Source organism: Phascolarctos cinereus, unplaced genomic scaffold, assembly GCF_003287225.1.
Source record: "Phascolarctos cinereus isolate Bilbo 61053 unplaced genomic scaffold, phaCin_HiC Scaffold_2;HRSCAF=192, whole genome shotgun sequence".
Classification (NCBI taxonomy): Eukaryota; Metazoa; Chordata; class Mammalia; order Diprotodontia; family Phascolarctidae; genus Phascolarctos; species Phascolarctos cinereus.
Window position 1 is genome coordinate 311,545,095 of NW_027555625.1, and position 72,089 is coordinate 311,617,183.

Genomic DNA, 72,089 nt, shown 5'->3' on the forward strand with positions numbered 1-72,089 from the left:
GAGGCATTCAACAGTCATGTATCAACTCCACTTAAGTTATTAGGTGTTCTTAATCTGAGGTCCATGAATTTGGGTTGCTTTTTTTTGTTGTTTTACAAATATATTTCAATATAACTGGTTTCTTTTGTAATCCCATATAATTTGTTTTATGTATTTAAAAACATTATTCTGAAAAGGGGTCCATAAGCTTCACCAGACTGCTAAAGAGGGAGATCCAGACCACAAAAAAAGGCTAATAACCCCTGCATTATAGCTGAGGAAATCATGCTTCACCCACTAGACTATATGGGCTGTTTCTGTATTATCTGGTGAAAGTACATCAATTGTTAAAACTTGGGACCTAGATAGATGTTTTCCATGTAGGTAAAATAGGTGATTAGGTCATATGTGGCCTTCTTTCCAATCATGTTATTCCTTTGACATCTCAGTATGGCAAGCACCAAATGAAACCAATAGGCCTTGTTTAGTACAAAAAATGTGAAGGTACTGCTGCTTAATTTGGCTGATAGCAGACTCAATAACTCCAGATAAATTGTTCAGGTGATTTTTCAGTCAGCTAGTTTTATTGGTCAATAGTACTTGTTAAGACCTTATTCTAGAACACAATATATTAAACCTAATCCCCAAGATATTTTTTTTAGAATTCTTTCACAGAACTTCAGAATCAGAATGGATCTTAGATATCACTTATTCCAATCCCTTCATAAAGAAATAAGTCCCAGAGAAGGAAAGGGATTGATTCATAGTGAATTAGTGACTGAGCCAGACCTAGAACTCATGTCTTCTGACTCAGTCCAGTAACCTTGTACACAGGGTACCCCTTTCTATCCTTCCAAAAGCCTCAGAAGGATTTTGTCTATTCGTTTTATAGATTTGAAACTGAAAGGGCCCTTAGAGAATATTTAGCCAACCCCTCTCATTTTTCAGCTGAGGATACTGAGACTCAGAGAGGTTCAGTGATTTACCCAAGATCACACAGATACTAAAGTAACAGAGGTGGGATTAAAACCCAGGTCCTCTTACTCCATATACAAGACTGTTTCTCACTATTCCAATCTACCTTTTAAGAGAGAGATCCTACAAAGGGACAGACAACTATATACATAGAGATATATAGTTATAGCCACATACATCAAGATAGATAGCTATATACATACTTATAGCTATATACATAAATATAGATAGACATATAGATAGATAAAGGGGGGAGAGAGAGAGAGAGAGAGAGAGAGAGAGAGCCAATTTTTAACCATAGGCAATAATATTAGTAAAACTAATTCATTTCAGTTATAGGATAACAAAATATAGATAGATATAGATATAGATAGATATATAAAAGGAATCTCATTCTACCCCATCATTTTACAGATTAGGAAACTGGGACCCAGTGAGAGGAAATAACTTGCCCAAATCCAGCCTTCCTGACCCCCAAACAGATGTGGGCTTTCTGGGTAGGTAACTCTTTTAAGTGGAGAACACCGTGCAGAAATGACTCTCTGGAAGAAGAAAGCATTAGCTGAAGCACTAAGCTGCCACCACTGGTGACTATAAGTGAAACACAAGTCACTCCACACAGCTTCACACACAAAGAGAGCCGGGGGTGAGATTGCTTCCCACTCGCCTTCTGACATCAGACCCTTTCGATGTAGCTCACCGGACAACGAGCAAAATCCTTGGCAAGAAAATGAATCTCTTTCTCCCATCACCTGCTGTCTTTCACTTCACGCCCCCAGAGAGGTCTTTCTTCATTCGACAAACAGTGAAGATTTTTTTTCCAGTCACATGATCCAGGATGAAGGGGGAAAATCCTACTTGGAACAGACATGGCCTGTGAGTCTCAACAGATCAAGGGCGATAAGGTGTGAGGTGGAGGGGGGTGGTATATAAAGAATGTCTTCTGTACCACGGCAAACGTCCCTCCACCAACTGAATGCTTCTCTTGGGGCAGCCATGAATGTGTCTGAAGGCACAGTCACAAGCCACCTCAGGGCCACTAGCCGGACTTATTTTTATTTCACCACAGCTACCCTGGTTCTGTGCCTCATCTTTACTCTGGCGACTATAATGGTCTTAGTAGTTCAGAAGAAGGTAAGTCAATGGCATCCTCTCCCCCTTCCTGTCTTAACTTTTGTTTTGTTTTGTTTTGCTTTGTTCTTCCTGGAGGTATTCTTTGAAAAACCCAATAAATTATTTGAGATAAACAGTAACAACTCAGAGAGAAAAGAGGAACCAGACTCTGGCTAAATCATTTGTTTGGCATGGCCACACTTTTTCGGGTAGTTCCTCAAATGTTTCAGAGAGTTAGGGGAAAGAAGCCCACAGACAACAAGAAATGCATGGTGGAAGTCAGGTTGTCAGTAAGCTTTTAAAAAAAAAAGCTCCCAACATAGAACTCACATCATGGCAGGAAGCTATGAGCGCAGTCAACATGATATCATAATCATACACTTGTCTTCTGTTCCAAAGACATGGCCCTCAGTTTCAAAATAAGTCGCATTTAAATGTTCCAAATGGTAAATCCAAAAGTTGATTCCTCTCTAAGAATGTAAGCTCCAAGAATGCATGGTCGGGGCAAGAATACCAATTACTCCCATTTCTCTGTCATGTTAAGGTATTTTCTTCACAATAACTCTGTGACAGAGTCAGTACAGATACTAGAGTTTTTCCCTTATTTTATTGACAAGAACCTGTAAGACAGAGAAGTAAGATGCTCATGGTCACATTCATAGGGAAGACAGGCAAAGACACCCCTGGGAGCTGAGGTGGACAAAAGGCTTTACATGAATGTTTCGATGTTGGACCATCCTAGTGTGAGAAGGGCTATCTCGAATGCTCACTTTGAGGCCCATCCTTGAAAGCTCCTCCATTCTCCCTACCACACCCATCCCTCTCCCCCAAAAAAGTGCTTCTTAACAACAAAGTAGATGGAATGTTCCCTCAAGACTTCCTCAAAAAACATGACAATTATCAATGGCAGTAGTGGAAGTTGTACTATGTACTAGTAGCAGTACTATGCAATTTGGGGGCTCAAATGACCTTGACATAATGACCTGAGTTTCCCTCTACTTAGAACAGAGAATGTGTGAGCCAGAAAAATTATTAAAATATGGAATGTTCAAACCTTGAAACACTCAGGCTGGAAAAGACTTTAAAGATTACCCGGTTCAATCTCCTTATTTTACAAATTAGGAAACTGAGGGTCAGATACTAAAAGTAACTTGCCCAAGGGTCAAATCACTTATTCATGTGAAAGTCAGGATTATAACAAGGATCTCTTAACTCTAAGTACAGAGCTCTTCTGATTTCATTTCAATCAAAGGCACTGAGGCTCCTACATTTAGCAACTAGGTAAGCACAGACAAATAATTTAGTCTCTTGGAGCCTCAGTCTTCTCATCTATAAAATAGGAATCACAGACTCTCAAAATAAGAGAAGATCTTAGGGGTTATCAAGTCCCATGCATATTTAAAGAGAAATCCCCTTTAGGGAGAAGAAATATGTGCCTTACCTACCTCACAGGACTTTGAGGAAAGGGCTTTGTTAACCCTAGGATGCTACATAATTGTGGTCTACCACTCCCACCACAACTACTATTATTATGGAATTACAAACTCCACAGCATTTAATAAGCTCCTACTATGTGTCAGAACACATTGCTCTAGTAAGTGAAATAACAAAAGTAAAAGTTAAGCAGTCCTTGTTCTAGAGAAGTATACAGTCTAGCAGGGAAAGATAACATGTATAAATATTGCTATCTACAAAAATGATTTGGGGGGAGGGCACTAACCACTAAAGTAGGGGCCAAACATTATTAATAACAGAGGAAAAAGTTACGAACTATGAGTTCAAAGCATGATTCTTGTAAAAGAATCTTCCAAAGTACTTTTCATTAGTATTGATAAAACTAAAATCAAAGCAAACCACAGCATGGTCATCATTACGTGCTTCATAGGTCATTATTTTAGAATGCGTTAAGGTAATTCTGGTTTTATGAAATGTTCTTGTTTTACTGAGCAGAACATGATACACAAATGGCCAGATAGTCCATTACCATCCAGGACAAAGGACTGAAAGTTTCTTAAAAATCAACTGCCTGTGGCCAAACCTCATTGTCAGTCTTTGGGAGTCAGGAGCCCAAGCTAGATGTAAAAACTCATTTCAAAAACACAAGCAAACAAAAAGGGACAACTAGGTGGCTCAGTGGATAGAGCACTGGCCCTGGATTCAGGAGGACCTGAGTTCAAATCCAGCCTCAGACACATAACACTTACTAGCTGTGTGACCCTGGGCAAGTCACTTAACCCCATTGCCTAGCCAAAAACAACAACAAAAAAACCTCATTTCAAGTATTGATTTTAATGTATCTGGCTTGGTTAAAGGTGGTAGCAAATCCCAAATAAAGTTAGATTCCAATCTGTGAGGAAATGACACATTATTTTTTACTTTGAAAGCAGCTTTCTCTGTATTGAGGATTTCAAAATACTCTAAATAGGTTATTGATCAATTGTGAAATAATTAATATCTATTCTCACACATCAATGGCCATAGCAAAACAAAAAAAAAATGAAGCAGCCCTTAAGTAGCTTTTTTTTGCATAGATTATATGCAATATAATAGGTGGTAATATTTTACTAATGGGCCCAGATGTTATATCACAATAACAATGTAAATAAGTAGGCAGTTGTTGAGAGAGATATTTTAACTAGGGATATATATATCCAAATGGGACAATGCCCTCAAATGTCCTAATGTGGCTTCATTCTTAAGCCATTGCCACTATATGTGCTTTCTACTTGGAAGTATAAATGGATTAGAAAAGCTGATTACATGACTGGGCACATTTTTATTTCCTTCCCAGAGAAGTTTCACCTGCTTAGGCTGAAGGACTTTTAGATGGACAACACAATAAGGCCATGCCAGACTTGAAAGTCTTATTCAGGTGCTTACAGACTAACTGAAAAAATAGGTCATGCACACACCTCCTAACAATACAGATCATGTATATAGGTAACAATACCCTCAGTAATGTATGCAGGGAGTCAAATTTGCAATACCAATTTCTTGAGTGGTTCAGAGGAAGGAGAAATCTGCAAAATGAGCTAGAGAGGTCAGGAAAAGCTACAAAGAGGAATTAAAACTTGAAATGGTAGTATTTGAATAAGCTTTCAAAAATGTAGTCATGGATAATTAGGTAATTAAATAATGTATTAAATAATGTATTACAAGGGAAAGAACATCTATGAAAGAAATGTATAAAAATATTTTCTAAAATAAACTGGACCTATAGTGTTAAAATCTATTGTACTGTATTCTCCCCATTGAGGAAGAGGCTTAGATAGAGAGAAGACTATCCAGGTAGACATTTTATTTTGCCCTTAGGGACTGGTGGTCCAGCAACATAATCCTTTCAATACACCTACCTGTGAATCTACTTTAAGAGCAGAGCTAACCTCAGCTTGACTCCAACCCAATCCATCCTCAATCTAATTTTATGTCCTTATTAAACAATATAACAAGGATGAGGAATAGACTTCATGAATTAGGACCCAAAAGCTGCTTAGTGTGTCCTGAGCTGCTATCAACAACTAACCACCTATTTCCTGATCCATGGATGGGTTCGGGGAGGGGGACATATGACAGGAAAAGACTATTCATTTTCAATAAGTATGACTTATTTGCAAGAGAAAAGAGGGGGGAAGGAGGGGGAAGGAAGGTGAAGAGAGAGAGAAAGAGAGAGAAGAGAAGAGAAGAGAAGAGAAGAGAAGAGAAGAGAAGAGAAGAGAAGAGAAGAGAAGAGAAGAGAAGAGAAGAGAAGAGAAGAGAAGAGAAGAGAAGAGAAGAGAAGAGAAGAGAAGAGAAGAGAAGAGAAGAGAAGAGAAGAGGGGACCCAAGCAAATGGGAAGAGGATGAGAGAGAGATTGTCAGAGGCAGAGATATTGACCCAGAGAAAGAAATTGCTATAAACAGGAAGTTTGACCTGGAGGAAAAAAAGAAATATTGACAGAAGAGGAAAAAGCCAGAGCAATTAATATCAAAAGACTGAGAAAGAAACCAATTTCCTGATGAGGGAGACAGAGTAGGGATAAAATACAGCATTTGAAGGAAGGAAACAATCATAAATCTGGAGTCCTGAGTTGAAATTATAATAGTTCTCATTTGTACAGAACTTTAAAGTTTACAAAGCACTTTCCTCAGGACAACACCATGAGGCAGGCAGTGTACAGTATAAGTATTCTTATTCCTATTTTGTAGGTGAGGAAACTGAGTCTCAAGAAGTTTAAATGGTTTACTCAGGGTCACACAGTATTTTCAGACCCAGGCTTCCCAAAGCCCAACTCCACTCTTTTCTCCTAACGTAGTGAGTAAGCTGTCTCTTCCCTTCTCTGGGCCTCAGCTTCCTCCTCTGAAAAATAAAGGGATGGGCTAGAAGGTCTCTAAGGACACTGCCAAAGTTATCAATATACTTCTCTCAATCGTCCCGAACCTTACTTGAATGGAGTGAAGAATGGACAACAGTCAATTAGCTGCTGGCAGGGGGAACGCAGCCCTTACCTTGGATAGTACATACTAGGGCCATGGCTGGAGCAGGGGAAGCCCACTGCTACATGGTTCCTAGGGTACCCTTTGAGATGTCATAATACACTAAAGAACTGTATTGTCTCCTATAAATGCAACTGGGCTCTTCCTATACTTGCTCCATGGCCTGTCCTTTGGGTGAGAGGAAGGAAGTATGTATGCAAAAGTATTATTAGCAAAAAAGGAGAAGGGCAAGCAAGTAGAGGGATATTGATTTTCTTATTTGCATTTGTAATGGGTTTTCAATGCTGATTTTAAACAATTTTGTTTGTTTGTTTTTTGTATAATCCAGTTAGCACTTTCTCTAACAAAACTAATTCAAGTCATTCTGGTCACAGAGGGCTGAATCCATTTATCACAGAGATCCCAAACTGTCTAACAATAACAATAATTGTTGCCCTGCTTCCAGAGCTCTTTCCTTTGTATCACACTTTTGCAATATTTTTCAGTAACACTAACTATACCCCACAAAGAGTAAGCATCAACCTTTAGGACACGGGTTCCAAACACAAACTGTTCTTTTCAGAAGAACCTAGGCCCTAAAAAGTCATGTTTATATATCAAAGTACAGCCCTGAACTCAACAGCACTTTATCTGTAAAATGAAGATAATAATTGTATCTACCTCATATAGTCATGAGGATCAAATAAGATAATACATAGAAATTACTTTGTAAAGCTTAAAGGACTATATAAATGCTATTATTGTTGTCATTCTCATTATTATTAGCTAAGGATGGACAGGAATGAGGTTGGGCCAGTACCTGCTGTGACATCTCCTATAATCAGTGGTTATATTGATTGTCTAAATTCTCATTTAAAAAAAAAGGAAGCATTTGAATCTAATTGCATCTTTCTGCAATTGGAGATACTGAGCCAAGCTGTTGCAATATCTCTGCTATACCCTTAAAAAGAGATTTACCAGTAAAAAGGAACTTTCAAGGCTTTCAAGTGACTAGGGTCATAGAAATAGAGTTGGAACAGATCTTCATCTAGTTCAATTCTCTCACTTTTTCAATTAAGGAAACTGGGGCCAAAAGAGGTTAAGTGACTTAGGCAATAAGCAGTGGATTCAGAATTTGAACCCAGGTCCCTCTGACTCTAAAAATTATATCATAATGCAGAGTTATAACTAGCCAGAACTGTAGCTGGGGCAAATTTAGCATAGGGGCAGGAGGGAGAGGAGTAGGCAAGGGTTACAGCAGTCTTACAGAGAACACAGCCTCACCAGGTAGGGGTTGGGGTTTAAGGTTACTTCAGGAATAGGGCATGACAACTATTGGACCTGAGGAGTAATCACAGCACATGACGCTACAATACTCTCAGTCAAGGGTCAGGGGCTATGGTGGCATTGAAGGAAGAAGGGTTTCCCCTTGCTCTGCCACCAAACGTTGAGACCCTGGAAAAAGCTCCATTTGCCCTCTGATAGTCACAGCACTGTTGTGTTACATGACATTTCTGAATAAGACTTGAAGGGAAGCCACATAGGGAACCCTGATATAATAGGCTGTGAGCATTATCTTGTGTAGTCCAAAAGGGTGAATGGAAAATACATTACTAAGACAAAGATGACCTATGCTGGTGACAGCTCTGCCTCTACTATGCTCCGTAGCCCTGAATAAATTCTACAGGCATCTACCCACAATGAGAGGTTAAGTGACTTGCTCTGAGTCATAGAGTCATATGTCAGAGGATAGACGTTTATCTGGGGCTTTTTAAAGGAGGTTATACTAGACAATTGCAAAGGTTTTGTTTTATTTCATTTTTAGTGGGTCTAATATTCTACAAGTTAGGTTCTAAGGACATTTCCATCTCTAGTTATTCATGATCCTAGGATTCTATTAAACACCAAAATAAAATCTTAATTCATTCCTTCATTTATCCTAGAAGCAGCTAAGTAGCTCAGTGGATAGACTGCTGAGCCTGGAGTCAGGAAGCCTCAGATACTTAATAGCTGTGTGACTCTGAACAAGTCATTTAATCTCTGTCTGCTTCAATTTTCTCATTTGTAAAATGGGGATAACCCTATATCACAGGGTTAGTTGTGAGGATCAAATGAGGTAATGCTGATAAGCCACCTAACACAGTGCCTGGCACATAATAGGCACTTAACAAATGCTAACTCAAAGGCTTACAAAGTGATCATGGGAAATCATTTCATCTCCCCATCTCACTTGCTCATTTGTAAAACTTGGAGGAAAATAACTTGCATTACCAACCTCACAGGTCTGTTATAAGTAAAGCTCATTAACATTAAAGGATTATATTAGAATGAGTTTTTGCTATCTTCAGGAAGAGAATGATGACCATCGGCCCATTGATACTGAACAGAACAAGAGATTGGATGAGATGGCCTTAGACCTTTTCATTTTTATCCATTAGAAATTCCTTTAGCTAAGAGATTAGACCACATGCATTCTCCAGGTCCCTTCCACTCTCAAGGATGTCAGTACATGACACTGTACCCTAACTCACCCCTAAAAGTCTCCCAAAAGTGGGGGGATGGGAGGTACTTAAAGAAATTGGCTTAGTTACAAATTACATGTGTTGAACTATTGCAATTAATGAGTCAACAACCATGTTCTTATAAAATTAGCCACCAGTGTGAATTACCTGAAAAGTCTATTTGCTTTTGTTCTGAAGATGGTGGAAGGAAGCATAGTGATAACTCTGGCGGTGTCCTTAGAAACCTTCTAGCCCATCCTTTCATTTTTCAGAGGAGGAAACTGAGGCCCAGAGAAGGAAAGCAACAGCTCACTCACTAGTTTAGGAGAAAAGGAGAGTGGAGTTGGGTGTTGGGAGGCCTGGGTCTGAAAATACTGTGACCCTGAGCAAACCATTCTAACTTCTTTGAGCCTCAATTTCACCACCTATAAAATAAGAATGAGAATACTCACACTGCACACTGTTTACCCCATAGCACCTTTAAGTGCTATAAAAATGTGAACTATGTGGCACAGTGGATAGAGCACCAGGCGTGGAATCTGGAAGACCTGAGTTCAAATCTAGTCTAAGATAATTCACTAGCTGAGTGACCCTGAGCAAGTCACTTAATCCTGTTTGCCTCAGTTTCCTCATCTGTAGAATGAGCTGGAGAAGGAAATGGCAAACCACTCCAGTATCTTTGCTAAGAAGACTCCAAATGGAGTGTCAGACATGACCAAACAACCGAACAACAACAATTACAATTTGAACTCGGGTCTCTAGACTTGTGATTGTTCCTTTCCCTTCCTTCCTTCCTTAAAATACTAAATGAAAGAGAATTCTGTCATGTACAGAATCAGGTCATGTATCTGTACCAGTGAGTGCACATCAATGAGAGACTGGGGAGATCTCAAAAGGTCCTGGCTTTTACTTTATTTCAATGAAAATAAATTGAATCATAAAATGTTAGAGTTGGATCAAACCTTAGAATGTTAGAAAACAGAACATGGATTTAGTAGAGCTGGAATGGCCTTTGGAGATCATCTAGTCAAGATGCCTTATTTTATAGGTGTGGATGCAGAGATGCTAGCTAGAAGGTCACAGAACCTCATGATCTAGAGCTGGGAAGGATCCGAGGGGTCATCAACCTGCCTGAAGTCACACACGAAGTGAATCAGTGGCAGAGCCATGAGACCTGTGATCCCTTCTAAGAACTCTCTAAAAAACCACACTGCTACTGTTTATGTCTGTGCCTCCAACAGGCCCTTTCTCATTCAAAAGCAAACAGCCCTGAGAGGGATAACAGATTAAACTCCCCCTCCCCCCCCGTCCCTGTACTGAACACAGTGTTCTGTACATATTAAGTGTACAATGGGCTTTTCTGAATTGAACTGAATTCACTTTCCCCATCATTAGCACCTTCCAAATGAATAATTTACCAAAGAACAGACTACCATCTTTGAAATCAAACAGCAGGAGCCTGAGGGAATAATAGGACGTAGAGTAGCTAAAGAAGAAGTGTCCAGAAGTTAGCTAGAATTTCATTCATTGTCTACCCACTCCATTGTACTAGTAAAAAGGCAGTGTCAGCTGCTTATAATATCACCCACTTGTTGTTTCCAGTAACTTCCAAAAAGAAATCTATCAGTTGGTGAAGTTAGTTCATAGAATCATAAACTCTCTAAGGGACCTCAAAGGCCATCTACTCAACATTTTTTCTCTCCTGCCTATATTTCATGGATGAGGAGAGACTGAGGTGCAGAAAGGAGAAGGACTCATGAAATCATAGCCTCAGAGTTAGAAGAGGCTGTCCTGCAAAATCTACCTTTATACTCAGGTCATCCAATATCTGCTAGAAGACTTTCTTGTATTTTTTTAATTAACAAGCATTTTTTCTCTCCTTCCTAGGCCCCCTCATTTGAAAAAAAAAAAAGGAAAACAAAAACAAAACACTTATATCAAACATGCATATTCAAGCAAAGAAATCCTCTGCTGGCCATGTCCAAAAAACAGTGTGTCTTATTCAACATATTTAGGCCATCACCTTTCTGTCAGAAGATAGGTAGCATTCTTCATTATCAATCCTCAGGAATCATAGTTGGCCATTGCATTGACAAGAATTTTTAAGCCTTTCAAAGTTTTTCATTTTCACAGCATTAGGACAGGAAGCTTGCTGCTTTATGAGGCAGTCCATTGCATTGCAGGAAATCTGTGATTATTTTTTTTAGAAAGATCATCCTTTTATATGGTGGGCTTATAACTTGCTGCCCATTGGGACTGGTTCTACCTATTAGAACTACGAGGAACAAATCAGCCCCTTCTTCCACAGGACAGTCCTTCAAATATTTGAAGACAGTGGCTTACTTTAATCTTTTCTAGTCATTCCTGAACTGTATTTAGATACCATCATGGGCAGAGAGTGGCTACTTGGCACAGTCAGGGGCAGCAAGAGAGCTAAAGTCAAATTCTGTACAAATCCTCTTTTCCCAAATGACTCTCCTTCTCAGGACATACCACCTGGTATCTCTTTGCCTCTTTTCCTTTCAATAACTAGGAACGTTCGACAGCCTCAGATTCTAAATCCCAAAAACTTTCCCTTACCAAGCATTATCCCTTCTTGTTTGATGGCAAGCTGTGCTTAATTCAACCACAAGAATGGTTTTATATCTGTAATTAATGAATCTCATACAGGAAGCATGGATAGGATTTTCAATTTGATGTGTTTTAGGTTTTGACCCATGTGGCTACTTCCCTCCACCAATAAAGACCATGACTTAGTAAAGACAGTGACCAATTGGAGCATGGCCAGAGGAAAGTGACTAGGACAATAAGGAAACTCACTAAGGTCCCTTCCAGTTCTAGATCTATGATCCTATGAAACTGAAGGTCATACTATGTGGGGACTAGTTGAAGGACCTGGGGATATTTTGAGTGCATAGGGTCATAGATTTAGGTTTGGAAAGTGACCTTAGAGGCCATTGAGCCCAACATCTTCATTTTGCATATGAGGAAACTGAGACTGGGGATGCAAAGTGATTTGCCCGAAGTTATACAGGTTGTTAAATATCAAAGGAAAAGAAAATAATGCTTTGGTGGTAAGGGCAAGGATTGGTGAACAGTACAGTGATAATTGTCTTTCAGTATTTGAAGGACTATCAGGGCAAAGAGAGATTCTATTAATTCTGCTTGGTTCCATGTGGCAGAACTAAATACTGAACAAGGACTTGAGTTGTAGAGTGGCTGATTTAGGCTTGAAGAAAGGGAAAAAAAATCCTCTGGCCATCCTCCAGTTTGTCAATGTCCTTGCTAAATCACACTCTGCATTATTAGTAGGAGCACCCACATTTATCAAAAACTGGATCTTTCAAGGTATCAGAGTGAGAATCTGGGTGCTTGTTATCCAGAAGTAGAATGAACTATGGTGAGTTTCTCCAAATCAGAGGTCTTCTAAAAGATGCTAGTTGCCCCCCTTGGGGATTTTAAAGAGACTCCCATTCAGTTAAGGATTAAACTAGAAAGCCTCTGAGATTCCAACCAACTCTGAGTTTTTGGAATTCTGTGAATTCTTTAAGAGTTGACAAGGTTAAAAAAAATACATAATCTAATTGGGCTACCTTGCCAAGTGTACTTGAACCCAGCTGTACTGATCCTCAAAACAGATGCACATCTCATCCTTGGGTCTATATGCATAGGTGACTGGGGCTTGGTTTCACCCAAAATTTTGAAGAGTACGAAACTTAAAATAATAATTTTAAAAGATTGTGCCAGTTTTAAATGTTTTGCATTTTCATTCTGATAGCACTCATACTAATTCAACTACACAGGGGAAAAAACTGAGCTTATTATCTAGTTAGCAAGAATAAGCAAGTAAAATTGGAAGGTATCAGATGGTCCACTTACTCTCTAAAGTGTAGAGTCTACACACATATACCCTCCCAAGCAGCCACACCCCAGGTGAGCTCCTTCTCTGTTCAACTCAGCCCAATCTACCCCAGAGGTCCAAGGTTTATTGTCCCTAGGACTCCCATAAGAGGCTGATCCAGGAGGTTTCCTGTCATTATGAAGAACTGGACTTTCTCCCCATGGCTTAACATCCTAAGGTGTCTATTATGAGACCAGTGTTGGGGGGGGGGGGGGAGGTCACCTTTCTTGCTCAACTAAATTTGTCTTAATTATTTTTGTCATATCTTTACATTATGAATTATAAAATCATTTGAGGCCATTATAGGTGCAGGGGGTATTTTCTACTACCTTGCCTAGGTCCAATCAAAATTGCTCACAACAACTCTGCTTACATTCAGATCCTTGCCAACACATCAGAGTTTGTGTCCTATTAACTCAGCACCTTTGACCTCACAGTCAGTCACCTCCAAAACACAAGGCATAAGTGAAGGAGGTTAGCAGAGGCCAAGTGGGACAGCTTGACATAAAAGGACTTGATCAGTCTGAAACCTCCTGGTTGTCCAAAAGCATAAGGGTATTCCTATTAAAGGACACACATCAGAGGAAGAAAGCACATTTAAAGCAAGATACAGTACTTTAAAGGAAGCATGTAATATTAAGTTTGAATTGCATTTTTCATTCCTGTCTTCTTTTCTTCCTTCAGGAACCCATCCCACAGCCACCTGACAAGTTCCCCCTTATAGGAGGTAAGACTTTGAAATTAATCATGAATGCTTCAGTCGCTTGACTTGTTATAAAATTTTGTTGCTTGACTGTCAGAAGAGAAAAAGTGAAAGTCTTCAACAAACCCACATCCTGGTATAGGTTGGTCAGAGGGCTGGCCTTCTATGCTTAGGATGGGACTTGAGGGACCAAAGAGCAATGGCTCCCACTAATAGCTGTTTCTAGTGAAAAGACTGGACCTAGAACCAGAAAATAGATGTTTGAGTCCTCATTTTGCCACTTGCTAACCATGAAACCTTAGGAAAGTCACTTTAGCTCTCTGGGCCTCAGTTTTCTCTGCTGTAAAATGAGAGAAGTGTGTTAGATCATCTATAAGTCTCTTTCCACCTCTGATATTCTGGGTTTTAAGATAAGGTCTCCATATACCAACTGTTAAAACACAAATACTATTTGTCATTAGGTCCTTAGAATGAATCTTTATCTGATAGCAAGTTGTTAGCTTTTCAAAGCAAGACTAAGGCTCTAAGAAAGTGACAGATAGTTAGCCAGTTACTAAAGCATTTATTAAGCTCTTAGTATATACCAAGTGCAAAGGATATAAGGAAATGCAAAAACATGGTCCCTTCCTACAAGAAGCTTGAATTCTAAAAGATTAAAGAATACATAAATAACCATAAATATACAAGATAGAGACAGAGACCAACTAAAATTTGGTGGGGGGATGGGGGTAGGGGGAGGTAGAACACAGTGACTAGGAGAGCAGGTCTTTGTGGAACATTGCGATAGGGCACTCTGGAGAGAGGGGTCAGAACCAGGGGTGAGAGATATGGGAAAATGCCAACATCAAATCTAACCAGCTTCATTGTTCTGCCAAAGGTATTAAGATTACAGGGCCCACTAGCCAGAGAGTGATTTGAGTAATGTTGCCTTAGTCCAGACACTCTTTTGTATTAAAGAAGCTATTTCTCTACCAGTGTCCAGAAGCCCCTTGAAATAGTCAATGCAAATTTATCACGTCTAATATAGCAATTCTTCCAGAATGCAAATTAAATAACACAAGGACAAATCTGCCTCTCCTTTGCAAAAGAAGGATAAAAATAACAGGTTATACTAATTTAGAACGTTATATCTGACATTTCATTTTATCCTTACAACAACCATTTGAGATAGGTAAGGAAATACCGTTAACCTCATTTTACAAATTAAAAAAACAAAACTAAAAAGGTAAACATGACTTCATCAAGTACATTAGTAACAATGCTGGAGACTCACACCTAGCTCTCCTTATTCCTGGACCGGTTCTCTTCTCATTATGTCAACTCTGTGTTTCTGCTAGGTGATTGAAATTCCATCTGTTTTTTGCCACATAGCTTTCTGTGTTTTATAGCCAATTATTGGCCCAAGAAACCCCCTGACACATAGATGAGTAGGCATCCCACTTTAACATTAAGCCCCAAGGAGGCTTTCTGTGTGTGCTAATGGAGGAAAAAAGCCAAAGAACAATCCAAAGAAAAATAAAAGCACATCCTTCATCTACTATAGTTTTATCCAAGAAAAGCTTATGCAAGGAACTATCCTACTTGCAAAGCCTCAGAAAAGAGGGAATTTACCACTCAGTGGAGCCCACTATGGTGAGCTCATTAGTGGACCTTGCCAGGCTCTTTTCAAAGCATAAAATCATCATTGGGAATGCCAGAGGACAGACCTAAAACTCTCTAGGGAACCCTCAACCTTCACACTGATGTAAATTCTCTGCCCACACAATACTCAGAAACAGCAAATATTGAGCACACCAACTGAGGTAGGAGTTTTTGTTCATACAAAAAAGAAAAAAAAAAGATGATGAAATGTGATGAGCCATCATTACAGGAAAACCACAAAAAGCAGAAGCCAAATATGCAGTGAAAGGATTTGTGTCCCAACAGAATCCTGCACTTTCCCTGCCCCCGGCCTAGTAGAATCAAAAATATTAGGGGTCATAAATCATTAGTATTAAACTCAAAAAAGTGAGCCATACATAAAAATCCCTATATTAAGACTTAGAAAAACACATATTAACATTATCTATGTTCTATTATATTTTTGTTTATTTTGTAATTAAATTAATTAAAATAAAAAGAAGGAATTAAATTAATTAAAATAATTTCATTTTAATCTGGTTTGGGCTGCTCTTGGGAGTGTTGTGGGCAGCTTCACGTTTGACACCAATACCTTAAAGCATAGAATATTAGGCAATAGACTTTGAGAGCTGATAGGTATCTTAGAATATTTGTGCCCAAAGTAACCCCAGAGCATGATATCTAAGAGCTGAAAAGAACCTTAGAACATAGATTATAGAAAGCTATAGAAAAGGCCTTAAAGCATACAGTGTTAGAGCCCAGAGGGACCATAAGATCATTAATTTAGAATTAGAAGGAACCTTAGAGGTTATTTAATCCAACCCTCTAATCGAACAGATATGTAAATTAAGGATTGTAAAGGTTGACTGCCTTGACCAGCATAATGCAGCCAGTGTCTGAGGAAGGGTTTGAAGTCAGATCTCCAGGGCTCTACCCACTATGTCATGCTGCCTCTCTATATGCCATAGCATACAGAATCTTAGAACTAGAAAATGTCTTAAAATACAGAATGTCAGAGCTGGAAGGAACCTTAGAGCATCAGTAGTGAAGGAGGGATGTGATATAATAGAAAGCATGGGATATTTAAAAAGTAATGAAGGATCTGTTGCTAGCTGTGTGACCCTGGGCAAATTATTTAGCCCATATGAGCCTCAATTTACTCATCTGAACACAAGGACAATAATGCCTATGGCATCTACCTAATGGAATTGCTATAAGGAGCAAATGAGATAATTTGCATAAAGCACTTTGCCAATATATAAAGGTCTATAATTATTAATGTCACTGTAGCTCAAAGGAACACATAAAATTCAAATGTAGAAGAAACCTTAGAACACAGGAATGTTGACCCAGAACCATGCTTAGAACATTGACTATTAGAGCTAAAAGGAACCTAGAAAAAATAATATGTTAGGACTAGAAGGGACCCTTAGAAAACCACCTAGTCTGACCCCTTTGCATCATAGAGGGGGATCATTGATCTTGAGCTGGAAGGGACTTCAGATTCCAGCTCATCCAACTGATTCTTTTTCCAAAGGAGGCTGATCCCAATGACTTGTCCAAGGTTACAGAGTCAGAGGCACAATTTTGAGTCCCTCTAGCCCCAGATTCAATGCTCTTTTCATTGTCCCTAGACAGGGGGATAAGTTGTTGAAGAAATAGCCAATTACTAAAAAAATTGTAAAAAGGGAGGGAGTAGAAATTACATACAAAGTTTAGAGTTGGAAAGAATGTGAAAGATCTTCTAGGCCATAAAGTCTTTGTTATTGTTATTGTTGAGTTGTTTCAGTTGTGTCTTATCCTTTGTGACCCTATTTGAAGTTTTCTTGACAATGATACTAGAGTGGTTTGCCATTTCCTTCTACAGATCGTTTTACAGATGAAGGAAACTAGGGAAAACAGGATTAAGTGACTTGCCCAGCATCATACAGCTAGTAAATGTCCCAGGCTGGATTTGAACTCAGGAACATGGGTCTTTTTGATTCCAAGCCCAGTATTATATCCACTGTGCCACCTAGTGGTCCCAGAGGAAGCCTAAGGTTTCTTATTGATTATTGAATTAACTTGGACTGAAGTTCAAGAACTTGTTTTTTTAACTATTTCAACAGAATCAATTTCCCTTCTACTCCTATGTATTTTATTTTATACATTTAGAAACATTAATGCAAAAAAGGGTCCATAAATGTCACCAGATTGCAAAAGGAGTCCATGACACAGAAAGATTAAGAATCTCTGATCCAGAACAATTCCTCATTTTGCTGATGAGAAGAACAAAGCCCAGATAGGTTAGTCAACTTGTCCAAAGTCACACAAGTAGCAAGGAGAGTGTGGATTCCTCTGACTCCAAAATCAACACTCTACCACATAACACTTCTCTAAGCGAGTGCTAGAACATAAAGTCAAGCCCTAATACAGCATATAAATCCAAGGCCACATGATAGTTATAGGAAATATGTTTGGATCCCTTATTCTACCTTCCTTTTAAAGACCTGTCAAGCTCTCCAGGAAAGGATGGGTTATTCTAACACCTCTGAAGCTGTAGTACTGTGTGCCCTTTAAAGTCATTCCCTCAGTGAATTAAAGACACCACCTGGTGGTATCCAAGGCAATGGGGAAACTTTAAATAGCACAAGGATAAAGAGTTTTAATGGAAAACAGAATCTCCGTCTCTCTATTCATCACCTTTCAACTTAATAGGAACCAGAAACTGTCCTTTCCCACCACTCTCAGGAAAGGACTAACAGAATAACAATCTCATGCCAAGGGCAAACATGAGATTACTGGAAAGCAACACCTTAAGCCCTACCAGGCCCCGACACCTGGAAAGCATATTATCTATCTGCCAGGTCTAGGACTGATGTATCATTGCAGAAGCCTGATGATTCCTGATTTGTGCCTTGGCAGGATCTGGTGGGTGGGCCTGAAATCATCTGTTGGCAGACTAGAAAGAATGAGCTTTTGAAGGTTAATTAAAGGCTTATATCTCAGATTGCTTTAACTTTCTCTTCAGTATTCAGCCTAACAGCACAGTCAATGAGAGATAAGAGAGCACCATTTCTTTCATTAAATCTTTTTTTCTAATAAGAAAGCTTTTAAAAAATAATTCACTTGAATCTCCATGTCTTGGAGTATTAGATTTTCCATAAATAGAGTAGATGGCTAAAATGTTCCCAGTTTTTGACCTGAGACTGTCCACGTCAGCTCTACAGAAATGCAAGTAGTAAAGAACGATCCTTCTTTGTGGTATACAGTAAATGTTAACAACTGGCTCTCCCAGAAAAAAAGTACATCCATTTAATCAGCAAATTTTTAGCCATTCTTCCTTTCTGACATTTCTTTCAACCATCTCTGACATCCCATTCCCAGGGTCTCCCCTTAGTCCAGACCTAATTAAAATGTTAGAATTAAGTAATACAAGAAAAGAGCAAGGTTTGATGTTTGAGGGCAAGGAGGGGCACGAATGAGAAGACAATTAATTTAACTTTTTTTAGCTAAAAAATGCAGATTTTGAAGTCATCCAGGAATATTCAGGTGATAATGGTAGGAACAGAGCTTAGGAGAAAAATGTATATTTGGAAATTATCCTCAGAGATTATTTTTGTGAAATTCTGATGATGGCACTGTCTAGACCAGGGGTGGGGACCTAGAGGGCCACATGTGGCCTCGAGGCTGCAGATTCTCCACCCCTGGTCTAGCTCAAAAACCTTCAATGGCTATAACAGTTATCTATGGAATGAAGTCCAAATGCTTTAATACAGAGGGGAAAATGTATATACAACACACTTTAATGTTTAATCTACATTACTAATAGTATCTCCATAATTTTCTCAAGTCTAGACAATTAAAAATAATAATAAATCAAGCCTTTATCTGCAGCATTTCCTGAATTCTGAGGTGTAAATTCTCACATTGAAAATTTAACCAAGCTGGCTTGAGCTGCTCCAACTCTGATCCTTCCTCACTTCTCTCATTGCATTTGCTTTTGAAAAGACAGACTGAAGATAGAAGTGATGCTGAGCCTTAGTTACTTACTGCAAAGCATCTTCCAGACAATTCAGGTTTCCCCTCCTCCTCCCCAATGGATACTATTGGCTCCAATATGCCAGGCTCCTCTTTATGGTCCTCACACAGGTGCCATAGAAATCGATAAGTATTAATAATTGCCTATTATGTGGGCATTGCATGGCATGGTGGCTAAGAGTTGTCTCAAAGACAAGAAGACCTGAGCTCAAGGCCCACCTTAGACACATATTACTTCTATGACCATAGAGAAATCATTTAACCTCTTAGGGTTCCAGGCAACTCCCTATGACTGTAAGTTGCAAAGAGGGTGCCCATCTGCATCAATAGAGTGAGTTCCCTCACCCTCTCCCTCAGAGAGCTATCTATGCCAATGAAATAATAGGTTCAGTGCTTGTCCACTGAATGTTAAATGCTATACTGGAGTCTGGGATTATAAAGACATAAATGACAGAGTCCCTGTCCATTCATTCTTGGATGAAGAGAAGGGAAAGAACAATACATATACATAAAAGTATATGGAAAATAAGCATGTACAAAATACAGGCTCTGCCAAAAGTCTCAGTGTACTGAAGCCCTACTGAGACTTTTAGGATACTCTATATATGCAAAACTAATATAAGGTATTTTTGATAGAAAGGCACTAATACTCATTTACCCCTTATCATCTTTGTTCATGCTTTCCACCCCGACATGAAATGCTCTCACTCCCCTTCATGTCCATTTCAAGGCTCCACTCAAGATGTACCTCTTTGATTAAGCCTTCCTGAACCACTCCAGTCCACTTTGAGCTGTACCTTCTTTAAATTCCTCTATCATTCAAAGTCCAAACCATATAATTCACCTCTTTTATTGCTTTGTAATTATGAATTCTCAGAGTTGAATTAGACCTTTTTCAAAAAGAATAGCCCCATCTCCCATCCCTCTAATATATCTCAAATGGTATCAGTGAGAGGAGGGATGACTAAGGGAGGGCTCCTCCCCGGACACATTTTGTAATAGGAAGCTCATTGCCTCTTGAGGCAGTCTGGCCCATATCTAGACAGATCCAATTATTAGGAAACCTTTGAGTGAAAGCTTGTCTCTCTATAATTTTCATACACTGATACCGAGACCATGAGATATTTGAGGAGATCCAACCTTTTCCCCTCCCTTCCATGGTCTAATTAATGAGCGCATTGGTGGAGATGATCCCTAAGGTCCTTTCCAGCCTTCATTTTCTCCAATTCTAATTTTTTCCGTGTGTGTGTGTGTGTGTGTGTGTGTGTGTGTGTGTGTGTGTGCATGCAGAAGTCACATTTCCAACTTGCTTATCCATCCCTATAATCACATAGCTCTTAGGATAGAGCTAGGCACACATTATGTACTCAAAAAGTATCTGTTGACTGAACTCGATTGTTAGCATCTAGATAGATATAAATGCTGTCTGCCTGCCTTTTCCTCATAGGGGTATAGTTTCTTGAAAATAAGTGTTTCATCCAATAGGGTAGGTGGGACTAGAGCCACCCAAATAAGTCTCATTTCCCAACCATTTGACTGAGACCCCTATCAATGTCTATGCCCTTCAGTAGCAACAAGGTGAAATGGTGGGACTCAGAGATATTCATCCAATAGGCCAGATATTCAGGCTGGGCTATGAGGCAGGAGGAATGAAATAGCATTTGGCTTCTTGGAGCTATACCAGCTTGGGCACACCAACCAATTGCCCCAAAATCTCTCTGGCCTCTCAATACACATCAGGCCCAGATCTGGAGGTTGGGACTTAGCAGAGATGTGCATGGCCTCTCCATGGTCAAGTCTATAGTTCTGGCTTACTCTCTATATTCCACTCCATGGCTCTCAGTTTCTGTACATCCTCATTTCTAGGGAGGCCATGAGTTCCAGGCAACCAAGCTCACCTTTAACTCTATGAAGACAAGTATCTCCCCCAAGAAGCTTAAAACCAGAGTGGTTGGGGAGTTTGTTTGTTTTTTCCCCTCAAACTAAGGGAAAAACTATCAGAACAGAAATCTAAAAGAGGTTAAAAATAGATGCTGTCATTTCAGTTCAGGAAGTATGAATTTTTAAAGATCTTTTTCTCCCCATCCTTGAGTTTCTCAGACATCAGATGATCTCACCAAATCACACATTTTTTAAAGATAGAACAGAAAGAGAGAAAAGAGAGAAAAAAAGAAGGAAAGAAAAAGAAGGAAGGAAGGAAGGAAGGAAGGAAGGAAGGAAGGAAGGAAGGAAAGGAAAGGAAAGGAAAGGAAAGGAAAAAAAGGAAGGAAAGGAAAAAAGGAAAGGAAAGGAAAGGAAAGGAAAGGAAAGGAAAGGAAAGGAAAGGAAAGGAAAGGAAAGGAAAGGAAAAAAGGAAAGGAGGAAAGGAAAGGAAGGAAAGGAAAGGAAAGGAAAAGAAAGGAAGAAAGGAAGGAAGAAAGAAGGAAGGAAAAAAGAAAGGAAGGAAAGAAGAAAGAGAAAGAAAGAAAGAAAGAAAGAAAGAAAGGAAGGAAGGAAGGAAGGAAGGAAGGAAGGAAGGAAGGAAGGAAGGAAGGAAGGAAGGAAGGAAGGAAGAAAGAAAGAAAGAAAGAAAGAAAGAAAGAAAGAAAGAAAGAAAGAAAGAAAGAAAGAAAGAAAGAAAGAAAGAAAGAAAGAAAGAAAGAAAGAAAGAAAGAAAGAAAGAAAGAAAGAAAGAAAAGAGTCCAAACATGTCAGACTTCTGATATATATCTACAAACTCTCACCTGCTATAACTGGTACCACCGCAGCCAAAGTGGGGTGAGTATGCTTTCGTCAGATAAGGGAGTAGCTGAGTCTGGGTGTGATATGCTATCTTAGGCCAATATCACACATCTTATCTTCCCATCTAACTCAACCTGCAGGGTGTGCCTGGGAATGAGGTTATGAGGGTTGTCTCTGGTCTCTAAGATCCATCCATTCCAGGTCCTAAAGAGAATGTCCAAGTCACACAATCAGAATGTTAGAGATGAAAGGGATTGTGGAGCAGGCTCATTCCATCAACCCATTCATTCAATCAGGAAGCATTTACTGAGGATCTACTATGAGCAACTATGGGCAGGTCACTTCCCTTTGCTTTTTTATCTATAAAATCAGGGGTTTGGATGGCATGATCTTTAAAGTCTTTTCCAGCTCTACAACGATAAGTCCATAGCAATGTCCTAGATACTATGGAGGTTACAAAAGAAATGGAAGATATATTTTTTTGTGCCCCAGGATCTTCCCGTCTGTTCAAAAGACATCATGAGTAGAGTGTTGGACCTTGAGTCAGAAAGTACTATAAGGAAAATTCTGACATCTAATCCTGCCTCTGACACTCATTAGCAATGGGACCACAGACAAGTCACTTGACTTTTCTCTGCTTATCTGTTACATGGAGATAATACCAGTGGCAGCTACTTCACAGAGCAGCTATCAGGCCCAAACGTGATCATAGACGTTAAAGCATTTTACAATGAATATCAGCTTAAAGTGACAACAATAATGACTCACTTTTGCATCTGATTTCATGGTTTACAAGATGCTTTCCTAACAGAAAAGCTCCAAGTTTGGTGGTGAATGTATCATTGTCCCATTTTTACAGATGAGGAAACTAAGACTCAAAGAAATAAAATAACTTGTCCACAGTGACACAGTTAGTAAATGTTGGAACAGGGATTTGAATCCAGGCCTCCTGACTGCAGCTCCAAAACTCTTTTCATGAATTCATTTAAAATAATTATATTTTGTATTTTATTAATAGGGGCAACTGGGTGACACATCAGATAGAGCATTAGGCCTGGAGTCAAGAAGACCTGAGTTCAAATTAGGCCTCAGACACTTCCTAGCTGTGTGACTGTGGGCAAGTCACTTAAGTCTGTTTGCCTCAGTTTCCTCATCTGTCAAATAAGCTGGAGAAGGAAATGGCAAACCACTCCAGTATCTTTGCCAAGAAAACCCCAAATGAGGTCACAAAGAGTCAAACACAACTGACCAACAACAACAATTTCTTAAACTGCCAAATTAATAGGAAGGAAGGAACATAGGGTTTGCAGGTAGAAATGATGGTAGATAGCATCTAGGCCATCCCACTCCCCCTTCTTCCACCATTTTACAGATGAAGAAACTAAGGCCCAGAAAGGGGAGGTATTTCACCCAGTTTCAGGAAGGTAGTAAGTCACAGAGCCTAGAATGAACCAAGGTCTTCTAATTGGTCCCAAATCCAAAACTCTTTCCCCTTTATCACACAAGACCATCAAGTTGGAAGAAGCAGAAGAGAATTAGCCTGGAATAGGTATGGGATGTAGTAGCCCTGCCTAGCCTTCAACACAAAGGACAGCGCTTGCCTGTAGCCTTCCCAAAAGTAAGATTCGTGAGAGTGTCTTAGTACAGTGCCTGATGACTAGCACTTCATAAAAGTTTGTTGAATTAAACAAAATCAATCAAAAAGGAGAGGAGAATAACTCAAGTCCCTTTGGCTATTAATGCTCCAAGTATAGGCTGATTTTTTTCTGGAAGGATTCCTCTACCTCAGCAATGCCTCCCTGCAGACAGCAGAGAGAACTATTAACTTTTGGTGGATCAAGCAGTTCAGGTCTCTTCTAACTGCTCTGCTACTTACTAAGTCATGTGAGTAGCAACGAAAACACAGTCTGACTTCCTCAGTGCTAAGTGCAGTAACAGAACTTCTTGCTATGTTTGCAGAAATCCTGGGGGGGGGGGGGCGGGGAGGTGGGAGATGGGTCAGACATGCTTGAAGATTCTTTTCCTCTTTCATATATGTTAAGCTGATTTTCTTATGTCCATGCCAGAGTAATATTTTTTACAACTTCCACAAAAGCTCCCAAGACCGTCCACCAAATTCTGAAAAAAAATTTTAAACCTTTGATTCTGACTTTCAAGACCACCACCTTCTGACTCCAACCTAGCTTTATTCCTCCCCTTCATTTGCCTATGTTGCAGCCTAAGTGGAATACTAGCTATTCTCATTCACATACTGTCCTCATGGGATCAAAGATGAAGACATAGAAAGCAACTTAGAGGCTCATTGCCTCTAACCTCATCTATTCTAATAGCCTTCCAACTGGTCTCCCTGTTTTCAATGTCTTTTCAATCTATTCTCCATATATCTGTGGGAATTCTATTCCTAAGGTCTGTCTGCTTACGTCAGTCTTCTGCTCAAAAGCAGGTTCCTGACCCCCATAACTGAAATACACTTTCCCTTCTCTTCCCCAATCCCAACCTCTATCTGTTGAAGTCTTCTCCCTCCTGAAAGGCTTAATTCTAGTTCAACCTGTTCTCTGGCTCAACTCCACCTCAAGAGAAAGGAATCAATCAGCCATATTTATTACACATCTACTAATCGAAGAATTGTTCTAGGAACCTCTGTCTACTCTTAGCCGTTTTCCTGGACCTTTCCTTTGTCCTCATCTCACTTTCTCTAGGAGTACCATAATTATCTGTCTTCTTAGTTCCTCCTCCCTCCTCTAAACCTAGAACAGGACCTATGGCATATCTCTTTCTATCTTTCAGAGTAGTGTATTGAATGAATGAGTGGGGGAAAAAAAACTTGAACTTATAGCCCACAGAACATAGAATTTCAGAACTGGAAAGGACCTCAGAGACAACCCCTTCTTTTTACAGGTGAAGAAACTGAGACCCAGAGTGAAACAGTAACTTGCGCAAAATCACACAATAAATTAGTGGCAGAGGTGGTACCCAGGTCCACTGACTTCTAAACTAGAGTTCCACCAATACTACCATTGCACAGAATGTAGCTTCTGAGCTTAGTCAATTTCACAATGAGTCAGTGTTTATAAACACTAGGCACTTTGGCCGGGCTGCCAGAATAGGCCAGTCAGTCAGTGGTCATTATTTGACTGACTAACCATTTTTACCAAAATGGTTTAACTGATTTGAATTGAGTGCAGACATAACAGGAACCAGGCTTTTTAGACAGTCAAAACTAGAAAAACCCAAGTTCTCCTAACCAAGAAGTGTATAACTTCAAGGCCCAAGTCCTGGGTCTAAAGGTCCAGAGAAGCAGTCAGGGTCAGGGATAGGAGTTCCATATGTAACAGCATCCTCCAGTCTTTTCAGCCCACTTGAACTTCTAAGTAATCGCTTGAGCTGATCCATCAGTTTCAGGGCAAAATTATGGGGGTGGGGGGGGAAATAAAGGAACAAAAAACTGATGAGCTAAAGGTCACAGACCTTTTCAGAAAGTGTCACCAGATATAGACTAATGGCCATTAAAACACAGATGTCTGAATCAGCAAATATTAGAAATGAAAGGAATCTGAGGCCCAAGGAAGTAATTTCAAGTTTCATTAAATTAAATATAATAACATCATTATTTTAGTGCCAAGAGTATATCCCAGGTTCAAATGACTTCATGAACAGTAGCAAAGTCTATTAAGAAAAGGGTACACAAGCTCTTTTTGTGTTGTTGAAAACAAAAAGCACAATAACTACTCAATTCCACAAACATATATTAAGCATTTGGCATTTTCAAGGCAAGGTGTAAGGTACTGGAATACAAAGAAAGAAAATTCACTGCCCTCAAGGAGTTTGCACTCTACTGATAGAATGGTTGTACAGAAATGAATAGATACAACAAAATTTGATGAAGATCCAAAGGAGAATAGTGGAGAAGAGAGGACATGTGTGAGAAATGTTGTAAAGTGAGAATCAACAGGACTTAGAAACCAACTGGATATGGGAGGTATGGGAGATGTAAGAGTTTAAGATGACTGATAGGGGTACTCTCACCAGAAATATGGAAATTTGGAAGGGGGATAGGTTTAGAAACAAAGATGAAGGGTTTGGTTTTGGACTTGCAGAATTTGAGTTGAGGTGAGGTGATACTGGAGTCCAGTGGAAAGGTTTTATAGGAAGATGGATAGATAGATAGATAGATAGATAGATAGATAGATAGATAGATAGATAGATAGATAGACAGACAGACAGACAGACAGACAGAAAGACAGACACAGATATAGATATAAATAAGTTGAACTCATGGGAGAAGATGAGATCACCAAGGGAGAATGTGTAGAGAGACATGAAGAGGACCCATGACAGAATCTAGAAGCACACTCCTATGAAATGGGGTGAGGGCGGAGATGGATGATGATTCAGCAAAGAAGACTGAGAAATAGCAATCAGGTACACAAAAGGAGAACCAGGAAAGAGAGTGTTGTGGAAGTCAAGGAAGGATGGACCTTCTAAAAAGATAAAATAGTCAAATCTTTCAAAAGCTACAGACACCAAGGAGGATGAAAACTGAGAAAAAGTCAAAAATATAACAGCTAAAAAATTGTTGCTGATATGCTTGGCAAGATGGTATTTATTTTGGCATAGCTCCTCTACCTCCAATCATCTCAAATGAGAAGAAATTTGCCAGATTTATAGCAATTAAGGGGCAGCTAGATGGTGCTGTGGTTAGAATGCCTGGACTAGTCAGGAAGATTCATCTCCCTGAGTTCAAATCTGGCCCCAGATACTTGTGCAAGTCAACTTAACCATTTTTGCCTCAGTTTCCTCATCTGTCAAATGAGTTGGAGAAAGAAATGGCAAATGACTCTAGTATCTTTGTCAAAAAACAAAAGACAATTGTGTTCACAAAGAATTTGACATGACAAGTGACTGAACAACAATAGTAATTAAATTTCATTATCAGTAAGAGGAGACAAAATACTTCAATGCAATGTAGCATCTCCCAAATTAGCAGCAAAACCTGAACCACCTAAACTACTCCCTTCTTCCTCCAACCCTATTCCGCCCTTTCTATGAATGAACCCTCAGCCAAGAAGTGAAAATCCATGGTTTTGCCCAGTACTACAACAGAAAAAGATTGTGTAGGATCAAAAAAGAGGGAAGGAAGAATGGTATTGCAGAGCTGATTAGAGGGGAAGTAGCTTCTGTATCTGAGGGGAAAGGACCTAGAACCCTAGCTGCGTCCAGTCATCTCCTGTTGGAATTTATATATGGCAGAGACCAAGTCAGACCACCAAACCTACCCACTAAAAGAGACAGAGCCACCAAACTTGTTTTCTGCAGGAAAACAGTGGCAGTAGCCATAGCAGAGGAAGGTGGAGGAACCAAATATTGAGGAGGTAAATCTAATAAAAGCTACTAGGAATTCAATTCAATTCAACTGGCATTTATCATAATGTAAAGTCTGAAAAACTAAAACTGGGGAAAAAGATCCAGCCTCACCCCATCCCCAAACAGGTAAACCAACAGTAAGACTCATAAAAATGGAAAGAAAGATGAGTAAGAATCCCCCCCTTAAAAAAGGTCACAAAACAGTGAATAAATATCATGCTTTAAAAGGAAGTAAGTCCCTTTCCCCCTGAAAAGAAAGAAAGAAGAGAGACAGAGACAGAGAGAGAGACAGACAAAAAATTTGGAATATTTCATAGAGATCATGGAAAAATAGTAAGAAACTCTAGGAGAGTGTAAAAGAAAAAAAAGTTTAAAGAATATATTAGGATAGAAATTAGGTCAAAATTGGAGTTCTCAATTCATAAATCAACAAGCATTTATTAAATATGTACTATAAGTGTGGGAAGTAGGAAGAAAAAATTTTAAAAAAAAATAATTCCTGCTCTCAAGGACTTCACATTCTAATGGGAGCATGTACACATCTATAACTACATAGAATATACATGCCCTCTGAAAGAACTGGGAAAAAACTGCTATAGAAGGTGGGACAAGAGCTGAGTCTTGATGGAAACCATGGATTTTAAAAGGCAGGGGCAGGAGGAACATGAACAAAATACACAGCTTAAAACACACAAAGGAAAATCTCAGCAAAGTAATGGCTCTGAAAAATAGTATGATAGATCTGGAATTCAATAATAAGGGAAAGAAAAACTGGTAGAAGAAAAGTCAAAGACAATGATTCTGAAAGAACACATAAATGCCATAAAAGCCAAAGCAAGTGAATTTCAAGAACAAGAACATGAAAAAGAAGAACCATAACCTTTACTTGACCCTACCATTCCCAAAAGCCATTGTCTTATTAGTCACACAACTCACAGAAACTCACAATTGGAAGAGACACTGAAAGCGATCTCATCCAACCCTACCCAAATAAAAATCTCTATCTTATATCCAAGAGCTCATCTAGCCTCTTCTTTAAAACCTCCAATGAGGAAAAATATACTAATTTCTGAGGTATCCCATTCTTCTTCAGAAGAGCTCTAATTGTTAAGGTTTTCCTTGTATCGAGCCTAAATTTTCCCCTTGGCAACTTCATACCAATTCTGCCTTCTAGAGCCAAGAATAACAAATCTAATGTCTAATTTCACTTGAGATTTCAAATGTTTTAAGTTAGCTATTATATCCTGCCCCTACCTAAATCTTCTCTTCTCTAAGATATAGCGTTTCAACCAGTTTTCATATGGCATGAACTCAAGGCTCTTCACCAGACTTGAGTGCCTTCCCTCCAGATACTGTTGGGCTTATCAATGTTCTTGCTAAACTGTGGCTCCAAAAAGTAATAAGAATAATAAATTTAAAAGCCTGCATACCATATTCAGGAAATAATTCAAGAAAATTGCTCAGAAGTTTTGAAAACAGAGATCAAAGTACTAATTGATAGAACTGGTAGGTTGTTTTTTGTTTGTTTGTTTTGGGTTTTTCTAGGCAATTGGGGTTAAGTGACTTGCCCAGGGTCACACAGCTAGTAAGTGTCAAGTGTTTTGTCTGAGGCCAGATTTGAACTCAGGTCCTCCTGACTTCAGGGCCGGTGCTCTATCCACTGTGCCACTTAGCTGCCCCTAACTGGCAGGTTGTTAACAGAGGAAAACTCCAAGTTTAAAATTCCAAGGAATGTTGTTGCTAAGTTTTATATTTTCAGCACTAATGACAAATTTTGCAAGTGACCAGGGAAAAGGACTTTAATTCTTAAGGAAAGTCAGTAGTAATAGATCAGGATTATTTCAAATCAATAATAAAAGATAGAGAGTAAGTATATGAAAAAGTAAAATATCTCAGGATCCACCCCCAAAATAACATCTTTTAATGCTGAACCTATCAGTGAAAAGATCTGAGTATGAATCTTCAAAAGAAGAGGGCCATGGGAGTTATTTCTTTATTTCAAAAAATGAGGACTAAAGTATTTAATTTTCAAATACTACAAAGAAAAGAAACACTCTAAAGGCAGTAAGTATGATTACCAAAAAAAAGACTAAGCAAAGAAATCAATGATCTAATTTTCCAGGTCAAGACAAGGCTACTATTTTTTTAATCTAATTGAGGGGTGAAAGAAAAAGTAAAGAAAAATTATTATTAAAGAATAAAATAATAATATAAAGGGGTAATAATAATATAATAATAATATAAAGATTTAAAGGAACTGAAAGAGTCAGGAGAAAGGAAGGTAGAAGAATTGATTTGATTTAGTAGTTTGTGAACAATAAACCATGGTCTCCTACAAGTAAATCAATCATTTCAACGTGGGGTAGTGGGATAACATAATGATAAACTACTCAAATGCAAAAAAGAAAAGGCAAAAGATGGGGAGAGGGAGGAGTCCTAAGAATGAAATTCCATCTGTCAGATGTATGTGTGAAAAATGGATAATAATTCCTCAGACTCTCAAATTATATGAAAGATTTTTAGAGAGTCAGGTAAGAATAATGGAGAAGAAGGTATTGGAGGCAGGAAATGAAGACTGATCATATCCTAGAAGGGGAAAGGAAATGGTGTCATTGAAATATGTTTCCATGGTGGGAGGAGGTAGAAGAGACACAAGTGACTCATAATAGGTTGCATTGGGGTAAACGGGTACATTGGGAGTCCATACAGGACAACTCACTCTGAACAAAGATTGTACTTCCCAATATGGCAACTCACCTCAGGAGAGAAAATATACATATACTGTCCTCTAGGGATGACAGAGAGAACATGGTGGAAGAAGGTGAACAATGAAGAGGTGAGTGCTCATGATAAAGGTAGGGGATAGGGTCAGACCTCCTGACTCAGAGTCCAGACTGACTTCTCCAATACAATATTACCTCTTTCTTGACTTAATATTTCAAGGAGTGAAACACAAAAGAAGACTCCATAAAAAATAATAAATAGTGAAAGAAAAAAGTAAAGGGAAGAGAAAATAAAGGTAACATTTCAAAATGCAGGAATTCAGGAAAGGAGCAAATTCAACTTGTGTTTTTCAGAAGCTATACCTTTTATAAGGAACATGTCAAGAATAAAATGTAAATGTATGGCCATTAATGAAGAAAAAAATTCAGAATAACCAAATAAGGATAGAAATAAGGAAGAGGACTGAGTAAATGAATATTTCTCAGAAAAGAGTGCCACAAAAGAGTATTATTTAAGTTGAGAGGCTGATGGAGAAAAATGATGGAGGCAGATTTGGAATGACAGTCTTATCTGGATGAAGAGAAAGAGGTGAAATTAGAAGAAAGACACGGAGAGAGAGAGAGAGAGAGAGAGAGAGAGAGAGAGAGAGAGAGAGAGAGAGAGAGAGAGAGAGAGAGAGAGAGAGAGAAATTAGCAATTTAAGTAAATGCTGCTAATAGCTAGAAGTTGGAGATGCCCAGATATTGCAGCTTTTGGTCATCAGCACTTTAATTGCAAGATGGCATTTTTTGAGAAATACTGAATTAACTAACTCCAATGAGCTTAAGCACAATTCCAAGGGTGGCTGATCCTAATTAAACTTTATTTTGGTATGTGTTATAGAAATAATTGTCCTCCCTCCTCTGCTGACAGTATACCCTTATCTCTACCCCCACCAAGATGCTGCTAATACTATTCTATATTATCTGGGAACCTTAAATGACTTCGAAGGAACAGAATGATCTTAAATATTTACTCTTGCACCCAGTAAAACCGAGAATACAAAGCCCTACAGTCCTATTTTGCACTGATAGGAAAGATAAGCCTTCCTTTGCAAAATAGCAGGAAGACAATAATGCCAATTCTGTAACTGGAATTAACATACCGAGAAGCATAAAAGAAAAGTAGTTACTGATAGATACCACCAAAAATTTCAAATAATCAAAGTTGCACATCAATGAGTTTGACTAAAATATTCACAGGGTAGAGTTAATAACATATATACTTCAAATTATTTCTATCTTATATCTAAGATATTTTTATTTACACAATAATATAAGACAAAGAGCCATTCCCCAATAGATAAGAGGTCAAAGTAAGTAATAACACAATTTTCAAAGGAAGAACTGTGAATGATAAATGATATTAAAATGTTCTTAATTACTAATAATGATTACTCATTACTAATAGTAAGAGAAATATAAATTAAAATAATTCTATGAGTTCACACTTTCATGTGTTAAAGTGACAAAGATTTTAAAATATGGAAATGATGTTAGAATGTTGCTGGAAAATAGGCACACTGATATATTGTTAGTGGCGCTATAATTTGGGTCCTGTTCTAGAAGTCATTTCAGTTTTATTTGAGAAACATTACTATATTTTTCTGACTCTTTGATCCAGTAATCTGAGAACTGGGCACATAACACAAGGACCTCAAAGACAGATCTATCATTTACATATCAGAATATCCAGAGCATCACTCAGGAGTGGTGCTGTTACATATTTGAGAACTGACTTTCTGGAGGGGAAATATATACATTATACATTTTTTTGGAGAGGTAATTGGAGTCAAGGGACTTGCCCAGGGTCACACAGCTTGCAAGAGTGTCTGACGCCACATTTGAACTCAGATCCTCCTGACTCCATGGTTGGTGCTTTATCTATTGCACCATCTAGCTGCCTTATGATATGCTTTTAAGTTTGATCTACATTATTAACATCTTTTTCCATAACTTTATTAAGTCTAGACAATGAACAATAACTCAAGCCCTGATTTTTAGTCAATTGCTGAGGTAAAAATATTTACATTGAAAATTTAACAATCAGCTCTCACAAGTTGGTTTCAGCATACCCCAGGCTCTTTAGTGGTTGGAAAAATAGGAAACAAAATCGAAGCTCATCATTTGGGGAAGAATGAAACACAGTGTGGTATGTTAATATAATGGAATAATGTGATGCTATAAGAAATTGTGAATTTGAGAGAATCAGAGAAACATGTGAAGTGTTATATGAACTAGTACAAAGTCAATAAAACAGAAGCAGAGGAAAAAAAACACAATGAGTATGATGATGTAAATCAAAACATAAATCAAATATGGCTAAACTCCAATTGAGCAAAATGTCATAGAGAACAGCTGAGAAACATACTCTGTGTAGAGAGGTAAGAAATACAGGTGCCAAATGTTGTAACACTGTCTGACATGACTGCTGTGGGAGTTGTTTTTCCTTACCTATTTTTCTCTGTTACAAGAGTGGGTTCTATTTGGCAGTGCATATTCAGAGTGACTCTATAGTAAAAAGTGATTTTTAAAGACCATTTTGAGAAAGCAATTTCAGTAGGGTGACGAGGTCTGAATCCCTTGGGTGATGAGAAAATGGAGGCAAGCAAGTATGAAGAATAATTTCTAGGAGTTTAACAATAAAAGGGAAAATGGCATAAGATGATTGTTTAAAGTGATTGCAAGGTCAAAGGCAGTGGGGGTTTGTCTGTTTTCCAGGGATGAGGAAGACCTGAGCATGTCTGTAGGCAGGCAGGAAGAAGCCAATAGGTAGGGAGAGAATAAAACAAAGAGGGAGGGTGGGGAAGGGAGAGGGAGAAAGATGGGGAGAAGAGAGAGGGAGAGGAGAGGAAAGGATTAAAAGAGGGGGAGAGAGAGACAGAGACAGTAACACAGAGATAGAAAGGGAACTGCCAGAGGAAACATGAGAGAATGCTTTAAAAAGAGGTTAGCCTCCACAAAGAAATGGACCACCTACCTCTTCTTCAGAAGCTGGACTACAAGATGAAAGGACAATTAAAGATGTAAAAAGGTTTGAGGAAGGGAGGAGGAGATATGAGGGTGGATTAATTCCCTATCCTCATAAAATGTTAAATGTTTTATATTTCTTTGGTGATATTACTGTACTTGATCACGATAGCTGTCCTTGTCTTTTCCCTTTGAAGAGAAGCCTCCCTTCCCACTGCATTGTAAGCAACTTGTCAACATCTTTTCCTCATCTCTCATTTTATGTAGCCATAATTAGGTATTCATGACCATGGATATCACTGGAAAATAGTTAATGGTCAAAGAGGAAAAAGCCACTCCCCTGAGAGTGGAAAAGAAATTGTCATTATTCTAAATCAAGGATCATGGAGGGTTATCAAGAATATGTCTGCTCTTCGCAAAAGTAGAGATAAAATTTTCACGTTTCTGATTTTGCTTTTAGGAAATTGCTCATTGGACATCTTAAGTATCCTGAAGAAGCCTCCAGGGACTGAGTCATCAGCATATCTACAAGGTTAGTAATTGAGTTCCTTTTACCCAATCCTTCAAATCTTAAATCTAGTTGTTGCTGTTTCAGTGGTTTTAGTCACATCCAACTCTTCGTGAACCCATTTGAAGTTTTCTCGGTAAAGATACTAGAGTGATTTGCCATTCCTTCTCCAGCTCATTTTACAGATGAGGAAACTGAGACAAACGGGGTTAAGTGATTTGCCCAGGCTCACACAGCTAATAAGTGTCTGAGGTCAGATTTGAACCAGGTCTTCCTGACTCCAGGCCTGGCACTCTATCCGTTAAAACTTCTAGCTGTTTACCTAACTTCTAAAGGTCATTTTCCTGTTTAGTTACTGATGAAGGAAGGAAGGAAGGAAGGAAGGAAGGAAGGAAGGAAGGGAAGGAAGGAAGGAAGGAAGGAAGGAAGGAAGGAAGGAAGGAAGGAAGGAAGGAAGGAAGGAAGGAAGGAAGGAAGGAAGGAAGGAAGGAAGGTGCATTTATTAAGAACGTATTATATGTCAATTTCATCCTAAGCCTGGGGATACAAAAGCAATGCAGTTCCTGACATCAAGATACTTTCATTCTATTAAGGGGAAAAGGAATGGTAGCCAAGGCTTTATGTTTTGGTTTGCAAAGTCACAGGGATGATAAGTGGAGCCTAAGGCAGTAACAACCTTTCCAGCAGCAATGGTAATATTGATTTGATTATGGCTCCAGAGCTGGAAAGTGGGAGGGGGTGGGGGGTTGGGGGAGGCGAGGTGGAAGAAAGAAATTCTATAGTGGTTGTAGAGCAGCAGACAAGGAAATGGCCACGTATAAAGTAAAGTATGATTGGACCCAGCCAGATATGAGGGAGCAGGAAGACCAAGGTGGGAGTTCCAGACATGAGTCAAAGAATCATTGAATTTTACTAAGATTATATGACTTTTGACCATCTCCCTCATGGCTACTAAAGCCAAACACTCAATAGAATGACTGGCTCCAGGCCTTTATTTGCACCAAAGAGACATGTTAAATATACTGCAAACTGCTCTGCCTCTCTGATTGACATCTTAATGAATAGCCAAAAAACCTCTTTGCATATTGCTACATGCTTCAGTCAAGAGACAGGAGTTTGGAGGAAACACTAAAATGTGTTGCTATTCCAAAGCCTTAGTGGAAGAGAAATAGAATATTAGCCACGAGTCTCTGTAATTAGCCACAGGCATTTTATTTTCCTTTTTAAATTTGTTTTTGCCAGTGAATTAAATCTTACCTTTAGCAAGTGATTTGCTTTGGAGATCAGAGGGAAAATGTTTTTCACCTTCTATCACAAAACAGAAGCAGTAGAGCAGCAGCAATTAAAACTACTAACTTTAGCATCTTTGTTTTGAAAATTAATAATAATAATGATAATAACAGATAGCATTATTATAGTGCCTACTATGTACCAGGTACTGTGTTGAGTGGTTTGTTTTGGTTTTCTTTTTTTACAAATATTATCTCATTTGATCCTCACAACAACCCTGGCAAGTAGGTGTTATCATTATCCCATTTTACAGTTGAGGAAACTGAGACAAAACAGGTTAAGTGACTTGCTCAAAGTCACACAGCTAGGAAGTGTCTCAGGCCAGATTTGAACTCAAGCCTTCCTGCTTCCAGGCCCAGTACACTATCCACTGTACCATCTAAATGTCTCTTTATTGGTGAAGGCTAGTTTTGACAAGGTCAATCTCAGCAACCCAAAATTGTAGGATCTCAGAGTGGAAAGAGACTCCAAAGATCATCTGATGTAACCTGTACCTGAAATCTCTCCATGGCAATTAAGAATAATATTAAAATAGATAACTTTGAAGGTATGAAATTGAAAAGTTTCTGCATGAACATAATGTAACTAGGACAAAAACAGAAGTAGTCAACTGAGAAAAAATATTTCTATCAAATATTTGTGATAAGGATCAGATATCAAAGATATTGTTGTTCCCTCATTTCAGTCATGTCTGACTCTTTGTGACTCCATTTGGGGTTTTCTTAGCAAAGATACCTGAGTGGTTTGCCATTTCCTTCTCCAATTCATTTTACAGGTGAGGAAACTGAGGCAAACAGGGTTAAGTGACTTGTCCAAGGTCACACAGCTAATAAGTGTCTGAGGCTAGATTTGAACTCAGGTCTTCCTGACTCCAGGCCTGGTGCTCTATCCTGAGTCACTTAGTTATGAAATACAAGACCAAAAGTCATTCCCTAATAGATAAGTGGTCAAAGTATGTGAACAAACAGCTCTCAAAAGAACAGCAAACTATTAACAACCATATGAAGGAATGTTTCAAAACAAAACAACTCTTAGTTTCACTTTATATCCAAAAAATTGGTAACGATGACTAAAGATAAGAATAGTCAATGTTAGAGGGGTTATGGATAGACAGACACATTAATACATTCTTAGTCATGCTTTCAATGGGTCTAAAAGCATTCTGGAAAGTAATTTGCATAAATGACTAGACATACCCATGCCTTTTAAACCAGACATTCCACTTCTAGGAACACACCAATGATAAAAAGAAAGGTTATACACACACACACACACACACACACACACATATACATACATATATACATATATATATATGATATATATGTATATGTGTGCATATGTGTGTGTGTGTGTGTGTGTGTGTGTGTGTGTGTGTGTGTGTGTGTGTGTGTGTATGTATATATATATATGCACAGAGAGAAAGAGAGAGAGAGCTGCAAAGAACTTGAAACCAATACATACTCACTGATTGAAGAATGGCTAAACAAATCATGATAGATTAATGTAATGGAATATCATCACTGTTTTATAGGAAATAGTAAATACAAGAAATCATGGGAAGGCATGAAATGGTTCCCAGTTAAGTAAATAGAACCAAGAAAACAATATATACAATAATTAAAGCAATACAAATGGAAATAACAACAATAAAACATAGAAACTGGATATTTTAAAATTACAATAACTAAGTTAGCCCCAAAGAAGAACTAGGAGAAGGAACCTCTTCCACTTCTTTACAGAGGTGGAGGGTTATGGGTCATAGAAAACTGCATGGAATGTCAGACATTTTTGATGTTTTATTTTGCCAAACTATGTTGTTTTTTTAATTTTTCTCTCCTTTATTCTTTATTATAAGAAATAGATATCTGAGAGGAGAAAGTAGAGATACATTAGGAATGGTAGGTGATGTAAAAAAAAAAATTGCAATACAATTTTATTAAATAAAAACAGAAATTACTCATACAACATCCCTGAAAAGTAGCCATTCAACTTGAAGACTTCTAGTAAAGGGCAACTTATTATCTTCTGAAACCACACATTCTACCTTTGAATAGATTTAATTAATAAAAACGGTTTTGATCCTTTGTGTTTTCCCCTATGTCAAGCCTTTGAAGATCAAAGACTTGTTGAAATTCCAGCTCTGCTACTTACTACCTGTGAAACTTTGGGCAAGTTACTTCCTTAGGTTTCAGTTTCCTCATTTAAAAAATGAAGGCATTGGACTTGATGGCCCCTAAGCTACCTTCTGGCTCAAAATCTATGATCCAATTAAACTATCATCCACTCATTGCTACAAGTTCTTGCTCTGGGGGCATTACAGAATTAACTGTGCATATGACAGTCCTTAAGAGGACAAGTAGAATGGTGAAGGTTCTCAGCTTCATGACACACGAGGATCCGTCAAAGGAACTGGGGATGTTCTGCCTGGAGAAGAGAAGACTTGGGGAAATGGGGAAGAACATATGAGATCTGCTTGTAAGTATTTGAGGGACTATCATGTGCAGTTGATATTAGACTTGTTGTATTGGACCCCAGAGGGTGAAATAAGGAGCAACGAGTGCAAGATGCAGAGGCAAATGTAGGCTTGATATCACAGGGAGGATGCTAACAATTAGAGCTATCCAAATGCGGAATGGGTTGTTTGAGGAGGAAGTGGGTTCTCCCTCATAGGTAAGGAAGGTGAGGCTTCAAGGAAAAGCTGGATGACCATTTCATGGGAGTGTTGTAAGGCGGATATTTTTATGGTTGGATAAGACGGGATGACCACTGAGATATCTTCCAACTCTGAGATTTTGTGATTCAGTAAGTCTTTGAAACATCTTATTAATAACCATCATAGTAATAGTAATAGTAACAATGTTAACTTCTAGCATTTATATGGTGATATAAGGTTTACAAAGTGCTTTACATATACTATCTCATTTAATCCTCTCTACAACCCTGGGAGGTAGTTGCTATAATTATAGCCATTTTACAAATAAAGAAACTGAGGCAGACAGTTTAAATTACTTCTCAGGGTCACACAGCAAGTAAGCTTCTAAGATTGGATTTAAACTCAGGTGTTCTTCATTCTAACACCAATGTCCTATCCACTGTGCCAACTAGCTGTCCCTGACAGAGATCCTGCACCTATTTTGTTTTCAAAGACCCCCAGTGTCTTGACTATTTTAATTAAACACTCTTATCAGATCATCTAGACCATTTCCCAAATGCATACAACAATCCTGTTGGGTTTTTTTGTTTGTTTGTTCATTTGTTTCTCTTTCCAGTTTCTAAGCCAATACGCAGTTCCAAACTGACCTGGAACAAAGATGGCACCCTCAATGGCATTGGATATCATGATGGAAATCTTATCATCCAATCTCCAGGCTGGTACATCATCTATTGCCAGTTGCAATTTGTTGTGCCAAATTGCCCAGACAATCCTATTGACCTGAAGTTGGAACTTCTCATCAATAACAAAGCAAAGAAGCAAACTCTGGTTACTGCATGTGAATCAAAAACAGGAACAAAGAACATCTATAGGAACCTCTCCCAGTTCTTTCTGGAGAATCTGAATGTCAACAATACTGTGTCCATCAAGGTCAAAGAATTCCAATATGTGGATACAAATACCTTTCCTCTTGAAAGCGTGTTGGCAGCCTTCAAGTATAGCAATTCTAACTGAGCAACCTCATTTGGCCCTTGGAGAGAAACCCTACACCAATACCACACATCATATATAGCTTTTCATAGACTAATGTGGAAAAAAGAAGCCTTTTCACTGGAGACCTTTGTCATTAGATTAAAATCCCAAACAGTGAGAAACATATGCCTCTCCCACTTTCATTCATTACTCGTTCTTTGATAACAAGAGTGGCTTTTGGTGGAACTGTCATTCAGGAGACAAAAGGAATTTCAGTCACACAGCAGCACACTCCCCAAGAATCCACACCTAAAATTCCAAATAAGTGAAAGATTGATCAAGAAAGAAAGACTGGGCTACCTCTACCTACATTCTGACTTGGTAATAATGCCCAGAATATTACAGTAAATGGCTGGACTGGGCAGGGAATCACAAGGTCTGAAACACACATTAGGGAGAACTCCCTACATCAAGCCACTCCAGTGCTAAGATAGAACTATGGGGGAATGTGTTTAAAAACAAGAGATTATTCAAAGCAAGACTAATTAGATGGGATGCTTAGCAAACTATTAACTAAGGCCTATTTTATTCCAATTAAGAACAACCCATATCAAGCACATGCAAGCATTAGCCTCCTGCTGCCTCAAAACATGCAGTGCCATACATTCAATGAATGTTAGCTGGTGATAATGACTATATCGCATGATAGTGATAAAGGTAGCAAATGGCTTCTGTTAAAGATGCCTGGAGTCTTTCTTTTTGAATGGAAGAGAAATAACTGTATATATGGCTTGGACCCTGACCTCCCTTAGTATCTATGTTGATCCCAATTTTTGCAAGTGCTTCCCACGAAAATAATTAGATGAGAGGCTAGGTAACTATGTTGGAAAGGGCAGAGGGGGAACGTTAATTCTTGGCAAGACTAATGGTCCATTGTTGTGATCCTGAAGATAATAGAAGAAAATGTCCTAAATGACTACAATAAACTTCACCGGTGGGGCAAGAGAGGTTGCAAAAAACAAATGCCTCAGTGCAACAACTCTACCTGTAGCCATCTAGACATCTGGGCAAAAGTACATGCTTAAACAGATAACCCAAGGGGAAGTGGCTTCATGCAGTAGCTATATTCCTGCCTTGTTGTACACAAATTAAAGTCTGGTAAATCAAAATCTCCCTTCCATTGATTTTCATCAGAACTTCAGAGACTCTCATGACTTTCCTTGGGCTTTTGGTTTCAGTGTTCAGCAGCCTCCTCACCCTTGACCATTTAATCACTCTGTCTCCCTGTCTTTCACTCCAATCCAGCTTCTCTGTTAAACAACAATCTAAATATCTAAACACATTTGGGAAAATCATAATTTCATAATCACTATCCTCACTCATCTCACTTCATGGTTATTAAGCATTTTCACATACATTTCATTTGATCCTTACAACAGAAGGGAAAGCCAAGGTCCAGAGAAATATAATTAATTTGCCAAAAGTCATATGGCTACTAAGTGTTAAAGTCAAGAGGAAAGTTTGGGTAACCTGATTCAAACTCCCAGAATTTTCATGAATCTTGTGACAAATAGAATTTTAATTAATAATTTAATTAATTAAAATTAATAATAGAATTAGTGAATGTTTGTCTGAATATGTAAAGTATTTCTTTGAGTTTTCCAAAAATTAACCCCCGAAGTGTAATATGAAGAAGGCATGATTACAGAAAGTTTGTCTAATAAAGGTTTTAGTGGCCTGCTATATGCTCAGTTTGAGTCAATAATGTAACTGGCAGGCAAAGAAATTAATGTGATCTAGGGCTGCATAGCTACTAGGAATAAGGAGAGGATAGGTTTGCTGTATACTACTATAGCCAGACTGCATCTGAATTGTGTTCAGTTTGGAGTGCCACCATTTAGTAAGGATATTGATATGGGTGAAACTGTCCAAAGAAGAGCAGCTACGATAACTAAATCATCCATCTGCCATATAAGAATCAGTTGAAAGAACTTAGGATGTTTAACTTGGAGAAAAGCTGACACAGGAGGGCTATAATAGCTATTTTCAAGTATTTGAAAGGTTGTCCAGTGCAAGAAGGATTAGGTTTGTTCTATTTGGCCCAGAGGGCACAATCAATCAATCAATTAGTAAACATTTAAGTACTTACTATGTGTTAAGTGGGAGTTAGGTGGCTTAGTGCATAAAGCTCCAGAGCAGGAGTCAGGAAACCCTGTGTTCAAATCAGGACTCAGACATTTATTAACTGTGTGATCCTGGGAAAGTCAGTAGACTTTGTTTGCTTTAGTTCCTCATCTGTAAAATGAGCTAGAGAAGGCAATGGCAAACCACTCCCATCTCTTTGCCAAGAAAAGCCCAAATGGGGTTATGAAATTGGACACGACTGAAATGAGTAAACCACAAAAATGGACCAGGCACTGTGCTATGTACTAGGAATACAAATACAACTTGAAAGACAGTCCCTGCCCTCCATGAGCTTACTTTCCAATGAAAAAAAAACCAACATATAAAAGGAGACTGAAAAGGGAGATTGGAGAGGAGGAAAGTACTCCAGAGTACAGCCTGGAGTCACTGTTGCCAGAAACCAAAGTAGCCCAACTACATATCTTTCTTCCCTGTGAATAACTTATTAGGAGTTCAACTTCAGCTCAGAGAATTCCAGTGGGTCCACTGGGTTTGATGTGGGCAGCTACGTATATATGAAAAAAAAAAAATCAGAGACTTACTGTGAGGAAAGCATAAGGCCACAAAGTCTATCCATCTGGATCTCAGCCTTTCCATGTTGTGATATTCCCCTCCAATTCTGAACATTTCCCTCTCCTCTTCTGACCCTGGTATCCTTATACATGCTGCCCTATCAAGGTAGTCCCTCAGGTACTTCAGACCCATAGAGGAGATCCATGACTGACAACAACTGAGTCTTCTCCAATGCCCCGCCTCACCCAGAGTAACATTTCAACAAGGATCAAAGCTTTCAGCCAAGGATACAAAACTCTAGCAGCACTAGACTCAACAGAACATTTGGTGAGAGCAAGTGGACCTTCCCACCACCTCTGAAATTTCAATGAATGTTGTCTCCATGGAAGACCTACTATATTGTAAGCACCATGAGGGCAGGGACTGTGTCTTATTCCCTTTTGTACCTCCCTCCATACTTAACACTGTGCTTTGTACATAGGCATTTTATAAATGTTTGTTGAATGAAGGTTGAATGAATCTAATCTGTACTATCTAAATAAACTATTTAGATTAATTTGCATGGAGACCAGAAAAGGAAAGGCTAGGAAATAACCTTAAAAATTATGCAGCCCCTTCCCCTCATTTTATGGAAGAGAAGACCACAGCCCAGAGAGAGAAAAATGACATGCCCATGGTCACACAGCTTGAGGTCACTATTTCATATGGTTGATGATGTGTCCCAATCAAACCTGCTACTCAAGTTAATAGTTTATATTCACTGGTATAATATTACCTATTTACAGTAAACCTTGTGATAGCCTTCAGGGCCATACACAAGTATCCTTTCCATCATCTCATTCATTTCACCAATTGTTGGTGTTTGTATTGAACCATGAGCCAAGAGAAGGAAAAATGTGTCTTGCTTCTTAATTACTTTGCTATAAGACTGAAAGGCAGTGGAATATAGTGATTAATGTGAGATTTAAGGATTCTCTATGGATCCTACCTGCCAGCGTGATTCTTGTCCCTGACCTGCCTGACCACTAAGAGTTCACCATATATGCCATTAATATCCACCCTATTATGACCCTGCTGTTGGGTCATAAGACAAACATTCATTTGAAAGGTGAGATCACTATATGAGACTTTTGTAGTGTAGAACTTTTTCAGGACACATAATTTGACCCTTTTATCCTGGTTAAAAGGATGAAAAGAAGATGGAACCTAGAACTCAATTACCCAAAGCTAATCCTCCTACCCCCAACACATACACATGTTCCTTGGACATAATCAAATCTATATCATCATAAGGTAATCATGGGTTGCCCAACCATTGGCAGAGGTCCACTGTATATAATGGTCATTACACCAAATATACTGTCCTGAATACAACTCTTTTTGTTCAAGCAAAGTCATAATTGAAGATTTTGGTACACAGGGAAATCCACATAAAACATAACCTCACATCAGCTTTTAAAGTTCTACTGGGGAAAGGAGGAGGGTCAGGAAGAACCTGGATATTGCTCTGTGGATAGAAGGTAGAGATCCTGGAACATCAGAAGATGGTGCAAGGCCAGAATTAGGGAGGTGGGGAGTAGGGTGGGATGGGGTGGGCCAAAGAAGAACTATCTGGTAGTTTCTTATTTTAACTAGTTATTCTTGCTAATGAGGTGCTGAGCTCAGTTGCTGAAGGAGTATAAGAGTTACCAATTTCCTTTAAGTTGCAGTGCCCTGAGGTAAAACTCCAATCCTTCTTAGTTAAGTTTCCATGGCTAAGAAAAATAATCTTATACCTCCTTCCCCATAGCTCCCTGGATCACAATATTTTCCCTAGATACTATTAGTTCACTACATTTTAAGGGGTCTTTGATACAACCATTCATTTATTTCCATATTGCATTCAGAATGTCTCTGTTTCCTGACTAACATATACCAATAGCACATTCTGAACAGCTAAAGCTGAGAGAAGTTTCGAGTTCCTTTTCTATCCTATTTATAATCATGTCTCCTGGATACGCAAGAAATAGAAAATGAGAACAGACTGCTTCTTTTTCTTCATAAGAAAAAAGAAAGCTTTGGTTTTTTTTTCTTTTAAGAAAATTATATTTGCCCTTTCTTGTATGTGTGTCTAAAATATCAGGGGCCTGAAAAAATGATCCGCAATCTAGATTTTTCAGGCTCTTGTCCATATTCTACATTGCTACATCCCTCTTAACTTTTTTAGAACATTAGAGCAGGAAGGAACCTTAAATCATATACTGGGAGAATATGGAATACCAAAGCCTGAAGAAACCTTCAAAGAGAATGTCAGAGCTAGAAAGGATCCAAGAATATAGAATGTGAAAACACACAGAGAATGTGAGAAAATGGAATGCTACACAGCTGGAAAAAACCTCAGATCATAGAATGTCAGAAGTGGAAGAAATCTCAGAACATAGAAATTATTAAGGCTGTGGGAAGGACCACAGAATGTGAGAACATAGAATGTAAAAGCTCAAAATGTCCTTAGAATACAGAACATAAGAAAAATAGAACATTTAAACTGAAAAGTATTTAAGAGACAGCTACATTAGATAGATTTCAAAGAACAGAAACAAAGCCACACCCATCTTAATTTAACAACAGTAGGGGGTTTTGAAGGATAGGTAAACCACATGTACATATTCATACACAGGAGGAGGGTATAAGACATGTGTGCTCCCAGGTACTGTACCACCATCCAAAGTCCTTGCTTTGGTCTGATATGGGGAAGGGAGGCTATACATAACATATACTCATTACTAGCAATTCTGGCAGTAGAGGAAAGATAGCAAGAGGGAATCCCAGGGAAAGACCTAGGGGAGAGATTGCCTAGTGATTCAAGGCACAGTGGTAGCAAGTCAGAGACCCTGGGATACTCCAAGATCACTGTAATGGAGGATACTATTGAGGAAGCCAGGTCCAGGGAGGCTCCTGCTCAGAGAATTACTAGAAGGCTTCAAGATTCCAAGACATCTAGAGCATATAGGCAGTATTCACTTTACAGCCATATGGCAAAGAGTTTAGGCCTCCTTGGTCAGTTTCTCTGAAAGAGAGGCAGGCCACCTCTAAAAATACTGGCCCATCCTTCTGTGTCTCCCAACCCAGAGGAAAAAAGGGGATGGGAGAAAGGGACAGTGATAAGGGAAGACATGAGTATGCAAGCCATCTTTGGTGTATCCAGTCAGTCACTAAGCCCAAGTGGCTTGTGAAAAAAGGATACAATGGGGGCAGCTAGGTGGCATGGTGGATAGAGCATCAGCCCTGGAGTCAGGAGGTCCTAAGTTCATATCTAGTCTCAGACCAGACCCTTGATATTTACTAGCTGTGTGACCCTCAGCAAGTCACTTAACCCCAATTGCCTTGCCCCCAAAAAAAATCACATGAAGAAAGGATATAATGGAATAAGCAGCTTCAAAAACAAGTTATGGATAGCCTACAGGTATTAGACGGCTATGAAATTTCATATTGACTTAGACCAAGGGATGCATCACTCTAAGTAAACCCAAAGTACCTTCTAATGCTTCTATTAGTAGATCAAATGAGACCATATATTATGGCTGGTAAAATCCCTTTGTAGTCAGAAGTTACTTTCATAGATATTCATCAATCTAGCTGTCATTCTACCTGTCTCTATCTGTAGTACTTCTCAGGCCTAATTGGCCCGAATTAAATGTCTAGGTCAATGTCTCATTTTACAAATTGGGAACTTGAAGACCAAAAGGAGAAATCAATATTATACCTGGATGCATAGTACAATGGAAAATAACCTAGGCTAAGATTTAGGAGACCTGGGATTAATCCTGGATCTGTCATTAGCTTCGAGACTTTGGGCAAGGCCTTTCTCCAACCAAGCCTGAGGGAAGAGCATAGCATTCAGCTGGGGCCAGTTCTGACCACCCAAAAGTCATTTGGGTTAGATACCTAGGCTGATGAACCATGAATTGTCCAGTGTGAGAAGGGTAAGACACATTGAGATCCAGCCCCTAATGGAAACCACATTCAGAGGGCAGGGAGACAGAAAGTGAGTGATAAGGAAAATAAAAGACAAAAAAAGACTAAAAGTACCAAATATTTCAGGGGAGGAAAGCATTTCAAAGACCTTGAATATAAACAGATGAGACAACAGAAAAAAATAGTAACAACAGAAGTAAACATGGCCTCCAGATCTAGTAAACAAGGTCAGGCATCTGAGAATAAATACTGCAAAATAAAGGGAAATGATCCAACATCTGAGGCGACACAGGATTCTGTGGAATTTGAGAATGACAAAGAACCACAACATGCTATTCCTCAGTGGTTTAAAAAAATGCAAGAATTATGGGAATTTATGTCCTGCACAGCAAAAATAATGACTAGCCTAAGAAAAATTTGAATTTACAATGGTAAATCCTACCAAAGAAACAAAAGACAGAGCAATAGACTGGAAATCCACATACACAGAAATTAAAGAAACCTTAGAAGAGAAACAAAAAAGTAATAATATTAAGAGAAAATATACTCACTATGCAAGCAAAACTGAACTCAAAGCCCAGACACAACCAAGATCACCCCAAAGAATACAATGGCACAAAAAACCCTTAACACTATAATGAAAGAAATAATAGAGAACCACCTATAACTTCTAAACACAGAAAATGAAATTTCAGTTGAAAAAATTCACAGATTACCTCCAGAAGGAAAAAAAAACCTCAAGGCTGAAAACGACAAAATATATAATGTTATAATTTAAAAATTCAATTCAGAATCAAGTTCTTCAAGACATCAGAAGAAAAACTTTTAAGTACAAAGTAAAGGGCATTCAAAAAATGCAGTATTATTCCATATACACTAGAAAAAGGAGAAGGGACTAGAATAATGTGTTCCAAAGAGCAATGGAGTTCAGGATGAAGCCTGGGATGACCTATCCTACAAATCTCAGCTTAACCATACAGCACAAAAAATAGCTATTAAACAATAAAGAAGAATTTGAAACTTTTTTTAAAAGAAAATCAGAATTCATGAGATTATTTGCCTCTCAAACCACCCCCCCAGCAACAGAAATACAGGAGGAATGAATAAATGCAACAGACGAGTACAGCAACAGCAAAGATGGGACAACAGAAAGATCAGTTAGAGACTTCTTTCTAAATGTACACAAAGAGACCACAGGTGAAGGTGGAAATATCTGGTAAAGGTGACAATGAAGAGGCAGATAGGGGGCATTATGAATAGAACCTGGTGACTCCCTGCCTACGTATAAATGCTTCTTTTGTGGGATTACATAATAACATAGGAGGGTACATAAAGGGGAGAGGGAGCAAGGCAATAAAGAGGAGTAAGTGATGCACTAGGGTCAAATCAAGGGCTAGCAACGAGGGTAAGGTGACCTCTGTGGTCTCAGAATGAGAAACCTTACAGGGAGTTGTTGGGAAGGAGGGAGGAAAAATTGAAGGGGGGAAGGTAGAAGGGCTTACTTTGGAGGTAAAAGGGTGTTCCATTGATGAATGCTCCTGTGGATGAAGAGAAGATTACTGAAGGAAAATGAGGACCTCACACACTGGATAAGGCCTGAGGAATTTGATGCTCTTTGGGGAGGAGGGAAGTTGGTACCCTTAGAGGCACCTAGCACTTGGAGGGGTGGGAGGACATTGACAAAGCAAGAAGACTTCCAAATAAAAACTTTCTCTACAAAAAAAAAAAAGTCAGCAACAGAGGGTATGTATCAGTGGTGGGCTGCATAATCAGGGATATGGTGGGGAAGGGGCCCTATTGTGGGGCAGCATCCTCTCTGGAAGTGAGGCACAATGGGAAAGGGGAATCCATGAGGTAAGCTCTACAAGGCAATGGCAGAAAGCACCTAGAGGAGAAAGTCTAGAATGGAGAACTTGGAAGCATTGCCTGTATAAAGAATACCAAGAAAAGAGAGAGACCAGACAACTATAAAGGCCATGAATCAGGTAATGAGGGTCTAGAGTAAGCAGAATAAGATGGATCATTAAGAGAATGATTTTTTTGAAAGGTGTGAGGAAAAAAAAAGTGAAATTCAAAAACTAAAGGCCAAGACCAGCTGAAGGGGAGCAGAAAGGGAACAATAAAATGAGAAGAGAAGATCAGTGATGAGAGGAATAGATTCATTGGGAACAAGGCCACCTTAAAAAAAAAAAAGATAAAAGTGAAGCAACTGAAGGAACATAGTAATGTGCCTATGGCAGAAAAGGGAACTTGAAACTGAAAAGCGTTTGCACAGATGAAATTCATGCACTTAGGAGAAGAAGTGAAGTGGTTGCATGGGGAAAATCTCCATATCAAATTTCTCTGATCAGAGTTTGGTATCCAAGATATATTAACAATTAAACATATGTAAAACTAATAGCCATCCCCAATAAATAAGAGGCCAAAGTACATGAACAGTCCTCAAAAGAACTGAAAAATAGTCAAACCACATAAAAATAAAATGCTGCAAGTCACTAATAATAAGAGATATGTAAGGTTAAACAACCCTGAGGTTTTACTTCACACCCTGCAAATTGGGGAAAAAAAAAGCCTAAAAAATAGTAAATGTTGGAGGGGATGTAGGATGATAGACATACTATTACATTGTGGGTGAAGTTGTGAAATGGCATAACTATTTTGGAAAGTAATTTGGAATTATACAAATAAAGTGATTAAAATGTCCATACACTTTGAACCATAACCTCCATTACTGAGCTTATACTCCAAAGAAGTAATTCATAAGAAAAAAGTCCTCATACATTCCAATATATTTATAGTAACACTTTTTTGTGATATCTAAGGATTGAAAACAAAGTAGATGCTCATCAAATAGAAAATAGCTAAATAAATTGTGATATATTAATATAATGGAATATTACTATGTTGTTGGAGTATTTTGCCTCTAAGAATTATGGATAAGGAAAGAATTTATGACCAAGCAAGAAATAGTGAGCATTACAGGATATAAAATGGATAATTTTGATTACATCAAATTTAAAAGGTTTTGTACAAACAAAACAAATGCAGCAAAAATTAGAAGGAAAGCAAGAAACTGAGGAAATTTTTATAGCAAGTTTCTCTGATAAAGGACTCATTTCTCACATACATAGAGAAATGAGTCAGATTTGTAAGAATACAAATAATTTCACAGTTTACAATTGATTGAAGGATATGGCAAATTTCTAGAAGAAGAAATCAAAGCTGTCTATAATCATATAAAAATGTCTTAAATCGCTATTGATTAGAGAAATGCAAATTAAAACAACTCTGAGGCATGATCTCATACTTATCATACTGACTAATATGGCAGGAAATAAAAATAACAAATGATAGAGAAGATGAAATTTGGATACTAATGCACTGTTGGTGGACTTGTTAACTGATCCAACGATTTTGGACAGAAATTTGGACCATGTCCAAAGGGCTATCACACTGTGCATACCCTTTGACCCAGAAACACCACTGCTAGATCTACATCCCAAAAAGATAGATATAAAGAGAAAAGGACTTATTTGTACAAAAAAATTATAGCAGTCCTTCTAGTAGTGGCAAAGAATTGGAAATTGAGGGGCTGTCCATCAATTAAGAAATGGCTGAAGAAGGTGTTGTATATGATTGTGATGGAATATGATTGTGCTATAAGAATTGACAATCAGGATGCTCTCAGAAAAACCATCTTGGCTCTACCCTTCTTTGGCACAACTATTTTGGAAAGTAATTTTATTTATGCATTTATGATTAAAATCCCTCTACTTTTGATCCAGAGAGTCCATTACTAGGCCTATCTTCTAAGGAAGTCATTGATAAGACCTGATAGACACCAAAATTTTATGATGGCACTTTTTATGATGGCAAAAAAATTGTAAACAAAATAGATGACCATCATTGCAGAATTGCTAAACAAAGTGATGGAGGTACATAGACATAATGGAATATTACTGTGCTGTAAGAAATTACAAGTATTATGAATACAGAGTAGCATGGAAAGATTTACCAATTCATTGTAAAGTGAATTAAGCAGAGCCATGAAAAAATAGATATATACATATATGTATAAATATATATATGTATATGTATATTACATGCATATGTATACACAATGACTACAACAATGTAAATGAAAATAATTGTAAAACAATGAAAAGGGAATGCTGCAAAGAACAAGTATGGCTCCAAAAAAGAATTACAAGATGACAACACTACCCCACTCCTTTGTAGAGGTATGATGTCACATGTTGTTGCACATGCTTTCGGACTGTTTTTGATGCATTGATTCATTTCGCTAATTGTTCTTTTCTTTTTGAAAATAAAAAAAACATTGTTATATAGAAGAGCTCAGAGGAAAAGGGAAGGGAAGAATACTGGAACAAAATTTTTTTTAGTGTAAATAGAAGAAAAGATAGTAATTAAACTGTATTTTTAAAAGTCCCAAAATGATCCTTAAAAAAAAAATTTATAACTCTAAATTGCCTTTCAGACTTCCTAGCTGGTGGTAGGTACTAAATGATGAATTAAATTGAGTTCAATTCAATTCAGTGGATATGCAACAGTGGAGGGAGTTACCACATTGGAAGTCCCTTACATTTACTAAATCCCAGGCGCAGAGTATAAAGAAAAGAAAAAACAAAAACCAGTCCCTGCCTTCAAGAAACTTACATTTTACTGCAAGACCAAGGGATGGAGTTGTTTGTATTATTCATTGCCTCCTGCATAGTCTATGAAGCAGCCTGATTCAATTTCTCACTAACATTATGCTGGAACAACTCAGTAGGAAAACCCCAAACAGATTATTATTTGTAATAAAAAAGAAAAGCAGATAGAAGAAAAAAAGGCAGAACAAGGAATAACTATTTAGCTGTTTAGTTTCTGGCTTCTTACATTCAAAGCATATTTCATTCTGACCATTACCATGTCATTTCTGAGGAACAAGCTTTGATGATTGCCAGGCACTGGGGCTATTAACAAACAGATGACCAGTTTCCCAGGCAGTTGTGTGAATATCAAATGGCTTTCATTATGGAAGAGCCTTTGGCTCAGGAGCTTTTCAAATATCTAATTTCAGTAACAAGCTCTGACTAGATCCCCCTTATTTCCCAAGTTCTTTGCTGAGGCCTCATTAATACATTTAGCAAAGACTGAGTGGGATATGAAGTAGTAAAATCCTACTCAAAATTCTCTAATAGACACAATATCAGAGTTGAGATCTTTGATCAAATGCATCTTATGTCAGCTTTCCATCTTTTCTGAGTTTTTTCCTGTTTCATGTTTCTGAACAAATTTCCTAACCAGTGCATTATTTCCGCTCACGAAATCAGATTTTGGATGAAGAACATGGCCCTGGCATATGGCTAAAGATAGGCATCTTGGCCCATCTCATTTCTACTTCACAATGGAAAATCCAAATCAGCACTTCTATTCCCATTCCCACATGCAAACAACATCCTGGGTTTGAAAGTTTAAGGTACAACCACGATACAATGGAAAATGAAAGTTACAAAATCACCAAAAACAACCAAACAAGCAAGACCCCAAGAAGAGCTCTTTTGCAGAGTGAAAGGTTCACAGGCATGAAACATTGCATCTATTTTCAGATTTGGTTGACTTTCAGCTTTGCTGATTGTTTTTTCCTTTTCTATGGAATATTCTTTATTACATGAGGTGGCTGTCTAGGAGGAAGAAAGGGAAAGGATATGGGGAAATGTGAATAATGTAAAAACAAAAGATATCAATAAAAAGCAATTTTTTTAAAGTTAGAACACCAGGAAGCAAACTTTTTCTCCATTTATTATTCTGGTCTTTGTCATCTGTTCCATCTCATAAGTAAACTAGTCCCGCTTATGTTAAAGCTCAAATTACTATTCCAAGAATCTTAGAGCTGAGAGAGACCTAAGAGGTCACCTATTCCAAATCCTACCTGATGAGAAAAATGATTATTTTACTATTATATTAATAACCAATTATTAAATTGGGATCCAGGCTTTTCTCCTCAGTTTCCTTATTAAGTGTCAATTCTTAATAAAGTCAGTCTCTGAAGGACATGACTGATTGAGGAAATCACTTCTAGCACTCAAGGAACATGGTCTCCAAACTTGGATGGGACCCTACCCAATTAAGAGACCTAACTTCTGTTTAAATTATAAACAGAATCCAGTCTGGGTGAGTTCTTACCCAGGGGTAAGGAGCCCCTATCCTTGTCCCCCTCCATTAGAGTTCAGGGTGACCCAGCTCATGAAGGAGAAAACCAACCAGAGTGGTCTGGATAGAGATGGATTCTGCTAGAAGCTGCTGAGTCTCATGATCAAGCCACAGTCTCAGCAGGAGGAACTGAAGACTTTTAGACTACCTCCTCATTATATGTCCACCAATCAAGGTTGATTTGCAGTTGTCTTGGGAATTCCCTTTCAAGGGCTATTTAAAGCTTTCAGGCTCTCAATGGGTCATCTTTGGTTACAGAGAGAGACCACTGACCATCAATTTATTGATTGTTGCTAACCTAATTAATAAATTGATTATTAATTACTCAGAAATTCTGTCTCTTGAAGTTTTTTCCATTCATTTCATTGACTAAGGAATTCCCTATAAATCATTCCCAACAAGAGGTCCATCCAACCTCTGTTTCAGGACTTCAAGTGTTCCTCAGTACCTAGAACAGTGTCTGGAACACAAAAGATGTTTTATAAATATGTAATTAATTGATCAGTGATTTGCATTGAGTCCTATTTATGATTAAATCCATAGTTAGCAGACCTAAGGCCACTAAGCAGAGCTAACAATGTTCTATCAGTAACTATTTGGCCTAAGTCACAGAACCAAGGAGAAAGAACAAAGGAAGGAAACTAGAAAGGGCATTAGAGGTCCAGAAAAAAATGTATATCTTCAATCTTCAAACCATAAATGTAAACCCTACAGATGATCTAGTTCAACCCTCTCATTTTTAGAGGAAGAAACTGAGGCCCAGAAAGATTGGATTTCTTGCTCAAAGTTCCACAGGCAGTGAATAGCATAGTTGGTATTTGAACATGGATCCTTTCAACTCCAAATACATGATTCTATCCATTCTACCATACTGTAAGGAGTGGAAATAAAATAAGATTTATCTAGATCATTTCTAAGTTCCCATCTAGCCATGGGATTCTATGGTACTCAACTCTAAGCAATGTCCTCAGGCATCTTTAGTAACTTATCTTATTCTGCAGTAGTTCTTAGTCACTCGCCCTTTAAACTGGACCTGGAAAACTTTCTCTGAAGAATTCATCTGCTTACTGGTATTGAATACTCTTTCCAGAGAGGAAATGAGATGTTCCAAAGTGAATAAATTATAGCAATTGGCCCTAAAGAATAAGCTACCCCAACCCCACTTTTTTTTTTTAATTTGGGAAATTAAAGATACTCAAGAGGGATTCCCAGCATTATCAGAATGGAAAGAGATGTGGTTTGCTCACCCTAGTCTCTTAAGGATGGAAACACAGGGAAGAAACACACATGATCCACAAGTGAAAATGTCTTTTTTTCCTTCTAAATCTTGAGAAACAAAATGTTCAGAGGAGGTAGTGAAGAATGCGTACAAAGGTGAAGGACATACTTCCAGATGCCTCTCTTTTGTGCCACCATCACTACTGTATGAAATTCTTCTTGAAACTGATGGGTTCAGATGCAGATGAACTATATCCCAGTACAGAAAGGACTTGGAGACTGGAAGCTGTAACTGTCCAGCCACTTTATTTTTTTCAGCCAAAGACAAGGTTTATTAAAGATCTGCCATATTAGCCAAACTCTTGAGGAATCTGAGAGTCTGTGAGGTATTGACTAGATTCTAAGAATCTGAGCAGTGCCTAGATCTTGAGAATCTAAGCATCTTAATGGAGACAAGGTGGACCTTATATACAGAAAGACTGTGGGAGGGACCCAGGAGTGGCCAAGTAGTTTGGGGTAACTGGAGGAGGGGTCTAAGAAAGATCTGAATGGGAGTGGCCAGTAAGCTGGGGTGAACAGAACGCCTGGGACCTGAACCTTGTGGCCAAGGGAGAGTGGATTAAGGGTGGGAAATGGCTGGGGGCCATAGGGAGGTCTAGGCTAGGTTAAGAGTAACCGAGAATTGGGAGATTGGGTGTGTAGCCACAATGGAAGGCTAATTGATGGAATTGCCTCAGGCAAGCACCAGAGATTTGGCCATGTGGGAAAGTCCAGGGCTTTTCCTTTTTAGGGTCTAGTTCCCATCCTCATCATTCCCCCATCAAACCAAATTCTTTTGGTGTAAGGGGCGAAGGTCTCAGTTTCTGAAACTGCTTCCTACTGGCAAGGGGCATAGAGCTGTCCCTGCCTTGAGGGGGTCCCAGAGAGGAGGTTGGCTGGAACCAAGCACAGGCTGCATCCAGGGAATGATGGGGGGCCATTGGCTGGTACCTGCTGTTTGCTATAAACTATAGGTAAATGGCCTGTAATCTGGAAGACACAAATCTGACAGAAAAGACTGCAGGGCCCAGATATGAAGCAAGAACTAGATTTAGGGCCCAAATATGAGGCCAAAACATCCTTAGCTCTGTTTGGATTCAGATAATTCAGCTTTCCTAACATGCAGTATCAAATCCACCTCATATCCAGACTCAGGAATAGCCAGGTGGGTAACATTCCTTTTCAAAGGAACATAATGGGGAAACTGAGCCAGGAGGAGCCCATCTTAGACTGAGGCTAAAATTGTCTTCTCAGCTTTGCCTGATGCTGACTTCCTACCAGTATCACATTCTCTCTGAGTAGCTTGTGGCATTTCTCTCAGATGATAGATTATTATGATCCATCAGACAACTCAAAATAAAATCCTATGAGCTTTTACCTCACACACCAACTTTCACTAATCACAGCTTAGGAAAAACTTTTCCAGGATTTATATCTCAAACTTAAATTTGTCCTGGTGTAAAAAGCCAATCATTAGCGATTTCTATACACTAGCAAATTCTCAGCAAGCCATAACACAAACGAGCTTTTTGGTTAGTTTACACATTAAAACAATAACCAACAATAGCCAAATTATTTTAATTGTAACCAAATTATGAAAAGTTGCTTGACATAATGGATATAAAAAGTTCATCAATTTGAAACTTGAAACAAATTCATTGCCAATCAGGTGACTTCAGCTTTGTTAAATGCATTTCCAAATTACTTTACACAAAGAATCAACATCTCATCATTAACAGTTAAAACTACAAATTTAAAAGAGCATGCTTACCCAAGTTCAGAGGCCAACTTCTTTACCTTGAGCAGGATGTCCTGAACCTGGGTGATGTTTCCAGGCAAAGGTTGTCCCAGGACCCAAGGCCATTGCCAGTGGGACCCAGAGTGTAGCTGCTGCCCCTCCCCCACTCCTTCCTTTCCCAGGTGGGGGAGAGTGAAATCAAAGGTAAGGGGTAAAGGTGAAACTCTCTTCTCCTATGAGAGGGGTTAACATACCCTCTTGACTCAAGGGAAGGGAGTGAAAGGAGTGACCAGGGTTGTAAGAAGGAGTTTCAAAACTCCTTAATGATCGATCACAAAACCTCCAAAATCTGCCAAGATATTTTTAGCTGTTCTAACTTTTCGCTGTAACCTCCATGAAGGAGGATTCAGATGTATAGAGGGGAGGGAGTAAGTAAGCCTCAGGGAACCAAAAAGCAACTACAGTTTTGGGGGTTTTTTCCCCAATTCCCTAGTGCCAAGAGAATTGACAGAATTGGGCATACACAAGGTGTCTGTCCTTGTCCTCTATTCTGTGGAAGGTGTACCCAGGTCCATGGCCTCAAACCAACCCAGTGGACTGAGAGCCTGAGAGTGTCAGGCTGAGTGCAAGACAGCCTTGTAACTGTCTGCCCAAGAAGCACTCCCAAGCCTTGGTGCTTGGAGAGCAATAGTCTCCAATAAACTAGAGTACCCCAGGAATCTCTGATTGGCTCTGTGCTGCTTAACTTTTTTTTGTTTTTATTTTTGTCCCTAACATAAATAACATGCTTATCAAATTTATAGACAATACAAAGTTGGGAAAGAGTAGCCAACACACAGAATGCTGTAGGATCCTAACTGCAAAATCTAGTAAGATGAAATGTGTAGAGATGAACATGTATTGTCTTACACTAGGGCTCAAAAAAATCAACTTCACTAGTATAAGATGGCATAGGTATAGCTAGATAGTAGTTCTTCTGAAAAAAAAAATCCAGGACTTTTTGTTTTAGAGGACTACAAACTTAATTTGAGTCAAAAGTATGGGGTTACAGCCAAGAAAACTGATGCTATCTCAGCCTGCATTTAACAAAAGCAAAGTGTCTTGCACTACAGTCTCCAGGTGATGGTCACATGGTACTCTGCCCTCACCAGAAAGCATCTGGAGTGCCGAATTTGGAACTTGGTGCCCCAATTTAGGAAAGATATGTAATATGGAGAACCTCCAGAGGAGGGCAACCAGAATGATCATGTCATCAGCTGGTATAATAGTTAGAGTAAGCAGGGATCTTAGAGTTCATTTAATCTAAAATTCTCATTTTTTTAAACTTTTTTTCAACTTCTGAACTCAAACCAAATAAAATGGACATTTCCATATACATATATATGTATATATGTGTAGGTGTGTATATGCTTGTTTGTGTGTACATATACATACATATGTGTATGCATATGAATTAAAATTTACATGAAACTACAGATCTCTATTATATACAGATTGCTTTTCTTTTAAATATATAATGAATTCAACATGTAATTTTCAAAGCTATCCTACCTGTCTGATTCTTTCTGGTCTTCATTCTGTTCTATTCCACCCTTTTTTTTTTTTAGGCAGTTGGGGTTAAGTGACTTGCCCAGGGTCACACAGCTAGTAAATGTTATGTGTCTGAGGCTGGATTTGAACTCAGGTCCTCCTGACTCCAGTGCCGGTGCTCTATCCACTGCACCACCTAGCTGCACCATATTCTATCCATTTTTAATAAAGATTCTTAGGTGACTTTTTTTTATTGCTACCTTACCCTTATTCCCTTTCTCCCTTCCACTCATCCTCACTGGAAGGAAAGAAAAAGCCAAAATGACAAAGCCCTTGTAATAAATATGCATAATAAAGCAAAGCAAATTTCTATGTTGGTCATATCCAAAACCATTTCTTATTCTGTATCTTAGGGCCACCACCTTTCTGTCAAGAGACAGGTAGCATGTTTCATCATCAGTACTCTGGAATCATGGATCTTTATTGCATTGATCAGAGTTCCTAGGTCTTTATGATGTTCTATATAAATTATTCTGTTGCTTCTACTCCCTTTACTTTGCATTAAAACTCTCATTTCTCTAGGTCAAGATAAGCAAACAATAGCTGAGGTCCTGAAAAGTTAAGTGATTAACCTAAGGTCACATTAGTCTTAAGTAAACAAGCCAGAATTTAGACCTTGGTGCTCTATATGATATATATTATATAAAAAATCTATCCCATGCATTGTATATACTAGTGTCATATATATGGGGTATGTTATATGTAATATATAACATGTATTGTATGTTCATTCTATCATATTATATTCCTTATATGCTATATTATATATACATTATACATTTGCATGTATTTTGAGTATATATCATATATTAGTTATATACAATATATTATATATGGTATATTTATATATCATGTATGACTATGATATAATGCATATATCATATATTCTACATGTGATATAGATAAAATACATCTAGAATATATGTCCTATATACTGAGTATATTAAATATACCATTTTTGTTGAATATATAGAATAAATCACATATATTGAATCTACAGATATATAACACATTCAATATATACAGAAAATTTAGAGAATGAATCTTTTTAAAAATTTCTTATTTATTTATTTCTAATTTTTTTAGAGTTTCAAATTATCTCCTTTCTTCCCACTCTTTACCCACGCATTGAGAAAGCAAAAAAAAAAATTAATTATATGTGACATATAAATATATTAACCATTTTGCAAAAAAGAGGGGGATAAAGATAGGAATAAAAATAAAGAAAAATTTATACTAAAGAAAATGAATCTGAGGAAGTTAAATACAAGATGAGGAGGAAAGGCATTAGCCATTGTGGGAATCCAAAAAGAATTTCCTGTAGAAGGCAGTGCTTGAGCTATGTCTTGGAAGAAGAGAGGGATTCTATGAGACAGAAGTACATTCTAGACACAAGGCAAAACCAGTGCAAAAGTCCAGATATGGTACAAGAAGCATGATGGGTATGAGGAACAGAAAGAAGGCCAGTTTGGCCAGTAATGAACAATGAAGCTGGAAAGATAGATTGAAGCTGGGTTGGGAAGGGCTTTAATAACTAAACAGAAGAGTTTATATTTTATGCTAGAGGAAATAGGAGTTTATTGATTAGGGTAGGGATGGGGAACCTGCAGCCTCGAGGCCACATGTGGCCTTCTAGGTTCTCAAGTGTGGCCTTTTGACTGAGTCCAAGTTTTATAGAACAAATCCTTTTATTAAGGGGATTTGTTCTGTGAAGTTTGGATTCAGTCAAAGGGCCACACTTGAGGACCTAGAGAGCCATGATTGGCCTCGAGGCTGCAGGTTCCCCACCCCTGGAGTAGGTGAATGTCATGATCGAATTGTGCCATGAGAATTAACTGAAAATATGTAGCCTGAAGAAGAAAAATTGGGGGGGGGGGATGACTTGATAATAATCTGCAAGTATCTGAAGAGCTGCTACGTGGGAGGATTAGTCTTCTCAGCCTCATAGGATAAAACAAAGAGAATAGGTGGAAGTAGATTGCAAAGAAGCAAATTTATCCTAAATTTAAGGTAAAACTTGCTAACTATTAGAATTACTCAAAAGTGATATGGGCTGCCTGGAAGTAGTAGGTTAGCCCTCACTGGAAGTCCTTAAGCAAAGAATTAATTACCACTCTTTTGATAGGTTAGAGAGGGAATTCTCATGCAGGTCAGGTCTAGGTTGAACTACATAGGAGCATCTGAAGACTTTTCTGCCTCAGATTCTGTGTTTTTGTTAGCTGACCTAAGTCCCTCCTCTTACTGATAAAAAGCTGGATCCTAGAGAGATGAAGTGACCTGTCCAAGGTCACCAAGTGGTAGACTCAGAGCTAGAGACAGGATCTCCTGATTTCTATGCTCCAGGGGACACTCCTTTGTCCAGTAGAATAACAAACTAGGAAACAGAAGTGATGGAGACTGTTCTACCTCCTTAGATTGTTCCATGTATGCCAGAAAACTAGGAAACTGAGAATGTTAGTCAGGAAGGCACCTTGGGCCACAGCCCTTCTACAATCTATAGGCACTAATCTGGACACTGAACAACCCCCAAGATGTCTAGCCTTTCTAAACTAATGGTTGGCTAAATATCTCTAGCTCCATTCTTGGAGAAGGTGAAGAGAACTCCTATTAAAGTAAAAGGGAGAGGCCATCTATACTCTATTAGGTGAAGAATATTCTGGAAAGTTTTTTTCAGTCTTAAGTATTAACTAACTTGACCTCCAAGGTATACAAGGATCACAGAACCAAAAAAATCTTCTAGTTTGGAGGGACCTCAGAGATAATCTTCCTCCAACCTGGACCCATAGCAAGAAGTTCTTCTATAATATCTCTAGAAAATGGGCATACAACCTCCACCTGAAGATTTTCAATGATGGAGAATACATCAGTCAGTCAGTAAACATTTATTAAGCACTTACTATGTGCCAGGCACTTTGCTAAGCACTTGGGAATATGAGAGAGAAAGAAAGAAAGAAAGAAAGAAAGAAAGAAAGAAAGAAAGAAAGAAAGAAAGAAAGAAAGAAAGAAGAAGAAAGAAGAAAGAAAAAGAAAGAGAAAGAAAGAAAGAAAAGAAAGAAAAGAAGAAGAAAGAAAGAAGAGAGAAAGAGAGAAGAAGGAGAGGAAAGAGAGAAAGAGAGAGGGAGGGAGGGAGGGAGGGAGGGGGGGAGGAAGGAAGGAAGGAAGGAAGGAAGGAAGGAAGGAAGGAAGGAAGGAAGGAAGGAAGGAAGGAAGGAAGGAAGGAAGGAAGGAAGGAAGAGGCAAAGGACAAAAGACAGTGCCTGTTCTTCAAAAGCTCATACTACCTCCTGGAGAACCCATTATATTTTTGGACACCAATAATTAGAAAGGGGTTTTTTTTTTTCCTTCTGTTAGGCTGAAATCTATCTATCAGCAACTTGTTCCCGATTCTTCAGTATGTGGATAAGCAATATAAGTGCAGATTCTCTTCTCTTGTTAACACTTCAAATACTTAAACACAGCTATCATACCACCCCTACTCAAATCTTTTCCATTATTAAAAAAAAAAACTAGTTCCTTCGATTAATATTTTTGACAGAGCTTTATTGTTGTATTTTATGTCTACATCACAAACATTTACAGATTGCCCCTGACTCCATGAGAGGTCTCTTGTAGCAAAGTAAAACAATGATGCAAAACAAACGACATAGTGACCCCATCTGAAAGTGTACACAAAATTCCGTATCTGTAGCACTTCTCCATATTTCAATTTTTAATTACATTTAAATGAACAAAAATCTATTTTCTACTCCACACACCTCCTACACCATTGAGAAGATATGGTATGGTCTTCAGTTTTCTTATCATCCTGATTTCCCTCCTCTGAATGTGTTCCAATTTTTTAGAGTCCTTTTAAAAATGTTGTGCTGAGGACTAAACACAATACTCCAGATGTCATCTGACTAAGGAAGAATATGATGGGGCTGTCATCTGGAGTGGAGATGGTATTTGGGAAAGGATTCTCTTTCTTTCCTCTATTTAAACAAACAATGATATAAATATTTAAAGGGCATTACTTAATAATAAAATCAATATAATACAGACTAGCCTTGTTTATTGAAGTAAGGTCATTACTTTCAGTCAAAACCTGGACAAAGCTAGGATAGAGGTAATATGACTTTAGAATATTAGAGCTTCCAATAGAGCAGAAATTGTAGGCACAGGACAATAAAGGGGACACCTTCCTTGGGTACAAGGATAAAATAGAATGGGAGGGGAAAATTGACATCTGTGACAATGAAGAAGCCTGCATGTGAGATGGAGGGGCATAGCAAGAGGAAGAATGAAACAAGATACCTCAAAGCCAGGAATAACATCACTTCATCAGGACTCACAGAAAAGCCAGCATTGATAACTGTACAAAAAAGGAGTAGACTGACTCACATAGGAGACACCTCCCTACTAATCAAAATTCAAGTACAGGTTAGATGGCCACTTCCTATGAAAGGCATTATATCTTCTGAAGCAGGTGTTATTAGCCTTTTTTGTGTCATGGACCCCTGTAGCAGTCTCACAAAGTCTATGGACCACTTCTCAGAAGAGTTCTTAAATGCACAAAATAAAATAAATGAACTTAATGAGAAAAGTATTTATATTGATATACACTTATAAAAACGTCTTTATAGTTAAAAGTATTTCCTAAATATTTCCAATTTTAAGATCCCATGATTCTAAGTGAATAAGGACCTCTGCTGTTTTCATGTATGATGACTACCTATCTAAAAACTAAAGGATTATAAAGTTTAGTCCTCAACCCATATGCCAAAGTCCTTACAAAACCAGTGTTGTTTTTGAGCTATACAAGAGGATTTAGGGATTTGCTTGGCTTGCAAATGGAATATTACACACAAGATAAAAAGAGATTTCCTGTTAGGAAAGCAATAAGAAGATCAATAGTTAATAGTTAACATAATACTGAATCAAAGATTCAGCAGTAACCACCTAGTCAGTCCGTAAACAAGCATTCCTTATGTACTTACTATATTAAACTCACTATGCTAAACATGGAGATAAAAAGAAAAGCACAAACATGGTCTCTGCCCTCAGAACCTCACACTCTAAAGGGGGCCACAAAATGTAAACAACTAGGTACCTGAAAGATATAGAGAGAGTAAATGGAATGTAATCTAAGAGTGAAAGTCATTAGCCACCAATGGACCATAAAAGGCCTCCTTCAGAAGGTCTTGAGCCTTGAAGGTAGTAACAAGGAAAAATACAAGGTGAAAGTAAGGGAGAAGAGCATTCTAGGTATGGGGGAGAGCTATTAAAGGTTCAGAGATAGGTGATGGAATTACAAGTAGGGCAGTATTGCTTGATCATAGGGGACATGGGAGGGAGGAAAGTTTAAAAAGGAAGAAGGAAGAAGTGAAGGGAATAAACATTTATATTATTGCCTTCTATATGCCAGACACTGTGCTAAGCACTTTAACTGGAGAGGCAGGAATGGGCCAACTTTTTAACAAAACAAAACAAAAAAAACACCTTTTTTTAATTATACAAATATTTAAATATCAGACAGGGGAGTTTACATTTGGTCCCCAAAGTAAAAAAGAGTCATTAGAATTTACTGAGCAGAGCCCTACATTTTTTAAAACCTACACTTTTTTATTTTTAAACCTACATTTTTAAAAACCTTACATTTAAAAAAATCACTTTGGCAGCTGAGTGGAGGATGAACTAGAATGAGATAAGACATGAGGTTGGAAGACCAATTAGAAGACTATTTCAGCATTCTGTGTGAGAGCTGATAAGGGTTTGATCTGGAATTGTGGGTGAGTGAATAGAGAGAAGGGGGTGAAGATAGAATCAACAAGATTTGGAAACATATCGGATATATGAGATGAGTGAGAGTAAGGAATTGAGGATAACAATGAGATTGCGAGCCTGGATGACTGGAAAGATGGTAGTACCCTTAATTTTTTAGAGAAATTCAGAAGAGGAAAGTGTTTGGGGGGAAAGAAAATGAGTAATGTTTTAGATGTGTTGGATATGAAATGCCATTGGAACATCTAGTTCAAAATGTCCAAGAAATGTCCTCTTGAAGATGTATGACTCTAGCTCTAACTGTGTGACCCTGGACAAGCCACTTAATCTTGTTTGTCTCAGTTTCCTCATCTGTAAAATGAGCTGGAAAAGGAAGTGGCAAACCCACTCCAGTATCATTGCCAAGAAAACCCCAAATGGAGTCACAAAGAGTCAAACACAACTGAAACAACTTCACTAAGTGAGACAGCACAGAGCAGAAAGAGAAGTGTGCCAAGGATAGAGCCATGGAGGATGTCCATGATTAGTGGATGTAATATGGATGACAAACCAGCAAAGGAATACTCATACAGCTAGGAGAACCATAAAAAATCAGCATAACAAAAATCTAGAGAGGAGAGAGGATCCAGAAGCAAATGATTGATAGTGTCAAATGCTTCAGAGAGGTCAAGAAGGATCAGGATTGGGAAAAGGCAACTAAGAGTTTTTTGTTGATTTTGGAGAGAGTAGTTTCAGTTGAATAATGAGATTAGAAGCCTGTTTGTTGAGAGTTGTTAGAAGACAGTACAAAGAGAAGCGGAAGCACCTGGTATAAATGGCTTTCTCAAGAAGTTTAGCCACAGGGGCAGCTAGGTAGTGCAGTGGATAGAGAACTGGCCCTGGACTCAGGAGGACCTGAGTTCAAATTTGACCTCAGGCACGTAATACTTAGTAGCTGTGTGACCCTGGGCAAGTCAGTTAACCCCATTACCTAGCAAAAAAAAAAGTTTAGCCACATTTCATGACATGACTAATGTGGAAATATATTTAATATGATTGTAAAACCTAAAAATAAAAAAGAGAAATGATGAGCAGGCTGATTTCAGAAAAACCTGGAAAAACTTACATGAACTGATGTAGAGTGAAGTTAGTAGAATGGGGAGGACATTGTACATAGTAACAGCAGCATTGTTTGATAATCAACTATGAATGACACAGCTATTCTCAGCAATACAATGATCCAAGTCAATTCCAAAGGTCTCATGAGGAAAATTGATATTTACATTCAGAGAAAGAACTGATGGAATCTGAATGTAGATAAAAGCATACTATTTCCACTTTCATTATTTCATGTGGTTTTTTTCTTTTGGTCTATTTCTTCTTTCACAACATGACTAATATAGAAATATGTTTTAAATAGTTGTACATATATAGCCTATATTAAGTTGTTTATTGTCTTGGGAAAGGGGGAGGTGACAGATGGAGGGAGAAAATTTTGAACTCAAAATTTTTAAAGGAATGTCATAATAAACTACTATAAAAAAAGAAGCTTAGCCACAAAAGGGAAGAGAGGTATAGGATGATAGCTAGCTGGAATGGTAGGATCAATCGAGGTTATTTAAAAAAAAAAAACAACATAGATTTGCCTATAGGCAGCATAAGGGAAGAAGTAGATAGAAAGAGATTGAAGATGAGACAGAGAGATTGTGGGGGCAATCTGCAGGAAAAGTCAAGAGGGGATGGAATGAAATGGGATCAAGAGGGGTTGGCCCTCACTAGGTGAAGAGCTTCCTTTCCATCAGGTGCCAGAGTAAAGGAAATAGTGAGGAAAGGTGTATGAATGATGTGAAATGAGGAGAAGGTAAAAAGGGCAAGCTCTCTCTAAGCAAGTGTTCTCAAATTTTTCAGATGGTAGGTAGGTATAGGGGATACTGAGAGGCTTGAGGAGAGACAAGAATGTTTGGAACAGCCATTATGGAAAATGGAATAGAGAATAAACTAGGAAGAAATCAATTATCTGCCTTGTTTCAGTGAAAATCCAACTGATATTAGGAAAACAAATTTGTAGCAGTAGTTTTTCATAATTTCCTCCATGAGGTGGAGGGTAAGAGGAATCTACAGTTAGGTTCTGGCAAGACATGACTATCAATAGATTAGAGTAAAGGATAGTGTTGAGGTGAACTGGTTCACCAAAAGGTCAAGACTAGTGAAAGAAGAGATAGTAATTAGTGCAGGAGTGAACCAAGGGGTAGAAGGAATTGAAATCACATTGAGGACAAAGAACAGAGTAAAGGCTCATAAAACTTAGGGAAAGGGGGAATGACTGAAGATAGCAATCATATCCAGGAATTTCAGAGTTCTTGAGAAAGGATGTAGAACTTCTGTGGCAAGATCAGGGACACAACATCTCAGACTCGGCTGAGGTATAGTAAAGTAGTAAATCAAGAAAGTTGAGTTGATTGCAGAACCGGAAAGTTAGAGTATATATGGAAACATCAATATGTGCCTGAAGTCCTTTTATATGAGGAAATGAAATAGGGAAGAGAAAACAGGTCTCCTTAAGGAAGGAAGGAGAATGTCCAGGGAGTTGATGATAACAGCCAACAGGGTCTGGATTGGGTGATAAAACTGAAACACCTGCTAGGAGGGACAGCTAGGTGGCACAGCAGATAGAGTGCTGGGCCTGCAGTCAAGAAAACTCTTCTTTATACATTCAAAGCTAGCCTCAGATACTTATTAGCTGTGTGACCCTGGGCAAGTCACTTAACTCTGTTTGCTTCGGTTTCCTCACCTGTAAAATCAGCTGGAGAGGGAAACAGAAAACCACTTCAGTATCTTTGGTAAGAAAACCCTAACTTGGGTGACCAAGAGATGGACACAACTGACACACAAACTTCAAAGAGATTGCTTAGGGAAGATGGTAGAAGAAGAGTCTGGAAATGACAAAGTGAAATATGTATCCTCACTCCTCCCTGAAAATAATGATTCAGGGGTATGGGAGAAAGAGTAACCAATACTGGAAAGAGTGACAATGGAAATGGTATCATCAGGAGGGATCAAGATCTCAGTAAAAACCAGAAGAAGGAAGCCACAAGAAGTAGGACTCAAATAGAAATAAGTGGTCATAGCAGCCTGGGCTCCTAACCTAATGTTTCTTCACTCTGTCTAGGAAACGTTTCATCACTCCACCAGACTAGTAGAAATACAAATAACACAACCACTATGACCTTCCCCCTTTCCCTTCAGCCCTTCCATTAGGTTTCTGGGAATAGAGATTTTCTTAGTTTGATTACATTCCTTCCACTATTGACTGAGAACTCCCCAGTAAATGTTGGTACCGAAGACAGAAGTGCCCTTAAGGCAAGAAGTGCTATTTCCTGTTCCCCCTGAACATAAAAAGGACAAGAAAACCCTAAGGAGGTATGATTACCCAAGACAAAAAAATTAAGCTAAAGAGGATTTTAATATTCAAGTCTCCACCCAAACTCAAACCTCATTTTGCTAATGAGGAAACTGAGGTTTAGAAAGAAGTGATGACCTAAAGTCATTCTACTAGTAAGTTTAACAGAGGCAGAAGGCCTTCAGACTCCAAGTCTAGCACCCTTTCCACTACACCATGAATACACACACACACACACACACACATACATACAAACATACATCTTGGTTAAGAGTATCAATACAGAAGCTGGTGTGAGAGATTGGCCTGAGTGTGGACTCACCCCAAGAAATTTCCTTAATCTCTGACAGGAGCTTCTTTGTCTTTTTCTTCAGGAAGTGTGAGTTGTGCGGTGGAGAGGGCAGTTATTATTTAATTATAGGTTTCAGTTAATCAATGGAGAATAAAAATGCATTGTCTCAAACTTCAATTAATTGCCCAAAATAATCTGCCAGGAATTCTCATTTAGTGGTTCATGTGTTGAAGACCACTTCTGTGTGTGTGTGTGTGTGTGTGTGTGTGTGTGTTTTAATCTTTTTTTTTCATTGTCTGGAAGTGTCTTTTCCAAAAGGATCACTTTCATTCCTGTAAGTAGTGCAGGGTGGTAAGTATCCTATCTGTGGAAATTCTCTGAGTCATAAAATAATAAATGCTTTGAGCCAGAAGGGATATTAGAATGATAAATGTTAGAATGTTAGCACATAGAAGAGTCTTAGGATATTGAATGTTAAAATTCTATTCAGTCAACATTCATTAAATGTCTGTTATTTGCCATAATATGATGCTAGAACTGGAGGAAGCCCCAGAAATCAACTAATACAATGCTTCATTTTGAATGTGGGGAAACCGAGACCCAGCAAAGAATAATGATTGGTATGGTTCAGTGGAAGGAATGCTGGGTTTTGAGTCAGAGCAGTGAAAGAATCAGCATTTGAATCCTGCTTCTGCCACTTTTTTGTGACCTGAGCGACCTTGAGCAGCCTCACTTGGCCTCAGTTTCTCATCAATAAAATGAGAGATCGAACTGGTGAGCCACCAAAGTCCCATCCAGCTCTGAGACTCTGATCCCATGATTTGCTCAACACCTTACTCTGAATTAAGTGGCACAGACAGCACTAGAACTTGGATCTCTGAATTTCTAGTCCTAGTCATCTTCCACTGCATCATGCAGAGAGTCTCAATTAAACTGAGACAAGAAGTATTATTTTCTATCCATCCCTACTAGACCTACCTTAAACGCTACTGTGATGTGGGCAGTTTATTGTCCCAAACTCCTGTAGAAGCAATTGTAAGATTCTTAGATTTTCTCAGAACACAAGATTGTTTCAGAGACTAGAAACTCTTAATTCCCATGATCCTCATTTAGTTCACAATTCACAACCCATAAGCTGAGAGCAAGTTTTAAATTGGGAAAACTGTGTTTTTTCATGCTGAGCTATACTATCTTACATTAACAGCAGCCAAGGGACTAATTAGAGAGGACCAGGACCGATTTGGGCTCTGACAAAGGTCAGAGTGTAAGGCTGGAAATTTCACTAAACAGGGTGTGGAGCATATTTTCGCAAGGCAAGGGGTTATAATGGATCAGGCTCTGGCCTTCACCCACCTCCAGTGTTGGAGACCCACAATAAGTAAATCAAAGATTCCCAGGTCCCATTTGAGAATAGGGAATCTTTTTTTCAACTCCCCATTTGCCTTTCCTTCCTTCTTAACTTCCTCCCCCCTCAAAAGACCCTAGGATGAATGGCAGACTTCTACTCCAGAGCAAAATGAAGGAATGGAAATATAGCCCAGGGAAGAGAAACATATGCACAATAGAACAAAAACCCAGATAAACTGCATTAGCATACTCCACTCTCCTCTTTTGAACTTGATTGGCTTACCCCAAGGTGTGGTCCTCTTCCAGAAGGAAGGACAACAACCAATCAAAAAAAAAAAAAAGAACCAAACCAGGTTTTTCAAGTCAAGTTCTTTGTTTTGTTTTCTGCTCATTTTTTTTCTGCCTGTTTCTTCACTTTGAGCTTTATGATAAAGATGGACTCTGCTTCCTGGGGTTAGGGAAGCACTGTGCCACACTCTGGCTTTTTCATGCTGCTGTTTTCAGAGATAGTTCTGGACATCTGCAAGTTTTCAGTGCTTTCCAAGGTGGTGTGATCCTTGGAGAGATATGGTCACTGCTCTCTTGGTGTGCACTTTGGTCTTCACTCAGGAATGGGCCCTGTTCCCCTGCAGCCACAAACATTAGTATTCCTCTTGGCCCTGGCACTGTGACCAGGGCCCCTCTCCTTTGTGATGGAACACAAATGCTCCTCTCCACCCAGGAACTGAGAGCCAGAACTGTTGATGGGCAATAGAGTTGCCAATCAGCACCAGCTGTACCCAGTGCCAGCAAATCCCCTGTGATCTCTTTCTGACCAGTTGTCCGACCCCCTTACCGTCGCTGCACTGGGAGTTCCTGAAGCTGCTGCTGTCACAGCTGCCTCCAAAGGCCACCACTGGTGCTCCTGTAGAGCCCCAGACCGGTGCCCACCCCAGTGTTACAAACCTTTCCTTAGAATCTCCTAAGTTGTGTTCGGCTGGAAAAATGTCTCCCTCTGATATTTTGTTGGCTCTGCCATTTCAAAATCTTATTCGAGACATTATTTTAAAGTTGTTTGGAAGGAAATGTTGGGAGAGTTCCACTGGATCCTGGCCTGTCCTCTCCCATCTTGATTCTCAGGTCTAAGGTCATTTACCTTTGATGAAGGGAAGTTTCCTCCCTTGCAAATTGAAATTTTTCATACCTAGGTTATCCTCCTCATGCAATAGCATGGCACGGTGGGCAGAAAGCCGAACTTAGAGTCAGGAAGACAAGGTTCAAGTCCTGCCTCTGACCCTGCTCCAGAAAGCTCTCTAGGATCATAGGATTAGACAAATGAGGCACTGTTCTTTATAAGCAGATAGAGTTTCTACAAGAGAGTTCCCTACATGGGTGAAATCACAGATCTGGACCAAAAACAAGCCCTCCAACCTTATAGGCATGTCAAGAGGACCAGTGATAATAAATGTTTAATATTTTATACATATATATATATATATATATATATATATATATATATATTATATATATATACACACACACACATATACACATACATAAAATATAATGATATGATATAAAATAATCAACTTTAAAATATGAGACTAATGTTGATTGTTATTTATTATTATTATTATTATTATTATTATTATTAGATGAAGTTTGGAATAGACCTCTAATTTGCTTGGTATCAGAAACTCCTAGATGAGGATATTCTGTCTACCAATGTAGGTTGGCACCTTCTCTAATTTCATCTGCCCTGCTCTCTCCTGGTTCTGCCCTGACCTAATTCAGGTGGCTGTGTCAGACTGTCATATGCCCTTGATGTATCTTCTGTTTTCATATTGATAAATTTTACATAAATTCATCTATACATGTGTCTAAGTTCCAGCTGTACTTCTTTCCCTTAGATCCAAATGGACTCATAACAGTAAAAATAGATGCTAAGGTTCTTTTCAGCTCTCACATTCTATGTCTGCATATGTAATGTGTTTTAATGCCATAACATGTTACAGAACTATGAGTTCTCATCATTTGTGTTTTATATTCACCAGAACAATTATTCAGTTGTTTCTCACATGAGTTTATGCCATCTTCTTCCTTGGATTATAAGCCATATCTTGAAGAAAAAAAAAAAATCTATAGTTTCAGCAATGTGCAAGACAGAACTGGTTTCTTCCCAGTTATTCTGGATAATCCTTCAACTCTCACAACATTTTTGTTATAGTAACCACACCACCAAATTTCTAGTTGCTAACTAAGTGAATTCATCCTACAATTGTCCTTATCAGGGGGCCTGATAGGCCTGTAGCAAGAGTCTCTTCCCTCTGTCTATGGTCGGATCTGCCTCTGGTTGTATGTGTTTACTTTACCCATTGTTATCCTTTGGGGTTGCTCCAGTTCTATGTTTTTTAGCACTTTTCTGTTCCATAATTCATTTGGCCTCATTCACCTAAGGGAAGCAAGGAAAAAACTGTTTTGGGTCCAGATTTTTTTTAAATAAATGGTATTTTGGGTCATTAAAATTCAAAGCAAGTGAATAATCACTAGGTTTCTCATGCTGTCAAAGCCCAAGCAAAATTAGATCCCAAGACTTAGAAAAGGAAACAGGGCCATGGGATGATGGATTTCCCTTTGCACAGACTTTATAACTTGGATTTCATGAGTAAGAAAAAAACTTTTTAGACAATTGGGCATTGATCAAAGTAACTGCCTTCTTTCTGGAACCAGACCTGAATAGGCAAAGCAATCGATACTGCTGCAAAACCTTGTGTGTTAATTTGAGTCTCCATTTATCTTTTCTCTCTCCTGTAAATCCCTCCCCCATCAAGTCAACTGGATCAGAGAATAGACAACTTCATAGGCCAAGACTTAACTAGGGTAGGATGTCCAAGACTTCGTCCAGGGTGCCAAAATTTAAATGATATTGATAGCACTTGCTTTAGCAATGTGGAAATTACTGAGCTTAGTAGATTGTTTTCAAGAATTATTAGATAAGGAGCAGTTAGGTGGTGCAGTGGATAGAGCACTGGCTCTGGAGTCAGGAGGACCTGAGTTCAAATCCAGCCTCAGACACACAATACTTCCTAGCTGTGTGACTCTAGGCAAGTCACTTACCCCCAATTGCCTCACTTAAAAAAAAAGAGAGAGAGGGAGAGAGAACAATTAGTTAAAAATAAGAGCTTTGCTTTGCTTCCTCCTTTCCTCCCCAATACCACACACCTGATCTAATTTATCTTGGCCTCACTAAGACCTCTCTCCCCATCCTTCATCTGGCAGCCTCTCTTACTGCTTCCATGAGGCATTGTACTGTTTTATCGCCCTGTGGATCTTGTGTCCTGGAACCAAAGGTCCAACCCCCACCCCAACCAAAATTAGGTTGTCTCTATAAAGTTCATTTGAGGATGCTCTTCATACTGCCGAATAAAGCAGTACTTCAGGGTGTTTGTCTAAGGTGACAAAATTGTTATACATGCTTCCAAAAATTTCCTTGAACAGTCACTTAGTCCATCACCAAAAGCTACAACATGATATCATGGCATGAATCCTAGACTGGTAAGTCGAAGGATCCAAGTTCAAGCCTCAGCTCAGAAATGCCTCTATCTTCCAGTGTACACTTCCCCTCTCTGGACCTTAATTTCCTCATCTGAAATGAAGATGGATTACTAAGATAACCCCCTCCAGCTTCTAGAGTCTTCCCCAGCAAAATAAGATTCATAATTTTTGTATATATATATATATGTCCATGTAGTCCCTTCTCACTAGATTGTAAGCTTCTTCAGGGCAGGGACTGTTTCGCTCTTGTCTTTGTATCTCCATCACCTAACATAGCACCAACATAGAGTAAGCACTGCCTGTTGATTGATTGAATACTCTCCATCTCTAATATTCTATATTCCTAAAATGATTTCTGACTCTAACATTCTAGGTCTCCTTAATAATTTTTTGAAAGATGATGTCTAAGCCCTTTTTTTGATCATGGCTTTCAGATAGTCCAATAATTTTTAAATTCTCTCTCCTGGATCTATTTTCCAGGTATTTCACATTGTTTTCTAATTTTTCATTCTTTTGGATTTGATTTATACTGTCTTGATTTCTTATAAAGTCACTAGCTTCCAATTGCTCTATTCTAATTTTTAAGGAAGTATTTTCTTCAGTAAGCTTTTGGACTTCCTTTTACATTTGGCCACTTTTGCTTTTTAGAGCATTCTTCTCCTCATTGGCTTTTTGGACCTCTTTCGCCATTTGGGTTAGGCTATTTTTTAAGGTGTTATTTTCTTTTTTGGGTCTCCTTTAGCAAGCTGTTGACTTGTTTTTCATGATTTTCTTGCATCACTCTCATTTCTCTTCCCAGTTTTTCCTCTACTTGCCTTACTTGCTTCTCAAAATTCCTTTTGAGCTCTTCCAAGGCCTGGGACTGATTCATATTTCTCTTGGAGGCTTTGGATGTAGGAGTTTTGACTTTGTTGTCTTCTTCTGGTTTATGTTTTGATCTTCTTTGTTACCAAAAAACTTTCTATGGTGTGACTCTTTTTGCGAGGTTTGGTCATGATCCCAGCCAATTATTTGAGTTACAAACTCTTTGTTAAGGTAGAAGTCTGCTTCCAATGTAGAGAATGTACTGTCCCAAGCTTCAGGTGTTTGTACAGCTGTTTTCAGAGATACTTCTAGGACCTGTAAATTTTCAGTTTTTCCGAGGTGGTATGATAAGGGGTGAGGTGTTTACTCCTTTCCTGGCCTGTGCTCTGTCTATGAGTGACCACAAGCACTCCTTTCTATCTCGGAACTGTAAGGAAGATTTCCTCTCACAGCCTCTACAAGCTCCACCACGCCAGCACTCCTCCTTGCCCCAGGACTGCCACCCAGAACTGTGACCCAGATCTAAGCACTGGCAAAGCAAAAGAATCCTGCACCAGCAGAGAAATCCCTGAAATCCCCCTCTGATCAGCCGCTCAATTCCCTCCCAGTCTGTGGGCCAGAAGCTCAGGAGACAACTGCCACCCTGGGCCGAGCTCATGGACCGGAGCTGAAACCACCATGCTTCTTTCTCTCATTGCAGAAACAGACTTTTCCCACTGATCTTCTAAGTTGTCTTTGGTGTTTGTGGGTTGAGAGGTCTGGAAACTGCCATGCCACAGCTGCCTGTGATTCAGTCCTCTGAGTCCTGCTCCAGGTTTGCTGTGGCCTGCGTGCCCATGCCGAAACTGTGCTCCTCTCCCTGCATGGCATAATATACCTTTCTGATCAACCATCCAGGTTGTCTTGGGCTAGAAATTTGTTGTCTTTTTGTGGGTTCTGCTGCTCTAGAATTTGTTTAGAGCCATCTTTATAGGTATTTGGAGGAGTTTGGGGAAGAGCTCAAGCAAGTCACTG

The 72,089-nt window shown here is 38.6% G+C and overlaps 1 protein-coding gene across 2 annotated transcripts; it reads left to right on the top strand.

Moving 5' to 3' along the window:
• The first annotated feature begins 1,494 nt into the window (after positions 1 to 1,494).
• On the top strand, positions 1,495 to 39,676 carry TNFSF8 (TNF superfamily member 8). Of its 2 annotated transcripts, XM_020990623.2 has the most exons (5): positions 1,495 to 1,830; positions 2,024 to 2,088; positions 13,606 to 13,648; positions 33,542 to 33,613; positions 38,152 to 39,676. In XM_020990623.2, the coding sequence occupies exons 1-5, from the start codon at positions 1,824 to 1,826 to the stop codon at positions 38,547 to 38,549; spliced, it is 585 nt and encodes a 194-aa protein (XP_020846282.1). In that variant the 5' UTR covers positions 1,495 to 1,823; the 3' UTR covers positions 38,550 to 39,676. The 2 variants fall into 2 exon arrangements, with proteins under 2 accessions (XP_020846282.1, XP_020846281.1); XM_020990622.2 differs by having other exon boundaries at positions 1,499 to 2,088.
• The last annotated feature ends 32,413 nt before the right edge of the window (positions 39,677 to 72,089 follow it).

Coding starts and splice junctions, on each gene's coding strand:
- TNFSF8 (XM_020990622.2), top strand. CDS start 1,891: ATGTCTTCTGTACCACGGCAAACGTCCCTCCACCAACTGAATGCTTCT. Junction 2,089..13,605: donor TCTTAGTAGTTCAGAAGAAG/GTAAGTCAATGG, acceptor TTCTTCCTTCAG/GAACCCATCCCACAGCCACC. Junction 33,614..38,151: donor GTCATCAGCATATCTACAAG/GTTAGTAATTGA, acceptor TTCTCTTTCCAG/TTTCTAAGCCAATACGCAGT.